Source organism: Anabrus simplex, chromosome 14 (assembly GCF_040414725.1).
Source record: "Anabrus simplex isolate iqAnaSimp1 chromosome 14, ASM4041472v1, whole genome shotgun sequence".
Taxonomy (NCBI): Eukaryota; Metazoa; Arthropoda; class Insecta; order Orthoptera; family Tettigoniidae; genus Anabrus; species Anabrus simplex.
This window is the reverse complement of record NC_090278.1, coordinates 22,207,397-22,279,485: the sequence shown is the minus strand read 5'-3', so window position 1 is coordinate 22,279,485 and position 72,089 is coordinate 22,207,397. Positions and strand designations below refer to the sequence as shown.

The 72,089-nt window shown below is 37.5% G+C and overlaps 1 protein-coding gene across 4 annotated transcripts; it reads left to right on the top strand.

Annotated features, from left to right (window-relative positions):
- The first annotated feature begins 44,578 nt into the window (after positions 1 to 44,578).
- On the top strand, positions 44,579 to 63,704 carry LOC136885724 (uncharacterized). Of its 4 annotated transcripts, none has more exons than XM_067158461.2 (4): positions 45,091 to 45,856; positions 50,940 to 51,021; positions 58,788 to 58,820; positions 60,707 to 63,704. In XM_067158461.2, exons 1-4 carry the CDS (start codon positions 45,444 to 45,446, stop codon positions 60,719 to 60,721), a joined length of 543 nt encoding a protein of 180 aa, XP_067014562.2. In that variant the 5' UTR covers positions 45,091 to 45,443; the 3' UTR covers positions 60,722 to 63,704. The 4 variants fall into 4 exon arrangements, 3 of the variants coding, with proteins under 3 accessions (XP_067014562.2, XP_067014561.2, XP_067014560.2); XM_067158460.2 differs by having other exon boundaries at positions 58,788 to 58,957; XR_011018965.1 differs by lacking the exons at positions 45,091 to 45,856; positions 60,707 to 63,704 and adding an exon at positions 44,579 to 44,853 and having other exon boundaries at positions 58,788 to 60,680.
- The last annotated feature ends 8,385 nt before the right edge of the window (positions 63,705 to 72,089 follow it).

The window sequence follows — 72,089 nt, the reverse complement described above, 5'->3', positions numbered from 1 at the left end:
TCAAGTAATAAAATAAAATTCGCCAGAAATGTCTCCAAATGGCTCCTAAAATCTCTAGAAAAGTCACTAGTCGCTATCTTTGACATTCTGTCACGAAATTACTAAAAAAGACTCCAAATCTGGCGACTAGTCTCTAGAATCGACTAGACTGATTTGAACGAACATATAGCACGCGAGAACGAGAGATTGACAATCGATATACGCGTCCCGATCAAGACCGATATACAGGTTTCAATAAACATCCCACATTCGCACATGTTTCTCGTTAATGAACGTCGATATTTCATTTGAAAGCGGCCAATCAGCGAAGGACTTCCGGCCACTTGCGTTCAAAGCTGAAATGGTGGGACTTGAAAACAAATTTTTGAAATTCACCAAACATGAGCTAAAATCGGGAGAAACAGTAGAATAATCGGGAGGCGGGAAACAATGTCGAAAATCGGGAGTCTCCCGCCTAAATCGGGAAAGTTGGCAGGTATGAAATTGTAATTTAGATAAACCAGCCAAGAGTCTACATGATACTTAAAGATATATAGAGAGACGACTAGCCTGCTCACATATAAACATGTGGAAGGAGGGAAGTGGAACACCTTGTATGTATTACAACTGCATGAAAAGGACATTCAGTCATGTAAGCAAGTGGAAGTAAAATCTGTACAATGTTGCAAAAAACATGGCAACCATATAATATAACATAGGAATTCCTTGTAAAAGCTTCTGGAAATGGAGCTCCATGTTTGATGTTCTGTTCTATTTTAAATAACCTTAACACCGTCAATGTAATGATTTGCACATGGCTAGATATGAAAAGATGCCTGATGAAACATGTGTAGCGATAACAACTCTCTCACATATGAAAGCACATATTAGAAGTGTGTTTATATCTTAGAGGTGTTTCGTATTGTTATGTTTACAGAAATGTTAATTACGATCCTGGCAATAAAACGTTTTTAAAAGTTTCTTTCTTGAATTTGATTGAATTAATTTGTAATGGTATATGAAAGTTTAATGACTTTTCCACTTTGTTAATAACAAAATCAGTGATGTGAGAGGGCGGCCTACTGCATGCTCCCTAAATCGTAGTCTCACATCTATGTGCCTCACTGGCACTCTGTCTCCAACTGCACTATGTCTAGTTGCTAGTTCTGCACTTTCCATTCTTCCCATCACTGCTCTAAATGATGTTGTGGGCTTCTTGAAAAACCAACATTATACCCAGAATGACTTAAGTGTATCCAAGCTGGACTGGTTAGCTCAGACGGTAGAGCAATGGCCTTCTACCCCATGTTAGAAGGTTCGAGCCTCACTCAGTCGGATGGTCATTGAAGGTGCTATAAAACACCAGCCTTGTATCAGCAGATTTACTGGTATGCAAGAAAACAAATGATACCAAATCATGGCAATTTGATGGCTGTAAAAACAGTAAAAGAGTTGGTGGGATGAAAAACCATTATAAAAATGAGTATGTCTAAACCTCATTCTGTTTCCCAATGGTATCAGGTAATAAAAATAATAGCCATTGCTGTGACACTGTTTCTCCTGAGCTCAGCTACATGCAGCGCACTCATTTGCCCACAGACTTCAGTGAAGCATTACTGTAACTGAGGTTACGTTTTCTGGGGCCCTCTCCATTAACATTTTTAAACGTGGCAAACATGCTGCGGAAATCTGTTACTGGGAATTTATTTCCAATTTGTTTTCTACTATTATTTCCTATGTGACTTGCTGTGACATTTTAAATTATAATATCCACTTCATCTTTGAGCACTAAGCTTCTATTCCTCAAGTACTTCATGGTGTATTTCTTCACATTGGCATGTGAAGCACTAATTTGTTCCTGCTTTATGCTGCTCTCTGCGGCAGCGGATCTAACCTCATTGGCGCTGTGCCTCACCAATGAGCACGCGGCTTCATGCCTTGGGCTGGCAATGACTGTTTGTAAGCTTGTGTCAGCCATCACTCCCTGTTATGGCGCGATGGGAGAAGATAGTGTACTTAGAAGGTGTTGCATCCTGACGTTGGCCTGGATCATGGATCCCGGATGAAAGCATTAATTTGAGGGTATTATCACCCTCAGAAGTTTTTTCTTTTCTTTGTCGTCCTGGAATTCTTTTGTAATTTGTTGTGAATAGTTTTGAGTATCTTCTAATAAGCCACACATATGGTGGGTATGTTGTAACACAAGTTAACATATTTCTACGAGCTTCAACAGAGCTGTAAGTCTACTTCATGCATTTTAATTTTGAATTTTTCTTCGTCGACAGTGAATAATGGTTTTAACAAAACATCTAATTCTTTCGGTCTTTCATTTGTTTAGTGTAACTTCTAGAAATTACGTCCATTTTCCGAAAATTTAAATCTTCTTCTTCTTCTCAGAGTTAAAATGTATAATCAGGTTTCTATTTGTACTTTCAATTTAAATCTCCAAAAAGGTCATGCGTTATATTTATTGTTACATTAAACCGTATTATGAATTACTTAAACAAAACATGTTAAAGGTTAAAATGTTAAAATGTATAATCAGGTTTCTATTTGTACTTTCAATTTAAATCTCCAAAAAGGTCATGCGTTATATTTATTGTTACATTAAACCGTATTATGAATTACTTAAACAAAACATGTTAAAGGTGGTTTAACAACCACGTGAGTTTCCGCAACTGTTTTAAAATTTTGGTTAGATCCCATTCATAATATCAACTTTCTGTTCCCCTAATAATTTTAATTTAACTTGTAATTCTTGAGTTATGGGATCTACTAGTTACTCTTTTGTTGTTTTCATGTAAGCTCTTATTGTTGTGTATTGTTTCGGGATTGGTCGTTACCTTTTACTTTTCGCGTGTGCACGTTAGCATGGTGATTGTTGTGTTGATTACTATTGTTGATTGACCTGGTTGGTGTAATTGATTTTCTTGCAAAAGATTTGGATCTTGGCAAAGTATTTTCACGTTAAATTCCCCCTTTAATTGATTTTGTGCATTTTCTTTCCTCATCCATGTTAATTTTCTCCTTTTGCGTGGTTTTTGTAACTGATAAAATTTCTGTCTTGTGGATGAGGATGATTTGCTTGCAGAAGCTCCATGGAAGGAACCCAATACTAATGAAGTGTAACAAAATTAAGAGAAGAAATGTTATCATTTAAATGGGTTATTCAAATTGAACACGGAAAAGCATGAAGTTGTTAAAGTTTTAAGGAAGTATTCCTAACTTTTTGTAGTTGTAAGGATTTTAGGTATTCTTTTCTTTTCTTTGGGTCAGCCAGCCGCGTTTAAAATTGATTTTATTTTCCTAACCTGTTAATTTAACTTTGACTTTAAAAGGCTTATTTATTACTTGTACGAGGATGACGTTTCTATTTTGTGATCTTAATCTTGTTTCAGAATTAAAATTATTTCCATTTCCTTAAAAGGATGTGTTTTATCTTTTGGTAACTCTTTTCAACAATCATACCGTACCAGGATATACGTAGATTCATGAGTAATTAGTGATAACCTGACCTGCCTAAGGTAAGTCTCATGTCTGTTTTCTTTTTAATGCTGTGTTTTTGGGGGTGTACATGGCTCCCTACGGTGTTTAACTTGTGCTGGCTCATTGACGGTACCTGGCAAATACAGTGAGTGGTATCAGAGCTGGTGGTTTTTCTTATGTTGGTACCATTTGCTCATAGATACCTGAAGGTTAGTTGCATTCCTCATTCTATCAATCTGTTCCCTGTACAGTATCAAATTGTTGAGGGGTTAAAAAGAAAAAAAAACGGGGTTAAGAATTGTTAAATATCTTGTGAAAAGAGGTGCATTGATCGTGTCTAAACATCTAATTATTTGTTTCATGTACTTTCATCATGGCATGAGCAGTCCTGTGCCCCCACATGTTGCAGAAGGCTGAATTAATCTATGAACTAGCTATCCGTGATACTGAACATGCTGGTACTGTTGCGGAGTGCGCACCGCTCCTGTCTTCCTGTGTTCAAGTGCCCATTAATCTCTCCTAGCTTGACAAAAACAAAATTGATGAGACCTTGCATGCCATTAATCATTGTCAGAAATTGAAATCACCGGGCGAGTTGGCCGTGCGCGTTGAGGCGCGCGGCTGTGAGCTTGCATCCGGGAGATAGTAGGTTCGAATCCCACTATCGGCAGCCCTGAAGATGGTTTTCCGTGGTTTCCCATTTTCACACCAGGCAAATGCTGGGGCTGTACCTTAATTAAGGCCACGGCCGCTTCCTTCCAACTCCTAGGCCTTTCCTATCCCATCGTCGCCATAAGACCTATCTGTGTCGGAGCGACGTAAAGCCCCTAGCAAAAAAAAAAAAAAAAAAAAAAAAAAAAAAAATTGAAATCAAGGGAAGGAGTTTATTGAACAAACTCCCACTAAAGCACAGATAAATAGACTGAAGGCTAGGGTATACCACTACTCAGGTCGTATTTAGAGTCTTCTGTCAATTAAAACTGGAGCTGAATTTATTAGCGTGTGTACCCAACTTTTGACTCTTTCCTTTACCATCTCTGCCAAAATGGAGAAATGGAGAACTTGTCTAGAGTTGAAAAGGCAAGCTAATCTAATCCTAGTTCTGACGATAACCCAAACCATGTTGTATCCACCACCAGTAATCAAAGCCAATGCTGTGTAGCTACGCCTGTCTTAGAAGATATTTTGTCTTGATTAAGTGCTACCCCTTCCCATAACTCCCTAAGAGAACTGCTGCATGGAGTCACGAATTTCTCTGTAAACTCAATAGAAGAACGTATTCGTTTTCTAAAATTTTTAGTAGAGATTACTGAATCATGAAGTGTATATTCTGTTGATGATCTAGGCATTTTCCAGGCACTGTTCCCACAATGCAAAAGGTATTCTAAAGACGGAAATTTCAGAAGCTATCTCGCGACACCTGAAGTTAAATGGATTCCATGAATTAGTCCTTTCTAAATTCATCCCTTCCCTAGCTCTCCAAGGCTCGATTCCCCAACATTGTTTCAGGACCCAATTTCTCCATGAAAACCTTCTTAGCTATATTCTTGATCTCAGGTTTTTCTGTGAGGTCCTTAGGATTTCTGTACCCGAGGAAGAGATAGTTGCTTGGATCGGATACTGAAAGGGATATCGATCATACCTTTCGTTAACTAAGTGCCCTACTAATTTTGTGGAGTTAAAAGTTGCTTGCTCCTTCGCTGATGATGTAAAATGTGGGGACAAGTCCAGACCCATCCGTCATCCTCCTCCTACTAATTCTATGTGTCCAGTTCCCTCTCAGTTATCCAAGAGTGTTAATATTAAGAAGTGCTTTAATTGTGGGTCCAGGGAACATCTTACGAATGCATGTACTTCGGTAATTTGAAATGCTAGTATTTGTTGCTATTTGTGTGTATAGGTATCACCTCAAAATGAACTGCCCAACTTCTTCTCAAAAATGTGCCCAATGACTGTTGAAAAAAGGTAATATGTGTGAACCTGTTGAAACTAACTCTTCTGATGAATTTAGACCAGTAATATGTTTGCAAAAGTGTAAAAGGATCTGCACATGTCATACCCCAGGGTACTTTTATGAACACTATAATATAATTTCGTGTGACTATTTCTAGCCGAGTGCAGCCCTTGTAATGCAGACCCTCCGATGAGGGTGGGCGGCATCTGCCATGTGTAGGTAACTGCGTGTTATTGTGGTGGAGGGTAGTGTTGTGTGTGGTGTGTGAGTTGCAGGGATGTTGGGGACAGCACAAACACCCAGCCCCCGGGCCACTGGAATTAACCAATGGAGTTTAAAATCCCCAACCCAGCCTGGAATAGAACCCGGGACCCTATGAACCGAAGGCCAGTACGCTGACCATTCAGCCAACAAGTTTATGAACACTGAGTTGCACACTGAACCATTAGTAACCTTGATTGATTCAGGGATTGTTGTAACCTTAATTAATTCAAAATGGTATAGTCTAATGAAGTGTGCTTATAAACTGCCTTCTTTACAACATGTCAAAATTAAATGTGTTACTGCTAATGGGAATAAGATGAAAATTCTGAAATCTGTAAGAGTAAAACATAGAATTGGTGATTTTACCTGGAAAATGCCCTGCTTAATGACTTCTAGCCTCTCTTGTGATACGATTCTGGGTACTAATTTCTTGTCTGGTGTTGGATTAGTCCTGGATCTTCAAAGTAGAAATTTTTTCTTTAAATTTTGCCCTAATCGTTAATTTAATTTGGCAAATGTTACCTTGCATGAATGTGATGTTACTTGTGTTGGTAACCTTACCCCGGAGGAAAGTAGTGACAATGATAATTTAGACCTTAATCATCTGTCTAAAGGCAAAGCTGAACATGTGCGTGTTCTGTGTAAACAATTTCATGAAGTGTTTACTAACAAACTGGGCTTAACTGATATTCTTGAATACCAGATTGAATTATCTGACCAACATCCTGTTAGATCTCCCCCTTACCGCCTTTCTCCTCCCTGCATGATTGAACTAAAGAAAACTAATGATCAAATGTTGAAAGATGGAGTTATTAGGCCTTCTACTTCCCAATATTCCTCACCAGTTGCAGTCGACTACAGTTCTCTCAACCATAGGATTATCCTCCAATCTATCCCGTTGCCTGATTTGCATACCTGTTTTGGGTGTTTTTCCGGTGCTAAGTTCTTTACTGTACTGCATCTCAATCAGGTGTATTATCAGATTCCTCTATCCAAGCAATCCATCCCTCTAACTGCATTCATCACTGATTGCAATTTGTATGAATTTTTGAGACTTCCCTTTGGCTATCACGTGGAGTGGCCATCCTTACCCGGTTACTCGATTCCATCTTTTCCGACATTAAGCTTAAATTTGTGTTCAATTATTTGGATGATCCGGTTAAATTCACTGCAACCTTTGAGGAGGATTTTGAACATGTTTGTGAAGTCCTTGAACATTTGAGGGGCGCTGGCCTCACAGTGAAGCTGTCTAAGATCACATTTGCAAAGCCTAGGATGTCTTTTTTAGGCCACATCATCCCTTCTGGAGGAGTGTCATTTGATCATAAAGCACCCAGTCCATCAGGGATTTTAATCCACCTAAAGATGTTAAGGGAATAGCCCTTTTTGTTGGAATGGTACATTCCTTTAGAAAATTTATACCCAGCTTTGCTAAGATCACTGCTTCTCTATATCATCTAAGGTGTAGGGATGTTAAATTCCCTTGGGATCCCTTTGAGGCATTAAAATTAGCCTTTATGAATGCCCCTGTCTTAGCTATTCCGGACTTCAATATGCACTTCATTGTTCAAACCGACACATCGTGTAAGGCAATCACTGGTGTATTACTGCAGGAGTATGTTAAAGGATGTAGACCTGTTGCTTATGTGTCCAGAATCTTGACTAGTTTAGAGAACAAATATTCTGTGTATGAATTGGAGTGTCTCGCTGTGCTGTTCACCTTAGAAAAATTCCATCCAAACATTGAACATGTAAATTTTGATCTTGAGACCAACAATCAGGCCCTATCATGGGTGTTGAATCATGCTAAAAGAACCGGAAGACTAACTAGATGGGCTCTCCGAATATCTTCATTTAGCTTTAATGTCAAGCACATTAGGGGATCAGAAAACGTTATTGCTGACAGTCTGTGTCGGATGTTTGATGGAGATAATAATGTTGAAAAGAAGTCTGATATAGAAAAACTTGAAGCGACTAGTACTGTTGGTGTTAGTGCCATTTTTTCTGATCTTCCCCATGTTGTACCATGAACTTAGTAATAATCAGAAACTAGATCCAGAGCTGATGGAAATCGTGGATAAAATTAATTCTGGAAATCTGGTCAACCTTACTCATTATCCAAAGCAGTCCTCTACTGTAAAGCCTGTAATCTCAAAATTGCTGCTCCAAAGATCCTTGTACTTATGAACATTAAATATTGTCACTGTTCTCCCCTCGGTGATCAATTGGGTGTCTTCAAAACCACTCAAAAGATTAGGCAATTCTTCATTGGGAAGCAAATGTATCAAGACATTAGAGACATGGTCAAATACTGTAATACCTGTGCTATTAGCAAACCTTGTGGAATTAGATGGTTAGTTTGCTGTCTTCTTCACAAGCATCTCATCCCACGGGGAGGTTATTTATCGACTATGTGGGTCCCCTCCCCCAGTCTTATCTGGGAAACACTCCTATTTTTGTATGTATTGATACATTCTCTCACCTCTGTTGGATTTTTCCTACAAGATCAACTAATTCTCGCACCACTATCAACGGCTTGAACTCTATTTTTGCATCTTTTGATTCCCTCCCCAAGTTCCTAGTCTTAGATAATGAGAGTGCCTTCAGTAGCCATTTATTTAAGAAGTACCTCTTTGGATTGTGCACTTTGCATGTTATCACTACTCCATATTACCCTAATCAATTTTTTGCTGAAAGGATGAACACGAATTTGAAGTCTGCTCATATTGCATATCATCATGACAAACAAAACCAAGAGGGATTCTTGTTTACACTGGTTATCTTATGCTTTTAATTCTGCTTCTCACGAATCGCATGGTAAACTCCTATATCACTCATGTTTTGTTATTATACCCCCTTTCCTTCGATGTCCAACAAGCTTCATATTAAAGATCTTCTACCTAATCTATCTCAACCTAATGATGTTTGAAAAAATTGGGATGCAGCTAGGAAAAATTTGGCTATATCATATGAGAAAGTTAGGAAAAAATACAATAAATATAGAAATCCTGCTAAGTTGAAAGTAGGTGACCAGGTCTTCATCAAATGCTACCCCATTAGTAAGGCTATCAACAAGTTTTAATCTAAGCTTGCCCCCAGATATCAATGGCCTTCTACTATTTTACAGTCCTTGTCTCCGGTATCTATGTTGGTGAGTGATCCCATCGCCAAGCAGATTAGATGGGTTCATCTGTCTCAGATTGAAAATGAAAACCTACAACCTGTTTTCTAGTCATTGACGGGGTCAGGGATGGAATGAATGAAGCAGATATAGGCTATTAGTATGATAGGGTCGCCACTCCCAAAGTGCTGTCTCAGATTAAACCTGGTTAATGAGTGGTTGCTTGTTATTTTCTAAATTTTTCGACTCTAACATTTGTTCCTTTGATTCTGCTATAGTGTGAAGAGTTTTTGTCTACAAACATGTTCTCACTTGGTCTATGTCAGGTTGAGTTGTGCTTATCATGTTGGTGGTCTGTATTGCATTAGTGTTTTGGATTCCAAGAGTTATTCTGCTTCAGTGAGCTGTGGATGTACATGAGCGGTAATGACTAGTCTACTTGTTTAAAGTGTTTCTTGTAGGGTTGTTAAGTTGATTATAATGTGGGGTTGGTGATGTGCATAGGAATCTGATCTGAGGAGTTGTCTCCTTTTGACTTTCGAGTTGATCGTTTTCCTAGTGTTGTGTTTGAAGTTGGTGATAATTTATAGTGGTATGTCTATTCACTGCCCTGGTAGTATCAGCTGTGAAGCATGTGTATTAGGATTCTGTCCATTTCTTTTACTTCTGAAGTTGTTCATGGGCTCCAGTGGTGTGGTGTGAAATGGTGTCGAGGTATTTTCAGTTTGTGATACATCATCTTTGGTTTCTCATTGCCCTGGTAGTCTAGATGTAACTAAAATTGTATCCCTGCAACTCTTGTGCATTTATTTTATCGAAAAGTGTCTTGAGTTGTCAATTCTTATGTACTACCTTATCTAACTTTCTGAAGTCTTGAATTATTATTGATTTGGTTATGGTAGTTTCATTTAATTTTACCTGTCGCTTTATGGCGTCACTCGGATGATACCCTATTACCCCCTATGGTAAATTTTAACTATCTTGCTGATCTGTGTTGCTAACACTAGTAAGTATGGAATTACTAGCTAGACTTAAGGTCAGTACTAAGGTTCGAGGCTGCTTGTAGAGTATGGGATCTTCAAGTTAGGTTGCTTCTTTCTTCCTCTTCACTGTCTTTGAGCTTTTCGATGTGACGAGACCCATCTTTTTAGTTTATGTACTTTGTCTTACCTTATTTTTCCTTTGGAAAAGGGCACCTATGTGGTTTGTTTTCATCCAATAGTGTGAGAGTCACTTCCTCACTTATTATTAGTCCGGTATTCCACCGAGGTCCCCTGGACAATTGAAATGGATTCGGTCCTCATCTCCTGCTCCTATTGATCTGGTTAGGTATCTTGATTTGAGGTATCTTGTGAATCTTTTCATTTGAAATTAGGTTACCTATCCTTGATACTAATATTATCACCTTTTTCAGAGAAGTGTTAAATTAGGTTTTGTAGCATTGTTGAGTTTTCCTTCCTTTCTTGTGATGTTACTCGCCTTTCCAATGTTATCCATGGTGATAGTGATCTTGTAAAAGGTGGATGACCTTATATTGAGGTCTTGTTCTTAGCATTATCATTAACTGAAGATCGTTATCGAGTAACTATTGCTAGCACCTACCGTCACTATTAATTACTGGATCTCTTTTGATTTTTTCCCTCATTGTTTTGCTTATATGAGTATATTTTCTTAAAGTCCCATGGATGTCTTATATCCTGAATTAAAATGTTCTGAGAATTTTCCTACCCTCTGGGTCTTATATTTCTTTTAATAATTTTCATCTTGTTCTTATTCAAATTGGTTGTGCTGCTGAGATGTTGATGGCTCTGTCCAAACTTGCTCACTTAAAAAAGTTATCGTTCTACGATTTAACTATCGTCGACCAATTAACCCGTGTTATTCAATGCATCGTAAATTGAACCTGTGTTTGTCTTGCACTTCATGCTTGCCCCCTTACTGTTGTGTTATACAGGAGGTGTTATGACAATTGATTGGTGGAGAATGTTTGATTTGTGCACCTTCATCATGTTTTCACTTTCTTCTGAACCTTTGGTGAGTTTGATGACTGTATTATATGCAAATACCTGTGTAGTTGCGAGTGAGTGATCAGTGGGGTCTTTGGTCTTGAGGCGTGTGTTGGGATTTCTGATATCTTTTAGCACCTTTGCACTCATCTTTGATGTCAACTCTAGTGTATTGTTTGTAAATCTTCTGATTACATGACTTCAGTGGTTACGTTCGCTTAATGGGAGTTTGAATGATTATTGTTTGTTTGTATTTTTAAATGGGTTAGTTAAAGGTATTTAGATTTCCCCTTCATCTATTTATTTAGGTAGGCTTATGCAGATATTTAAATACTGTAAAATATATTGTTAGAGGCCGTGCTCTGCTTTGCTCACTGTGGCATATACTGATTACCTGCTCGCTAAGGGCCAACGTCTATCATTACATGTCCAGTCTTGGTTTCCTTGTGTTTGGTTCTGGGAACACTTAAATGTTCTAATATTCTTTCTACATTGTGTTTAATACTTTTTCCTTTGTCTTATTATTATTATTATTATTATTATTATTATTATTATTATTATTATTATTAATTTACATTTCTCAGGTTATTTCTGGTTTTTAATTCCTTTTTCTGAATTATTTTACTTAACAACTTGACTAAGTTAAAGCACACCTTCATGGGAACGATCCAAGTATACTATTCTCTCAAATCATTAATTTACTAAATTTTATTTACCGTAATTACATTTTCTGTGGTGTGGGGGTAGCGTGCCTGCCTCTTACCCAGAGCCCCGGGTTCGGTTCCCGGCCAGGTCAGGGATTTTTACCTGGATCTGAGGGCTGGTTCGAGGTCCACTCAGCGTACGTGATTAAAATTGAGGAGCTATCTGACAGTGAGATAGCGGTCCCTGTATAAAAAGCCAAGAATGGCCAAGAGGATTCGTTGTGCTGACCACACTACACCTCGTAATCTGCAGGCTTTTGGGCTGAGCAGCGGTCGCTTGATAGGCCAAGGCCCTTCAAGGGCTGTTGTGCCATGGGGTTTGGTTTGGTTTGGTAATTACATTTTGCATCTTTCAGAGCTGCTGACAGTGGGGTTTGAACTAACCTTCTCCCAAATGAGAGCTTACAGCTATGTGACCCAAATGGTGAAGCCAATTCACTCAGTCAGGGCATAGTCATCATTAATTGACAAAGCCATATTTAAAAATTAGTGCTCATGATTCACAATACAATAGAAGATGTGAAACAGTATAGTGAGCTATGTCACACTTTACAACATCTTTACAGAGGAAACATCCTGTTCTCACTTACAATATTCAATAGTTGAGAAGGGCACTAAGTATTTACTTTAATTATAGTAATATTGCCAAAGCTTTCAATAGTATCAACAGGAAAATACTACCAAGTAATGATTTTTATCATGATCCATATTGACAAGCAATTACAATTCAAATTAAAAAGGGTCCATCTATTCAATATTCACTTATTAAATGATGTCAGTTATAAGAACATTAAAATATCAAATGCAACTAGTTTCAACCTGCCTAGAGGACATCCTCAGCCATAGTGAACAGAACTGACAAGACATTAACACAAAATTATGTTTCATGAAATTTGAAAGACAAAACAAAAGGCTACAGCACATATTTTTCAAAGCGGACTGAGTAAAACCCTACTTTTAAAAAACAAACTCTAAAGTTTAAACAACTGTGCCCATTGCATTTCTGTTATACCTTTCTTTGTCACAGATTCCACTGATATGTATTATTAAAATATTATACTATAAGCTATAACTTTTCTGGGAAGACCTAGTGTTTACACTGTACTATGCCTTTTGGTACGGGCTAGAACACATTTGTTACATTCATTCACCTGTCTCAGGCACATCCTAGGCTTTGACATCCTGAAAGTATTTTTTAAATACGTAGCACCGACATAGATAGGTCTTATGGCGACGGTGGAATAGGAAAGGCCTAAGTAAGCGGCCATGGCTTTAATTAAGGTACAGTTCCAGCATCTGCCTGGTGTGAAAATGGGAAACCATGGAAAAATTTTCAGGGCTGCCGGCAGTGGGGTTCGAACCCACTATCTCCAGGATGCAAGTACACAGCTGCCCGCCTCTAACCGCACGGCCAACTCGCCCATAACATGAAAGTGACCAAGGTATAGGTGAGGCTAGTAATTCCATTTCTTAAGCAGCCAGTCCCTGTCATGAATGGCATGAAAATATTACTCATGGGGTCAGTTGGTGTGGGCATTTCAGAGGTCTTTGGCAGACTGAGATGTAATAGCGACTTCTGGCTCAGTGAGGAAAGCAACGGAAAACTACCTCACTCCTCATTTTCCTAGCATGCCTCTTGAGTGATGCCTTTGACGGCTGATGGTGGAGCTGTTGAGGTCCAAACCAGACTCCGATCTGAGCAGTCAATGTGGGCACGTACATAATACAAGCATGTAAAGTCACCATCGTATGGCATTCAGTTAGCATCATTTGGAGTATACAAAAGAGTGATTCCTCAGCCTCTTGCAGTGTGAGATACTCAGTTAATAGTTCATCGAAAGCTACACAGAGCAAAATACAATAGCAAGGCTGTGGGAAACTCGAGCTGCAGGACTTCAGTCTTGTGAGTCACAAGGAAGACAATTTTCCATCCCTAGAGCGCATCTGTATGAAGATGGCAGCATAGGAAGATTGTCCCTTTTCTTATCCTGTTAAAACTACCTCTGTTGGCTTTGAACGAGCGATCTTGGAGTCTGTTACTGATTCATACAGGGAGGTAACATTAGTGAAATAACAATAAGATGTTCTCAAAGACCCATCCTACACTCCTGACATCTCAACTTGGGCCTCATACAACGTTTCTGAGAGATGCAACACTTCCACAAAGCTAGTCTAGTCAAGGCTACAGTGCCACAATAGTTCAAGCAGCAACCACAATCCTTGTTTTGAACAATACTGAAACCAGATTAAGCAGTGTGATGTATACCTCAATGCACAAGGTGATTTTTTTCCTCCTATGACAGAACTCTATGTTTAGTCATTTAGTCATTTCTTTCCTTTGTAATTTCTTTGTGAAAGTTGATATTAAGCGAAAACCACCTTAGATTCAGCCATAGTGTTTAAAATATCTTATGTATTCTGATATAAACTAAAATAAATTTGTCACTTTCACCGACTCTTTTTCTTATTGAAAGTAACTACGCACTATGATCCAGAAAACCAGGAAAGACAAGATTAGGAATGAGAAAATTAGAGAAGAAGTAGGAATAGATGATTCTCTCCTCAATAAGATTCAGATATCAAGACTGAAGTGGTTTGGTCACATGAAGAGGATGCCAGTAAACAGAACTGCAAGGAAGGAATTTGACAGAAAGGTAGAAGGAAGACGACCCGTGGGAAGGCCACGAAGGAAATGGATAGATTTAGTTAAGAGCGATGTACTGCTGAGAGGTCATGATTGGGACAAGTTGGTGGAGGAAGAATGGTACAAGGACAGGATGAGATGGAGGAGGCTCATATACCACACCCAGGAAACTGGAGATGGTTTAGGATGATGATGATGACTTTCACTGACCTGCTTCACTTTTACAAAATAGAAGAGACTGAGGTATGAGTGACGATAGTAAAATTATTCCTTATACAGCCAGTCCCTAACACAGTGAAAACAAGTTACTCATAGGGTTAGTGTACACATTTCAGTGAGCTTGACAGGCCAATATGTAACAGTACTTTCTGGCTATATGAGGAAAGCAACAGGGAACTGCCTCACATTGCACTTCCCTAGTACACCTCAATCATGATGCCTATGGTACCCAATGGTGGAGCATTTGAGATCTAACAAGTCTTTGGGATAAGGACTCAACTGGTTTCTGTTAACAAAGAGGTCCATGTGGATTTAGGTCGATCACGCTCCATTTCATGGCTCCAATATTATTGGTCCGTTATTGGAAATTATAAATTTTCCACTTAACTCATTCTTGGTTGCCAGTGTTTCGTCCCAGTGTGTCAGTGAGCACACCTACCAAGATGTATGGCTATTGCATGCATTGGCTACTTGGAGCCACAGACAGTGCCAATACAATATGAGAGTCACTAAATGATGAGCCCAAATTGGCACACTTGGGTGAAACGCTGGCAACCAAGAATGAATTCACTGGAAAATTCAATTATTTCCAATAACGGAAGAAATGTATTGGATTTACTCATTTTAAGCCAATCAAAATTTATATCATCATTTGATAGCAACAAGGTTTTTATAACAATTATGACTGCATTTTTAGATGATTACTTACTCATTACCCACAGTTTCACTGATGTCACATTCTTCTTCTGAAATTTCATCTTTAACTTCCTGTGGGGAAAGAAGAAAACAATTTATATTGGATGATCATGCACTGATCCCATGAAAAAAACTCATATATAAGTGAAAATGCTTTGGGATTCCAAACTATGATAACATGCTTTATGAAGTAAAATACCAATTCAAAGTGACATAATACACAGGGTGATTCAGAACAGAGACAATGCTCTGCATGCTGTGTGAGATGACAAACTGAAGGAGCCCATGTCTGGAAATGTATGACATCAAAATCTCTGTGAGTTCCATATTTGACCAGCGAAACTTCCATCAAAGCACTAACAGAATCACATCATCCATTAGACCCCAAAAGGGGTTCAAAGTGTTAGCCTCCCACTTGATTATAGAGCATACATTAGTGATGTTGAGATTAGTACATATGGTCAAGGGCATCTCTGTTGGTAGTACTATAATGTATGAGACTGCTGTTTCATCGAAGGAGGATTTCATCATCACAAGAATTCACAGAGTGACTGTAGCACAGAGCACACAAACATATGTCTTGTAACCTTGTGTGCCAATCTCAGCACCACCAAAAATAATCCATAAATTAGCAGTACGTTTTGAGCTGTCAGTGGAGAGATGGTGTGGAATTATATTTATAGACAAATAACCTTGAGTGGATTTATTAAATGTAAGAAGATTGTATTATGAGGATAAATCAGGAATTTGGCAGGACAAATTGGGGCAGTAGGAGATTCCCTGCTACTGAGCATCAAGAAAGCAAGACTGAAGTGGTTTGGCTATGTAAGAAGGATGAGTACAAGAAGTGTTGCTAAAAGAGAACATGAAAGAGAAGTAAAAGGAAAAAGACCATTGGGCAGACCCAGAGGAAAATAAACAGATCTGGTGAAGAAAGATGTTGAGGAAAGAGAACAAGATTGGGAGAAGATTATGAGAGAAGAGTGTTCATGGACAGACAAAGATGGAGGGGGCTCGTACACCACACCCAGGCAACTAGAGATGGTCAACAATGATGATGATGATGAAACTGAAGCAAAAAATTCATTAATAGGAAATCATTGAAATCATTGAAATCATTGAAAAAAAGATTAGGTAAACAACTGATTGCAAATATGCCACCTGCGCGACAGCCCTGACTGTATATCAGTGGTGATAGACTATTAAAAATAAGTTTTTCAATGATTTTATGCCGTTTATTGTTAAAAAAATGCATGACTCCTGCGTCGTATTCTTTTATTCACATAGCACTGGAAATATGGGCACTGCAATTTCAAGGGTGTGATTAATCTGATAGGAACTTCTCAAGAAAATTAAATGCCCTTAAAGGTACGTCATTCAGTAACTATGGGAAAGAAGCTAACCAGATGAACAAGACGCACACACCTACAGAGTTCCTTCACCTTCTTCCACTTTCTCCTCTTATTCTTTAATGTTGTTGTTGACAAAACATGAAGGAACAATGAATAGACATTGACTCTTAAGAGACAACAACATTCATTTAAATAGGGCAGCCCTTGGTTGGAAAAAAGCACACCTGCAGACATTTTCAAACATCACTGCAAACTGGCTGAATTTCATCTTCATAAGCCTGTCAAAAAATTTGAATTTCAAAATGATGCAGTGATTACAGGGTGATCAGTCATATAAACATGCTCAGAAGACATCTTCAGGAATTCCACATTCACGAATATTAAAAAAAAAAAAAAAAATACACAGATGTCAATGAAACCCAGTTTAAATATGGAAGCAGTCTTGATATTGGTTGCCTAGTATCTATCCTATATTTTTTCAAAAATATCTGGACAATCAACAAACTGTCTTTACTTGCTTCATTCATTGCAAAAAAAACCCCAACATTTGACAATGTTAAACCTGACATCCTTACGAATCAACTGAAACATATTGGACTTGACAGTAAAGATGTGAAAATCATCAAAATGTATTGGAACCAGATAGCTCACATGAAAACTGGAGACCACACTACTAAGGAGGTGTGAGACAAGGTTGTATCTATTCTTTTCAACCAATATTCTGCAGCAGATTTTTGAATTTCTGTTGATGAATTTCATAAACTCCATCTGTTTTGCAGATGACACTGTGATACTTGTAAACAATTTAGAAGACTTTCAATTCCTTTTGAGCATTATCAATCATGTCAACATGGGGTATGGCCTTAGTCCCCTCCCTAATATATCGTATTAAGTCATAGCGAAAGAATTTGCATTCCGTCATATATCATACTAGGTTGTACCTGTGTTTCCGGAGCATATACCTCTGCCATCTCTTGGTGAATTTTAGAGTTAACTATTGGCACAATTAGCATGGGGTATTTAGAAAAGATTGCTATGTAACTTATATTAAAGTTTAGCGATCTTTAGATAGTAGTTTAAATGTCTTTGGAAATATGTGACGCACATATCACGACAAGTTCGCACTTGACGCAAACAGAAATGGTTAGTTGTGCTATGGACAAGGAAATACAATATTGCAGGTCAAATGCGCTGATTCAGGAGGTTATAAGGATGAAAGTGATAGGTACAATGGTGGTGGTAATGATTTTGAATTTGAACTGAAAGGATTTGAAGATGAGTGTGAAATGCGGGATGATGATAGAACTTAGCCGGTGAAGATATCTCAACAACTTGGGTCTTCACCTGTACGATGGTCTAATAATTTGTATTATATCACACCCGATCCCTTCACTGAAGATCAATGTATTTCGCAAAACTTACTGGTAGGATCAGGTGAGACACACTAGTTCTCATTGTCTTTTGGAGAGCACTTCTTTCAACTTCTGGCAAACAATACAAACCGGTTCGTGAAAATGAAGCAACAAAATAAAGAGGATCAAAAGTGAGAACTTACATATATATAATGTATTATAGTGAAAATAGGGGGGAAAAAATCCACATGGGTCGATGCCACAAAGAAATAGCATTGAAAAAAAGTGAAAATAAAACTTTCCAAACTAAAAATGCCCGTAGAAATAAAATAATTGTTATATTAAAATGATCCTTGCTTTCAACTTGCTTTCAACTATAATACAAGCCTCGGATGGAAGTTTAAAAATTGGAAATTGAACTGACAAGTCTCTGACTACAGTTCCAGAGTATGATGGTAATGCTGATATTCGTGCAAGTGTTAGATCAGAGAACAAAACCCGATTTGGAACAATAAATAATCTAACAATGAATAGGAAGGAAAATTAATTGACTGCCTAATGGAGAGACAAATACATGACATCCTGGGATTAAGTGAAGTAAAATGGAAAGGGAAAGGAGTGAAGAAACCTTGTACTGGATGGGTAACAGTAAAGAAAACAAAAATGGAGTGGGATTTGTAGTGAATCAAAATGTCGAACCAATAGCTGAAGTTGAGTATGTAAATGAAAGAATGAGAATGCACATACATCTAAACAAGGAACTACTGAATATGGTACAGGTGTATGCTCCACAGACAGGATGTAGTGAGGAAGAAAAAGAAGAGTTCCTCAATGAACTGGAAATGCATATTATTGGAGTTGGGATCATGATAATGGGAGATCTGAATGCCCATGTGGGAACTGATAGAATAGGATATGAGAATGAGCCTGGGCCCACATGGGTATGGTGATAGAAATGAAGATATAGAGAAAGTGTTAGACTTTTGTTTCAGAAATAACCTGATAACAAAGAACACGTGGTTTATGAAGAGCAATAGCCAGAAGATCAGCCGATATAGTTGCGATGGACAGTATGGAATAATCATCGATTTTTTAACAACAGACAGAGAATGGGGAAGATACACCAAGAATACAAAGATCATCCCCAGTGAATGTATGGAAGGTGATCATAGATTAATAATCATGGAATTAAAACAAGTAAAAATCCCTAAAGTTGTACTGAAGAAGAAACCAAAGATCAGGATTTGGGAATTGGAGGAGGATAAAAGAATGGCAGTCAAGGTCGTATAAATAGAAATACACAGAAATACGAAGTGGAAATGAAAAGTGGGACAATTTAAGACAGATATTTGTGGAAGCAGCAATTGAGGTAAACAAAAGCAAAGGTTAAGGGAAAGTAGACATGGTGGTGGACAGGCAAAATAAAAAAAAAAGAAATAAAAGAAAGGAACAAGATGAAGAAAGAAATGGATAAGGAAAAGCAAAAAAACATATCAGAAGGATGAGAAAAAGATAGAAAGTTTACACGTGGAATACAAAAGACTGACACTACAAGTAAACAGGATTATCAAAGAAGAAATATTTGGGAGAGTTTACCAACAAAATTGAATAAGATAGTCAAGGAAATCAGAAACTATTATACAGTGTAATAAAATTGAAAATAATAAATTGAGAAAAAGTCAAGGCATTAGAGAGAGAAGATTGGTCCATAGTACATGGCAAAAAGGGTCTTCAGAAGGTAATGGCAAAATATTTCGAAAAATTTTATAATGAGGATGACTGCTCAGAGGAAGAGGGAGATAACAAAATGGAAATAATAGATGGATAAAAAGAAGAGAACCCGATAACATGGTGAAAAGAATGACCAAAGGTAAAGCAAGTGGAAAAGACGAATTCAATGCTGATATGATTAACGCAGGAGGAAGCATTGGACTACAGTGGCTATACAGAGACGTCAATGCCATATGGAAGGATGAAAGGATACCTGAACACTGGCAATAAGGAAGCATTGTACCACTGTTCAAAAAAGGAAATAGGAAGAAATGTGCAAATTATAGAGGTATAATCCTATTATCACATGGGCTAAAAAATATGGGGAAAGTCATAGACTAAAGACTGAGGGATATAATAGAAACACAGAGGAAGAACAATATGGCTTTAGACCAAATAGATCAACAACAGACGTGATATTTACAGTGCAAACAATAATGGAAAAACATCTGTAAAGGAACAAGGAAATCATATTTGTATTTTTGGATCTGGAAAAAGCTTATGTTACAGTTAAGAGAAAACATGTATGGGAATGCCTACTGAAAACAAATGTACCAAAATCATTAATTAACAAGATATGTTATATCATGAGAGTAAAAGCAGTGCATAAGTGGGGAACTCTGAAACATTTTATACAAAAAAAGGTCTCAAGCAAGGAAGTGCACTGCCACCATTATTGTTTATTATATTGATGGATGAAATCATAAAACATGTAAAAGAGAGTATCAGTAGTGATGAAGTGGACGCTTTGGTATTTGCTGATAATGTAGTGATTTGGGGAAAGGAAGAAAAGGAAATACAAAGGAGACTGGACATTTGGAATGAAAATCTGAAGGAGTTTGGAATGATAATTAGTAAAAAGAAAACTGTAGTCATGCACTGTGGAAAAGAGAAAAAGAGAAGCCAAGTGAACATAGATGGAGAATGATTAGAGAATGTAGAACTGTTTATATATCTGGGTAGCATTATTAATGGAAGTAATGAAATCAATACTGAAATTAATAACAGACTAAGTAAAGGTACAACATTTTATCATCAAGTCAGAGACCTTTTATGGGATGAACAAGTACCCAAGAGATTGAAATTAACATTTTATAAACAGGATTTCACACCAATTGTAACATACAGACAAAAACACTTGCAACTAATAAGAGACAAGGTAGAAATGAGTTTTATAAGAACATCCGTTAAAAAGACAAGAAGAGATAGAATTCAAAATATTAAAATCAGAGAAGAGCTAAATATAGAACCATTAGTACAGAAGATACAGAAAGCAAGACTGAGATGGTTCGGACATGTAAAAAGAATGGGAAAGGAACGGGTAGCAAGAAGGGAATTGTAAGGAGAAGTTAAGGGAAAGAGACTAGTTGAAAGACCGAGAAGAAGGTGGATGGATCAGATTTGGAAGAACATTAGAGAAGCTGGCTTGGATGTGGAGGAAGTAATGGAGCAGGAGAAGTGGAAGGATAGAAAGGAGTGGAGGAGGCTTGTAAACCACACCCGGGTGACAGGAGTGGGACACTGATGATGATGATGATGATTCAAATGATCATGAATTCTCCAAATTATTTTAATTGGTCAGAATAAATCTGTCCAATTTTAGTAAGTGAAATTTTAATTTTCCTTTCCCAGAGTGTTACACACAACCCTGATAAAAATTACAAGTATACAGGAGTAGCAGTTTTATATTCACTATTGTTCAAAATTGGCTCTACAGATCTGGAGTTGTAAAGAGAAAGAAAGATGTCTGGAAAGTTACGATTGAGTACCCTCAAAGATCCACGGGAGAGAAAACATTCAGAAAAGTAAATTCATTGTAATCAGCAAGTACCAAAAAAAAGCGACGTTAGCATCCTGGATGAGGACAGCACTGAAAGGGTGTCGCATTTCAAACATGAGGGTTTGGACTTAAATCATCGCAACGACTAATTTCATCACATTTGCATGGCACTACCATGAAAGCATAACACTCATACTACATAGACACAGCACCAGATGGTAGTGCATTGGACAATTTCCATGCACAGGGTGATGGGATGGCAATAATGAGTCAGGCTCTGTGCAGAACGGATGTGACAACAAGGCAAGAACAGCATGCATACATCGAACTGTCATCCACAGTGCCAAAGAATGTCATCAAGAGCTTGTGAATGCTGTGGGGAATACCGAACTGTTGCACAATAAACAGCAGCATTTCAGCACGGACGTGATATAAGCAGTGACATGCAACCATCTAATAAACAGGGGAACGACTTGTTAGTGTCCAGACTGATGAGTTGCATCACGTAATTACCTAGTGCATGGACATTGACACTGTTTGAATTACAAATCATCCTTCATGTGTAGGAAGCTGGTTGGGATCTGGATGTAGGAAAAAAAATTCCACAGTTTAGCCCATCAGGCAAGCAACTCAATGTTGAAAATATTGTAGCGATATGAGCTACGAAATTTAGGTAAATAAAATATAATAAAGTACGAGAATAAATTCTTTGTTTTATCATAAACAATACAATCCTTTTCTTAATCATTGTTTTCCGATCGATTAGATTAGCAGTTTGCCTTTTTCTATCACTACAAGCGCTAATGTGAGTCAATGCAGAGTTTCACTTAAACCCTTATAACTACATTCGGTGTGGATATTAAAAAAAAAAAAAATGCCCGAGAGTATTGAATCAAGGAACACATTATAGAAAGAATTATGTAAATAATTTGGCAAGGATTTGAATCAAAATAGAAATGCATAAGGAAACAATAGATTACAGGCGGTTTTTCTGGAACTGCACTTAGGCCAGAAGTGATTTTCGAAATTTGTCCTTTTCTTTTGTTTAATAGAGCTTATCCATGACTCACAATCTGAAACCTTTCCAGACCCTTTAACCCTTTAACTTTCAGCACAATTGGGAAAATTGCTTAATTTTTCATTTTTTTCGTAGTATGGGGACCTCTACCTTGCTAAGAAATGTTTTCGTGCGTGTAGAGGCGTGCGGCTGTGAGCTTGCATCCGGGAGATAGTAGGTTCCAATGCCACTATCGGCAGCCCTGAAAATGGTTTTCCGTGGTTTCCCATTTTCACACCAGGCAAATGCTGGGGCTGTACCTTAATTAAGGCCACGGCCGCTTCCTTCCAACTCCTAGGCCTTTCCTCTCCCATCGTCGCCATAAGACCTATCTGTGTCGGTGCGACGTAAAGCCCCTAGCAAAAAAAAAAAAAAAAAAAAAAAAAAAAAGAAATGTTTTCAACATAATAAAGAACAAGAGAATATTGCCAATGCTGTGAAACATGAGATAGCAAAATTCATACAGCGTGAGGTGACTGGTATCTGTTAACTTCTGCATCATTGGCAATGTGTTTTGGAGAATCTACGGGACTATTTAAAGGTTTTACCGAAAAGGTCACTGTACTTTCTGAGAATAAATATTATGTAGCACAAGGCTGACAAATTCCTCACTTTATATCCTATACCAGGTAAATTTACTCATGAGCTCACCAGAAAAAAGTGAGCCACCCCAGGAGAAATCATTACAAACATCATTTAATTGAAATAATAACAATAAGTTAATTTATTAATTTATCCACCTATTGTTATTATTTCAATCAAATATCATCAGTACGGATCAAGAATTATATTTATCACTTGTAACATCATTTAATACCGTGGAACTCCACCTTTAGTCTTTATAACTGCCTGGATTCTTTTAGGAAGTGAGTTGACAGGGTTGTGTAGGTACATCACATCCCGGTTAAGCAAATTGCTGAGGATTTGATCATGTAATTCCACCAAATTGCCAGGATGCTGTTGTCAGCATTATACCCACTGTTGCAATATGTCCCACAGATTTCCAATGGGGTTCAAGTCAGGTGATTTTGTAGGCCAATCGAGATGTAATAGGATGGTGGAATGTTCATACAACCAATCAGATATGCATCCAACCCAATGAATGAATTTTGATATTGTCATCTTGAAAATTTAGGTTAGCAATAGTATACTCATGCAGATGTTAACTGAAGGGCAACACCTGATCATCGAGAATGTTTAAATAAACGTTCGTGTTAGTGGTCACCTCAGTGAGCGGGCCCAATCCATGATATGATAAACACAAACACCCCCAAAACATTAGACCCACCTCTGGCTTCAGCCTGACCTTCCACATATCCAGGACGAAATGCATTATTTGGCCTTTGGTGCACTCAATGACATCCGCCATTGGAATACAGGCAGAAACGTGATCCATCAGACCGCATTACATTCCACCAGTCAGCTACTGTCCAGATTCACTGAAGATACGCAGCTTTATGTGCTCATATGAGCAATGACCTCTTGTGAGGTGACAGACTGCAAAAGTTCATTGCATGCAGTTTCTGTTGCAATGTTCTCATGCTAACAGGTTGGGATGGACCTTCATTCACTGACTGCAGCAATTCCTGTTGGGTTTGGAAGCGATTTTGATTCACAAGCCGTGAAATCCATCACCGGTCCGTCTCAGTCAGGATCTTTTTCTGACCACAATTCTGACATTGTGTTTTGTGGCCACGTGTAGTACAGCACTGCTTGGAGACACGTTGAACAGTCCGCTGTGAAACACCAACCAATCCCGCAACTTCTCGCAACGCAGGGCCATGGGTACGGCAAACCATGATTGCCCCCTTTTTGAGATTCTATCACATCCTTACATGTTGAAGTACACTGTCCGCTTGAAACATCAATGTTAAAAATTAAATAACTGGAAAGGAGGTTCAACCTATTCAATACTCAAAAGAAAGAACGACCTTAGTCTAGGTCATCATCAGCCATAAAAAACATGTAAAATGTTTATGAATGTTGGAGGTCAGTTTCACTCTCTGTTAGGCACAAAGACATGACACCACATTCTGTCCTGCACAAAGTCACAACACTACCAATCAACATGCGAAGATCAAAAAGGCTTGAATTTGCAGACGAACAGATCTGTAGTAGAAAGCCGCCAGCTCCCGGTGACCAGCGCGGCACACTCAAGGTCACGCGCTGCGGCCAAACACCAAAGTAGAGTGGAGAACGTTTCGAAGGTCCAGAACCTGTCACGGCTGCGGGAAGCCAAGTACGTATATAAAAATATACGACGCCGTGACAGGTTCTGGACCTTCGAAACGTTCTCCACTCTACTTTGGTGTTTGGCCGCAGCGCGTGACCTTGAGTGTGCCGCGCTGGTCACCGGGAGCTGGCGGCTTTCTACTACAGATCTGTTCGTCTGCAAATTCAAGCCTTTTTGATCTTCGCATGTTGATTGGTAGTGTTGTGACTTTGTGCAGGACAGAATGTGGTGTCATGTCTTTGTGCCTAACAGAGAGTGAAACTGACCTCCAACATTCATAAACATTTTACATGTTTTTTATGGCTGATGATGACCTAGACTAAGGTCGAACCCGGTCCCATTTAAATAGAAATGTGATTGCTACGTTTCTTTCTTTTGAGTATTGAATAGGTTGAACCTCCTTTCCAGTTATTTAATTTTTAACATCAATAATTTCAATACGGAACAATGAAATTTTTATCTTTAAATGAAACATCAATGTCTTACTGATTGCTAGTGCCTTATGCTCACACAGAGGTAGTGCACGTGCGGTTGTGCATGGGACTCCTTTGCCGCACCATTTGTACAGTCTTAAAGATCCATCTGTGCGAGCACACTACGGTGATTAATTTTTTGTCCAGTGAGCTTAAATTCCACAGAACATTATGTCTCCATTCCCATCTGTATATTTCCATTTGTCTAGTAGATCCTGCATTCATGCAAAAAGAATAGTTGCCATGCCCTATGCCCCAACCCTTATATGCTGGAAGCTGACTAACACTAGAACCGGACCATGTCCATATTGAGTGCTTCTTCAATGTGTTTCAATTTATTAATTTCAAAATCATTGCATTTGTTTCACATATACCTATGAAACCAAACATTTGACTAATTAATGTACATAGTAATGTTGGTTTGGGAATTTTTAGAAACAACTGCTGGATGAGACCATTTGACAATACTTTGAATGTTCTATGTTGACCAATATATATATATCATACCAGGAACTCTAGTCTGGCGTTGCAGTATAAAACATTTCAAGTTTTGAAATACGTGTTGTGCACGAGTGAGCCGGCTGGTGATGATGAGCTTCGAGCGAGGAGGCTTGCAGCCGCTCAGTTTAAACTATGTCATGTAGTGAACATTTGATTCTTTCTATCAATTCCTAGCATAATAATAATAATAATAATAATAATAATAATAATAATAATAATAATAATACAAATACGAGAGTAATACCACCATGTGCCCTAGTGTATAGCCTACAAGACTACCACATATCGTAAAAATCCACTGAGGATTAAAAAAGTTATTGCAGATAGGAGAAATGACTGAAAACTATGACGCGTCCAGCGAAATGAGTATAAATAAAGGCCCGGATACTGGCACAGACACAGTCTCATCCCACAGCCTGACCAGGACACTTGGCTGGTGGAAGTTGATGCGACGATGGAATACTGCAGAGTCAACGCTACTAATTAAAGTGAGAATAATTTTGAAACCTTTCGACAGTCACTATGAACACAGTCGTAGAATCGAGAAATGCTATACTTTAAATACCTTAAGGAGATTGAAATATTTCTGCTGATACCAAATTTAGAATCTTAAACAGTGTACCAGGACATGTATTTTCTCGAGTGGAATTTGAATGTTAGGAAACATTAAAACTTCACGCGTGAATAAATTTGTGATTTCATGTTACCTTTAAATGAACCTAGAACTATCACTGAACGGAACGAATTTTCACGATAAAGTTATTATAAAGCCTTCCCAGTATTATTATTCATGTTTGAACATAAACACGATAGTGTGAGTGAACAGAAAAAAATTCACATGTGAAGCATTTAACTTCTACCAAAGTGAAGTAATTGACATTTATAGTGTCATAGCAGTGCCTGAATAAATTTCTAAATACATTTAAAGCATTGTAGAAGTTAGTAGGACTCTCCAAATAGTTGTGCTCCCTTCTTCAAACGTTAAAAAGCACAAGTGAACTATTAGTTTCGTTTCAACAATCTTATAATCTGGGCCAAGTGTAATGTATATTAGGAAGAATGCGGGTTCGATTCTATTGACATTTGGCCGCATGAAAGTCAATTTCTTTATTTTATTCAAGTCGGTGACCAGTTTATTTATCTTAAAGAAGTGTCCGTGTTCTCGATTCCATGGACATTTGGCATGGTATCTTTGTATTTCTTTAATCCCTCATAGGAACGGTAAAAGTCAGTTAAAAAATTACACCTCAGACTAATCCGTCCAATATATCTAGGAGGCTTATATGTGTGTGTTCACACTATCCAAGTGAGTGAGCTTGCGATCAAAACTCCAAGACCTTCAAGATCTTCAAGAATTTCTAGAACTTCCAGAAAATCTCGAGCTGCCCTCATTGGAGTGGTGCGTGCTCCCCTGGTGCCGAGAGCTGTTCCACGGTGAGGTTAGGAGGAGTAGCAGGGCAACATGGGACATCAGCACCCACAGGACCAAGAAATGTCAGGCCCAATCCATCTCCTACTGTATTGAAGTGATATGAACTTTACTTCAATACAGTCAACAAACAGTTTCAAAATTCAGAAATTTATTGAAAGATAATCCTCTCACCCTCTGTACCCACTCCATTTCAATGTGCCATACATGTCCTGTGTACCATCTCAGGCTCACCAAGCTAACAAGTTCGGACATTTTCTGGAACAATATATATTTTAAATATCAGGATTGGTTTTAGAGGATGTCTTTCAAAGAACCCGGTATGATTCTCGTACATTGAGGCCAAACCAAAGAAAACTTCACCAAAATTTCGAACATACAAAGCTAGGTAACCAAGACTACTCACCGGTATATAACTCTCTTCTTTAACTATTTCATCAGTTTCCTTACATGGGCTTGGATCATCAATAAGGTCACCTGGCTCAACCTTAATTACCATCTGGTCTTCAGGGGCTGGCTGTTCACTTGGCTCCTGAGAAATGGCAGACAATAAATTAATGCTGTAGTATTTGTGGCTGCTTCCTGGCTTGGAATGATATTTACTCACAGTGATATATTCTCAAAATGTGAGGAGAGGACTACCACACTTAGGATGGAACACTACTGATACTTTGTATTAAAGTTGCCAAAAAACTAAAAATGAGATTTTGGTACGATTAGAAATTCAAAATTTCACTGCATGTGATATTTACTCTTTTCTGCATGTGTAGCTATTTCTAAAGGCCCTGCAGAGACATTAAATTCACAGGTGTGTCCCTTTAACTGGCTATGCTCAAACAAACTTTACTTTTATTAGAATCCAAAATTCTCCAGACAAACCAATTTTAACCTGTTGACAAGTGCACCAATGGCAGTGAATAGAGTGAATAGTGTAAGCACAACATCTGCCCTTTGATCCCACATGAGGGAGCACGGCATTTGTCGTTTTAGGCTAGTATTGAGAACTTAAGTGCTTACTAATGTACTAAGACATCTGGTGGCATATTTTTGTAACCTTTTCAGTTATTCAAATAGTGTTCCTGTACAAATCATAGTTCTGTATGCTGGTGGTCACTGACGGGAATGTGTAAATCACTACAGTGTAAAAGTTTGGTGCGCTGTTAGCCTACAGGTTACAGCCTAGTGTTACGAAGGTAAGCGATGTGGATAGTTGTTTGAGCTCTTCATAACTGTAAATATTTTTGGTTTTTTAAATATAACTCTAAATATATTTTCTACAACTGCTTGAGAAACACTTTAAAGCTAAACACAATGGAAGGAATGTTGCACGCCTGACTTGAGGTGGGACACAAGATCTGTTACGACTTGAAGGTCTCCATTTTACGAGCTCACTCCCACAAAGTGAATCAAAGAAGTGCAAACTTCTCAGGTAATGCTACGTGTGCAAATATACTACCTGATCAGGACAGAAGAGGAGAGAAATGAGCTACGAGTGTTCTACTAGTAAGGTCGTGCTCTCTGCATACATTCTCTCTTTGAATAGTATCATACATTACAAAAGTTTTGAAATGACAGTGTTTTCTCTATCTAAAATGTGTTTTCATATATCTCGAAGTCTCTCAAAATTGTAATAGATAAGTTTATTGTAATTAAAAGAAAATCTTACTCCCCAGAGGTTGTCTACTGGTCAAATACGTACTCAGAAGTGTCTGTCATTATTGCACGGCATATGCCATGTGCACTCGTCAAAATGTTAATCTGATTAGCTTCAAACTTTGCAAAAGCATATATCTATATATTGTTCATAATCTGTAGTATTCATTTTGAGAACTTACAGAAATATTTGAAATCAATGCACAGAAAATCAATCTTTTAAAGATGTGATGTTTGTGAAACAAAAATTTTGCTAAAAGATATATTCTGTTAATCACTATCAAACAAAATACAACAAATGATTCCATGGACCTACCTAAGCCTAACAACCAAGTTTAAGAAGGTAAAATAAAATGTAAAAAAATGGTGCAACTGGAACACTTTAAAAACATCTTTAAAGAAAGAAGAGGCATAATTCTGAAATTAATGCCCAAATTTACATCACATTTTGAATTATTCTTAATTTACAATATATTAATGGCCTAACCAAGTTTGGTGCAAATAAGCTAAAATTCAGTAGTGTCTCCTCATGAAACAAGATAAAAGTTCACTTACTGGAGACAAAGATTCTTCTGGATCTGACGGCCATTCTGGCTCACACTTGATAAAAGTTGATTGCTCCATTATTCTCCACTATCTGGAAGTAAATAGCAATTTGAAAATAAGAATGATGCATAATTTTCAAGGAAATACTGCACAGGTTATGTACAGGCCAATTCAACTCTCTGCTGGTAAAGGAGCACGTAGGTACATTATTTGCTGTGTAAATTGTTAACTCCATTCAAAAATTTGTGAGAAATGCTACAGCAGCATAAATCACAATTACCCTGATGAGTAAAATATTGGGCAATTCAAGCATCAGATAAAATTCTACTTGCCAGGCATTCACTGTATATTATGGAGCACATAAACCAGGTCATCTCACTATTCAGATAAAAACGAAGGCACAATAATACTGATCATATGGCATGGATCAAATTAGAGGGTGTAATCTTGATACCATCCTTTCAGTGACAATCATGGAATTGCACAAATAGCAATTTGGGACTGCGTATGACTTGTGATAGATTTTAAAAGTTATGTGATTCCTGGATGAATCATCATTTTCATCATCATCATATTATTATTATTATCAAATCTGAGCAAACTTTTTCATTACCTTGTGCCTAGATGTATCAAATTAATATAATGTTTTTAGACTTTGCAAGCTGCCTGTGGTATTGAGAAAGGCTATTAAATCAGCAACATAAACTATTTCAGGTTTGGATTCTAAATCAATTTTCTCTGTCACTACATTATACAATCCACCTATGATCATGTGTTTGTACTTAACATAAGATCTACCAACAAACTTGCTTCCCCAGTTGCTAAATTTACACCACACCTACTTAGTCATGTTGGTGATTATGCAACTAATGGAAAAGAGATGTTTAAAATAAGCTGCATACTTCTTAAGACAGACAACACCTCAATCAAAAGTAAGATCAGTTGAAAGCTGTCAACCCAACCTCTGAAATATCAGTGTAGCTACCTAATGTTTACACGCAACTGGTAGAATGCAACACATATTAACGAGGATTTCTTAAAATCTCTGAGTGTGTAGTTACCATCAGTAGATGGTAGAACCAGCTCTATATCAACTAAATCTCAATTTATTATCAAAGTAATAATTGATGCCAATAATAATGATCACATTTTCATCAGAGGTTCATGTGATTCAAACTGCTGAATTAAGTGTTCAATAGCTTCAAACGATCATTAATTTTTATCCAACGAGCATTTAGATATTAAGCGCAATTTAGCTCCTGATTTTATGACTACTATTTTTTTCAGAGAGCTGGAATGTACTGACGTGGAGATACTGCTACTGACTATTGCAAAATTAATTCACTGAGTATCAATAATAAATTAAAATGAAGGTCTACCTATTCAATACCATTTAAAATGATGTCAAATGACTTATACTATGGGACCATTATGGTTCATCTTCAGCCATGGACTAAAACTGACAATATATAGTGCAAGTAAGATGAAATTAACATATCACAAATTATTTGACCAAAGGGGCAAAGAGTCGCTCAGTCTATAATACTATAATTAGTGAATTTGAAGTCCACTAGTGAAATTTTGTCATGTGTGATGCTGCGATTGGTATTAATCTAAAATGAATAGTCCTAATAACTAACCTTTGTACATATACAAATAAAATATTAAACTCAGACCTGAGCTGTCATACATAAATAATAAAATTGGTGCTGAGCTGTTACACTGGTGTTGAAAATTAAAATAAACATCTTGTGTGCTTAGTTGATAAAAGTCTCTCTTGCTCAGTAACATGTATCAGTGACAGTTGTGTCTAATGCAAAATAGCTGTGTTTAAACACCTACAATGAGTAGACTTCAGATGGTACAACTGAATTATTTGATAAAAGTGACCTTGGAAAACCAAAAGGACTGAGTCAAAATCATGACTGATGAGCTCTCTGTCAATAAGGTTTGTGCTGAGCAAATAGATCCCTTCATAATATAGACTGAGGGATTTTTGTCTCCTTTGGAAAATAATTTGTAATATGTACATAATATTTTTAGTGTTAATTTCGTTGTATTTGCACTATATTTTGTCAATTTTAGTCCATGGATGAAGATGACCCATAATGGGATCAAAACCAGTCCCAGTGTATAAGTGACTTGACATCATATTAAATGGTATAGAATAGGTGGACCTTCATTTTTTTTCGTTTTCAGTAATGTGAATATTGTCAATATGGATTATGATGAAGTTTGTATCATACAATCACTCAGCATTGCATTACACAAGACTGTGATGTAAATATCAATATGATATGATTTATTTTGATGCTAATCTGTGTGCTCTGGAAATTTCTCGTATTCCTTTCTTATTTAAAGGTATTAACTATCATTTATGGCTATTGTCATTATGCCATTCCTTCATTCTATAATACAATATTCAGTTATTGTTCATAATTTTGCACCATGCACACCAACTGCTGTGCATGTGTCTCAACACATGCCTGATATTTTGGTTGGGAGATAATAGCCAAGATGGTTCATGTTAATCTCAATAACTTCATTATGATTTTCTATCAATGCTTGTTACCGGTTAACAGTTACATAACGACTATTATTATTACTTAAGATAAAGGTGACTGTGGAAATGATATGTTCACCGTGTGCTGGGCAACGAGAGGTAAACCATGGATGATGTGGGAGAGATGTGTAGTAAGACATAAATAGCAATAAGTATGAGTAATTAGGAAAATACAAGGCCACTACTGTATAAACAAGAATTGCCAACTTTAGATGAACAAAACTGGTACATTCAAACAAGCCACATGTTAAAAACAGCACAGAACGAATATATGGAACAAGCAGAACACATTTCACAATAGAATTTACAGATATCAGTTAGATAAATATGATTCGGACTTTATCTGAATAAAATAAACAAACAGTTACATGAAACAACACCGATGTTTCCCAACCAACTGCACAACGAATAATAAGAAACATTACAGGAATAGGAGAACACCTGAATAGGAGGTTGAACCAAAGAACAACATCTTAAATTACTAAAGTCCAGGCACAGGATAAGACTTAACCTGAATAGAGAAGAGTAAGTGAAGGCAAATGACAAGTTCTAGAAAACACTTGATACAGCAGAGATGCATTTAAGCCCCATAAGATGAAGTTACTAGTTGAGAGGTTGAGTATAAGAGATCTTCAAAGTAGAAAAATATTTGAAGCACAGAAGTATGAAAGGTTTTCAAGCACACTGAGAGAATAATTTCATTTGCAGTGAAAGTTCAACAAAGTATATGTTAATAGGAATTAGAGAGCCACTTCTCTCTTATCGATTATGATCGAGTGCAACTATTCACAAACAATGGTCATGGGCTGTTTAAAAATGAGAACTTTACAATACCTCATGGTCGAATTATAATCCTATATTGACGTGAAAACTTTTACAGCAGCATAGCACAAAGATGTTCCTCCTTCTCTCCAACAGCCGATGAATGACTCAAAGTAGTATTTTTTTACGGGGGGGCCCCCGTAGCCCGCTCCCCCACCGTGACCATCGACTCAATCTACATGGCCTCCGACATGCTATTAATTTCTAAGAAGAAAGAGATAGCTGGGTAGAGTGGGAAGTGATACAAGGAGTATCTGCCTGTTTCCATGTCGGACACGTTACCAGGCGAGATTGTGTTGGTTGGATAGTATTAAGGTATGGTATTGAAGGGTCAGTGAAAAACCACATAGGCAGAAAGAAGAAAGAGCCTACATGTAAAACCTGACTTCTTTTGTAGTAAGCAAAGAGTGCTGCTTATATAGGACCAGGTGGAGAGGGGAGGTACAGAAAAGATCATGACACACGGCACAAGAAACACCCAGAAATTCCATGAGGAATGTAGAGTCGACGAGTCGATTACGTCATCCGGTTTTGACGCAGGTAATCGGCTGACAGTATTCCTGTAGCTGTGGCAGCGTGCGGATGTCAACATCAGGAAGAAAGCTGTGGAGGTGAGTTGTGTCCTAAATCTGGAAGCACCTTCTTATTTTTTGAAATAAGCATCAGAAACACTGATCTTGAGAAATAAAACCTCGAAACGAGAACTGGAGAAACTAGAACGAAGGACAGGCAGAAAGACGTTAGGACCCATTAAAAGTAAGGAACACGGAAGCTCAGAAAATTATTTATTTACACGTGGTAGGTACGTGGTTCATCGTTCTTTCTATTTTTGTGTCTCTGTTAGTGGCTGCAGTAACCTGGTTGTATGATGCTTCTCACCACGTTGCTACTGTTGTTGTGTGGCTCAAGATTCAACAACATTTACAAGATTAGTTCGAAAATATAAACCCAACTAAAATATACTATTAAACACTAAATTTTACAAGTCACACATAATAATGCACATAACTGAGCCTTTCACAAGGAAACTTACGCTGCTAGGACAGTACATTGGCAGGGGTGTTGTAGCTCGTTAACTGTGCCCCATATTCTCCAGTTCTATAGTTACTGCAATGAATCACTTCACAAGCACAAATTTGTTTATAAATATAAGAATAAATATAATTTCATCCACACAATTCAAATTTTTGTCCCATATTTCATTTTTATCTTCTATTAGCTCTACTAAAGTTGAAAGTGGGTTGTGTTCAATTTTTGTCTGTTTGGTTGTTTGTGTAAATATGAGGGAAAACATCTTGACAGGATTCTTGAAGCTCTGTATTAAGCTTAGGAATTATTAGTAACGATATTAAGGGGACCAAACTAGAAAATATCAAATTTCTCTGTTAATGTTACTGTAATTGTATTAAAAAATCATACATGATAAAAATAGTACAAAATACTACTTCAGATATTTTATGTTTTAACCCTAGAACTGTGGAATGTACTTTTGGAAGACAGTGCACTGTTTCGTCAAATGCGATCGTCTTTCTGTTGTTCTTCGTCCGTAGGTTTACTACTACACACCAGATGACAATAATATAGATACCAGCTGACTACTTATACTTTCATCTTCACATTTTACAGTCTTTGAAAGACAAGAAACGGTCTGGAGAAGTTTATTTAGCTGCAGAAGTGAAAGCACTTTCATATCTCTTAGACTAAAGACGGCAGCCCACTTTGTTGACCATTCTGATATCAAGCACTTGATTTTTTAAGATCTTAATGACAGTACTGATGGCGACAGTGGTTACTGTGTTAATTCCAATGAGGAAATTATTCCTTAGAGTTACGAAAATGACAGAAAACTGCAAGGTACCTTGGAAGTAATGGGGAATTTCAATAACTGGAATGATGTTGGTGTAGGTTATGTTATAATTGGCAATATCCCAATATTTGAGGAAACCAGCAAAGGAATAAGTGTGAAATGTTGATATTTATGTAGACTGTTACAAGGACTTTGATCACAACACAAGAAAGAAGAAACTGATCTAAGAAAACTGAGATGTGCTGTAGGTTCAAAATTCGTGAAAACAACTCAAAACCCATTCTGATGAAAAACTTCATTTTACTTAGCATTCAAAATAAAAAGTGGAGAACTGTGGGGGGGGGGGGTTATATGCAATAATATACTAGTGCATTTCAGAATCTCATATACTGGGCGAGTTGTTCGTGCGGTTAGGAGCTCGCATCCGGGAGGTAGTGAGTTCGAACCCCACTGCGGCTGCCCTAAATATCGTTTTCCATGGTTTCCCATTTTCACACCAGGCAAATGCTGGGGCTGTAACTTAATCAAGGCCATGGCCGCTTCCTTTCCATTCCTAGGTCTTCCCTCTCCCATCGTCGCCATAAGACCTATCTGTGTCGGAGAGACGTAAAGCAAAGAATGAAGAACTAAAATCAAAACAGCAGCTTTAGATTGCACTCAACTGGTTAGGTAGTGGTACACAGTATAATTGTGTTTCTGGTAGGCCTATACCATATATGGTATTTCAAAAGTGACAGTTTGCTGAGTTATGTCAATGCTAGATGACACCCTTCCTCATGATGTTGCTTGTTGCTTGGCTGAGTATGGCATTTGTCATATTTACTGAACTTGGCGGTATTTCTTTAGTTTGAGGAGTACTTGGTGTAACGCTAAAAATTGATGCACCAAGTGCATATGAACCAGCTTTTGCTGATCGATATGGAAAACATTCTCACTTAATTCACAAAAGGTATACATTTATTATTCAAACTATTCAATACATACAGTACCACGTTATGTGGTTAATTAGACATAAAAGATGTGAATATTATGGACATGTTTCGCCCTTCTTATTGGGCATCATCAGCATATTAACTAATCCTAAAACAAACATTTTTAAAAACACAATAACATTTATGGCTTATAAGAACTGAGCTAAGATTTGTTGTGATATTAAAATTTATAGAACAGTGGTTAAAAATATGATATTGGGAAGTACAAGCACATGTTAAAATTATTGTAGACTAATTTAAAATCTTGTCTAAAAAGTATTTGTATCGATATAAAGTTCTAAAAACGGCATGTGTCTGGAACTGAAATGGATCCTCTTCGTTGTGAAAGTCAGCATATATTTGCTGCGGTAGCTGCTAACGTAGCTCAGAGGGTGAATTTTGTTTATATTATACGTTCCAACATTAAAAGATAGGTTAAGAAAAGGCGAATGTTATGATGTATCTTCAGTAAGTTGGTTGGTTTAAGATACTCTCTGATATAACCGTTGCGAAAGTGTACTGGTTGGAGCTGTTATGAGGAGAGATTATATCAGTATTTGAAGGTTATACTTGATTTTCACATAAAAGTGTAGTCTTCTAGAAGATGTAGGAACCTCGATGAACAGAGTGTCATTAAACTGCAAAAGAACAAAAAGGCGTATTTGACGTGTGTGTTTAAAACGTACGTAAAGGTCCAATATTGTGTGTTATGTAAAGTGGGTACTTACTCAAACGCCGCAAGTATATCTATCTTGTTGTGTTAGCAGCGTTGGTCTGTCTGGAGTTCCTACTTCGCGTGTTGTAAGGATGTGACGGAGGGAGGGGGGCATGCTGAGGAGGAGAGGAATTGGGCAGAGCATTACATGTCGGTGTCAATGTGGGAGGGGGACTGTTTGGAGGGGCAAGTGCAGGCTTAGTATTCGGGGGGATAAGTGGAGTTGTTGATATGACGAATTTAAATGTTCGTGGGATCTTGTTTTGCTTTGGATTGACTTTTTCTAATAACTTAGGCGTTAACATATATAAGGGACTCTTAACTTCCGTATCGTCGTTAAGGTTGCAATCTTTATTAAATGTTTTGTCCAGAAAAATATATATTCTCTAATTCATTTAGAAGTTTACCCTTATTAGTATTCCTGATTATTGAGAGATCCTTTTCTATTGAAGTAAAATTGTGACCTGTTTCCTTCATGTGCCTGCTCATTGCCGAATATTTATTGTGCTTATCTGCATTGAAGTGTTCCATGTATCTTATAAGGAAGCTTCGTCCAGTCTGTCCAACGTATGAAAATCCACACTGGGAACAGGTTAACCTGTACACTCCTGAGCCTGAATATTTACTGTTATTATTATTATTATTATTATTATTATTATTATTATTATTGATTTTTTATAGTTGAAAAATATATTTTGTGTTGTGTTGGTTGTTCTGAAGTCTATGTTCATGTTATATTTGTTGAAAGTGTTAGCAATTTGGTGGATAGCTGGGTTACTACATGTAAAAGTGGCGTATTTAGTTCTTTTAGGTTTGTCTGGTATAAGGTTTGTGGATAACTTGTTTTTAATCTTATGAAGTAGGCGGTTTACCATTTCGATCCTATAACCATAAATTTTGGCAAGATTCCTTATGTAATTTAATTCTGTTTTTAAGTTTGAAGGGGATAATGGGCTTCTTAAAGTTCTATATATCAGACTATAAAAAGATGCCTGTTTTTGAGAACCGGGGTGTAGTGAGGAATTATTTTAGATCACGGACGAGTGTGTAGGCTTTCTATGAATCTGAAATTCAAAGGAGTTATTAGTTCCGGTGACTTTTATGTCTAGAAAGTTTAAGGAACCTTTGTCTTCGTCTTCCTTAGTGAAATTTACGTTAGGGTTGATGTTGATTAAGCTTTCTAATACTTCGTTGCTATTGGTGACATTCTTATCAATTATTACAAACGTGTCATCCACATACCTCAACCGTAAACAAATCCCTTTAATATTGGTTTTGATTCTTGTGTGCTCAATCTTGACCATATAAATATCAGCTAGGATGCCCGAAATTGGGTCTGCCATCGCTAGGCTGTTCTGTTTATAGATTTTCTTATTGAAAGTGAAGTAGTTGTTGTCTAAAATAAAATTTAATAGTGTTATGAATTCGTCGATCTCCATTTTACTGAGGCCACTATGCTTACAGATGTTATTATAGATAATGTTGGTAGTGTCTCTAGTCGGGATGTATGACTACATGTTAACCACGTCAAAGGAGCATTTTGTGTGATAAGGATGTAGGTTGAACTTATTTAGGGGCTCTCAAAAATCAACGGAATTCTTTAAAGTTTGCTTGTTATTAAATGTGTAATGTCTCTTAGGGAAGCCATGAATATATTTCGAAACTTTATAGGTTGGACTGTTACGGCAGTTGATGATGAGACGTACTGGGATGTCATTCTTGTGTATTTTAGGAAGGGCTCTTGCTACAGGGATGCTGGGATTCATGTTTGTGTCTTTGCTGTTCTTGTTTGTTAAAAAGAAATGTAGATTTCTTTACTAATGTCTTTAAATTATGTTGTATTTTTGCTATCGGGTCCTTATTAACCAACGTGTAACTATTACTATTAACAAGTCTTCTGTTTTTTGAATATATGTTTCTTTAACTAGTAGAACTATTGAGCCTCCTTTGTCGGCTTTAGTTACAATTATCTTGTTATTATCTATCTTGGTTTTCATGTTTTGTATTAATGTGTGCTGTTCAGGATCAGATTTAGTGTTCAGGTCTTCTGCTAATCTTAGAAGTTTTTTCTTTAAATCTCTTCTTATGTCGTTTCGTATTTCATAAGGTAGTTTGGAAATGTTGGTTTCTATTTCGGCTACTGTATTTATGATGTCTAACTCTTTATTCTTGTTAGGCAAATTATATTTGGGGCCCTTGTTCAAAAGCTCTATCTCTTTATCTGAAAATCTTGTGTCCGTCAAATTGACTACTGTAGGAGTGTTGGTATGTGATGGATTTATCTTCTGTTTGTCTGTATTTTGCTTAGAATGTTGTGTTGGGATATTCTTAACTGCACTAGTTTTTTGTCTAGTGTTGCCTGTTTCTTATCCATCAAATGCGTCAGTTTGTTGTCTACGTGTTGTTGGAACGATTTCCATTCTAATAGGACTAATTCTTGGGCTACTATTAAAAGTGTTCTATATAACTGTAGGTTCTACTGAGCTTTCTTTTGGTACTTTATTTTGATTTCATTCCTTAACCAGATGTCGTTTACACTATTTTGAACTCTGTGTGCATTTGTATTATTAAAATTCTTTCTTTGTGTTGATTTCAAGAAATTCGGGATCAATTTCAGACAGTTTCTTAGGATATGTCTTTTTGTTCTTTTGCAGTTTAATAACACTCTATTCATCGAGGTTCCCAAATCTTCTAGAAGACTAAACTTTTATGTGAAAATCATGTATAACCTTCAAATACTGATATAATCTCTCCTCATAGCAGCTCCAACCAGTACACTTTCACAACGGTTATATCAGAGAGTATCTTAACTAACCAACTTACTGAAGATACATCATAACATTCGCCTTTTCTTAACCTATCTTTTAATGTTGGAACGTATAATATAAACAAAGTTCACCCTCTGATCTACGTTAGCATCTACCGCAGCAAATATATGCTTACTTTCACAACGAAGAGGATCCATTTCAGTTCCAGACACACGCCGTTTTTAGAACTTTATATCGATACAAATACTTTTTAGACAAGATTTTAAATTAGTCTACAATAATTTTAACATGTGCTTGTACTTTCCAATATCATATTTTTTAACGACTGTTCCATAAATTTTAATATCACAACAAATCTTAGCTCAATTCTTATAAACCATAAATGTTATTGTCTTTTTAAAAATGTTTGTTTTAAGATTAGTTAATATGCAGATGATGCCCAATAAGAAGGGCGAAACATGTCCATAATATTCACATCTTTTATGTCTAATTATCCACATAACGTGGTACTGTATGCATTGAATAGGTTGAATAATAAATGTATACCTTTTGTAAATTAAGTGAGATCGCTGTCTTCAATACGGATCAAAAATGAAAGTAATGACTTGTAATGGAAAACATTCATGGAATGTAACACTTATATATGGACCAAATTAAGAATTCTACATTTGAGAGAGTGGTTTGGGGACCATGGAGCTTTTAGCTGAGTCCTGGCATTGCTTCCACTTAATTGTGCCAGGCTCAACACTTTCGACTATCTTATTTGACCTCCCTTGGTCAACTCTTGTTTTTTCCGACCCTGATGGTATTAGGTTGCGAGGCCTAGGGAGTCCTTCATTTTCATGCCCGTCGTGGCCCTTGTCTTGCTTTGGCTGATATCTTCATTTTTGAAGTGGCAGACCCCTTCCATTTTTTCTCTCTGATTAGTATTATATAGAGGTTTGTTGCCTAGTTATACTTCCTCTTGAAACAATAAACACCACCACCACCACTTATAATTCTATTATGTTAGTGGGGATTGACCTTTTAATATCAACGACGCTAGGCTAAGTGACTTGAACAATCAGATGACTAATGGTTAGAGACCTTTCCCTTCTGCAGTTCTGCTCGGAGACTCAATGTATCCTTTTATGCTTGGCTTATACCACGAGGAAACCAAGATTTTGCTAGTCCATCTCAACAGAGATTTTAAGAGCACATAAAAAAGAAAAACAAGGAGGTTTATAGAGTGTGCAATAGGCTGCAACTCAAAAACTTTCTGCAAAGAACATTTCTTCTCTCATATTAGTAGTAGCAGCAGTAGTGGATTTATTGAACCTTAAAGGCCTTTGCCCAATACAGTGCTGGCACATTCCATCTCCTGACCTAGTCAATTAGCTGAGCCAATATCGATGCTATCTGGAACTATCTTTGTCAAAAAGTGTCCTAAATAGACAGGATGTGGTAGTCATCACATGTGTATTCCTCAACATGCAATAACCCCCAGGAAAAGAATAGTTACAATTTGCTGCCCATATTAGCAACTCAGAAGCATATCTCACTTGTTAAACTAAGTTCCAACTGTTCTACTGCAAACTTAATTTTATTGTGTTTCAGTTTTCCTTTTTCACAATCTAAAACAAGGGGTGTTGTCAGAAAGTTCATTGGTCTTGAAGTTTTAAGAATAGAGCACAATCATCTTTTAGAATCACATTGAATGGGCTCATATTTCTCTTCTTCACTTCTGTGGTGAAAAACTGAATATTATCTATGTTGTCCTCTTCACGCCAACATTTAAATGCTTCTTCATCTCTGTAGCAATTGCTGTTTATGCTCTTCAGGGCCCTTTCTTTCTCGAGACAAACTTATGGTATTATACAAAGGCTCATTCACGGTGTGAAGGAAGAGAAGTCAGAAGCAAAGGTGGATATCATTATTAAAGTGGTAGACATCGTTCAATAGAAAATGAAAATAAACTTCAGCGAGGTTGACATAGACGATGTTGTGAGAGTAGGCGGAATAAGGGGGAGTAGAACATTAAAGGTGACGTTGATATCAACAGTGATGGCGGACATAGTGGTGAAGAATTCCGGAAATCTTGGGCCTTTTCAAAAAGCACTTTTGAGAGAGAAGCCTAAATTTCTCCAACACAATGATAAAGTTGTGACACTGATGTTGGATGAAGTCTTTGTCAGTTCTAAACTGACATATAAAGCTGGAAAGATTTTAAAATTGGCAGAAAATAGTTCTGAGCTGGATCCAGCTATTACCATTAAGGTTTTTATGTCCTCTTCAACTCCCAGTAACAAAACTAAATGCAGAAACACTCTGAAACTCACAATGGAGGTTCTAAAACTTATGAATGAAATAGGGTTTTGAAGTTGTGTACATGATTTCTGACAATCGTAGTACAAAGAGAAGAGTGCTTGAGCTGTTGTGTGGTGGTTCTCTAAAACCTTGTATAACAAACCCATGTAATTCACTGTGTGTCATTTATCTTCTTTTTGATAGTGTTCACATACTCAAGTATATCAGAAATAACTGGCTTAGTAGGTTTAATCAAACATTCACTATTCCAAATGTTGAAGAGATTTTTCCAGTAATTAGTAACATGCTCAGTATCTCTGATGGTACTGCTTCATGTCAGTATTCTACAGCTCAAGCTAGGTTTTCAGACTTGAAAGATGTATTCCACTCAGAAAAAAATATGCTTTTGAAACAGGCACCGAATTTATCAAGAAAAGCACTTTTTCCTATATTACAGTATATTACAGCTCTAGAAGTGTTGAAGAGTAAAGGTGTTGATGTTTCTATTGGCACAATTTAGTTCTTGAAGCGGATTGGTAAGTTGAGGGCAATATCCAAACTTCCAACATCCAATGAAGGGAAAATATACCAAAAATGATTACTCCAGTCCCATTACTGGTCCTAATGATCCTAAACTTACTTTCATAGAAAGTTTGAAAGTATACACTGACATTTGGCCCATGTTGCATGCTGCAGGGAAAATGAGTAATGAAACTCACCTTGTTTTAACCCATACTTTGACAGCATTAGTTCAGTTGTGTAGGTACATTTTTAGTAATTTTAACTGGTCATACATACTTACAACAAAGTTACAGACTGATAGTTTGGAAGGAAGGTTTGGTGCCTGTAGAAGGTTAAGTGAGTGTGCTTATAATGTTTCAGTTGAACATATTCTTGAGTCGTGGAGAAAAATGAAAGTGCTGAGTGTACTAAAAATGCAATTGGTAAATTCACACTCAATAATTTTTCAACTGAAATACACAATGTCCAGAAGAAACAAGTTCAGAATTTAGACAAGGTAGAGCTAGCATTAGGTAACATATAGTGTGTAACAATCCCACCCCACTCACAGAGGATTCTCATTTGTATTGCCAGCTATACTAGTATGAAGCTATACTACTAAGAAGCTTAAAAAGTATAACAAGTGTGCTGATTATTTTCAGATGTTACAGTCCAAAGAAGAAATGGTGATACACTGTGATGTTGAATAATTGCTCTCATATTTTAGGCAGTAGAACAGAGGTGGCTTAAAGTGCCCTTCACCGATCATGGTTTCTCTGTGTTGTAAAATATTAATTCTTTTTCAGGTCCTCAAAAGTAGTGCTTATGAAGCAGAATTTTCAAAATTAGAAAACCAAAGGGATGTAATAGTTGCTTTAGGAATTGAAGCCTTTGAAAGTAGTGTTGATAATGCAAGTGATGTATGCAAGTGGAGTGTTCCTTTGACCAGAATTATGAAGAAGTGTGTGAAAATTCTGACCTATATTTTTAATAACAATTACACAAAGTTCTTAAATGAAAATAAAATTTCCAATGAAATTGCCAAGAAACTTGAAAAGCAGGGTGCCAAGGAAAAAAAACTGATGAAACAACTCTCGGGCAGAAACAGTTCATTAGGAAAGAGTTGAGTCATTAGTTAATGTTTATTTTCTGGAGTAGAAACTTTTTTAAAATTGTTTGTTGGATATTTACAGTGCTAGTTTTGTTCGACTGCAATATTTTTGTGAAGGGTGAATAATGGGTATGTTGTGTTGGTGTTAATAAGTTAGGAAGAAAACTGATTTTTTTTTCTTTGTTTGGTGTTATGTTGCTTAGTCTGTAATTTGTTTGTTGGATGTGTGCACTACTAGTTTTGTTTGACTGCAATATTTTGTTGAAGGCTGAATAATGAGTTAATAGGTAGGTCTATGTTGTGCTAGTGTTAAGAGAAGGAAAACGGATATTTTTTTTTGTATGTGTTATGTTATTTAGTCAGTAATTTTCTTGAATATGTATTTACATGTAAAAGAAGTCATACTTATAACATGCTGTTTGTTGTAAAGCTTTCAATGTCTGCTCTATGTGACATACTCTCCTAGATAAGGCACAATTAAAAAATTACCACTGTTATTTTATGTCTCAAATCTTGCGTGTTTGATAACCATGGATAAACATTTTCGTACTACAAATGTCTTACGACTATCATTAAGTTATTCGTCGCCATGTCAGCTTTGGCCCGGTACGGCAGCCATGTTTTTTTTCTGCACTGTGGTCTGATTATTGGAGTAAATAGCAATTGAGGCTTTCACAGTCAGCGTTACAAAACATGTCAGCGTTTTTCGGGCTTGTAGGCCGTGGTCCAGGAGCAAGTGAATGTCCCGACGTTTCACCGAAGACTGCGTTCGCTGCCGAAGTCAGTCGGAACCCTTGACAATGCCGAACGCAGTCTAAGATGAAACGTCGGGACATTCACTCGCTCCTGGATCGAGGCCTACAAGCCCGGAAAACGTTGACATGATTTATTGGAGTAAGTCTTGGCTAGACGATTCTAGCTGGCGTACTGTTCATTTAAAGTTCAGTTCTGAGTCCGCAAGAGTTCCAAAATAACTGTTGTGTCATTTTTTGCCTATCTGTATTGTGTAGTGCAGTAAGACATGTATCAACGAAACGAGTTGATTGAAACTACCTATACGATTATTCTAGGGATCTCGTATCGGCGATAGGTAACTTAAAACATTTCACTTCGAACCTCAGTCAATACGCATTAACGTTCCCTGATCTAAAGGCATATATTATGAAACCATTTTTTACGCACCGAATTAGGTTATATTAACTTGCACAATGGCCACAGACAAATCACCACAAATAGTGCAGATAGTAAAATATCCTACTACATCAACTTCGAATCAAAAATATAATACAACTAAGACAAATTTAAGATGATCGAAACACTATTTCTCATATTATCTGCAATTATCAAGAATGAATTTCATAAAACAAGACTTACCCTCAGTACTCCAGGGCGAAGACACAGATGAATATAGAAAATCAACTTCTGCTTTGCTATAACTATACTTATCTCAGGCTCATACACTACCGTAATATATCAAAAAGACCTTTTTAATTGTCTTTGAAGGAGCTAAATCTAGGGGATTGACATTTCTTTCATTTCACAGCAGTTATGGCGTCAGTTTAAGGTTGGATGCCATCTTGTCGAGTCGTGGCATAAACACAAAGTGAAACACAACAGTACTTTTTGGTTCATTCTCCTGCTTTAATATCTCTTTATATCGCTGAGAACTTGGTAAGACCAAACGACGAAACAATACTCAGAATTTCGCGGATACCCGTAAGAAAATATCTCTTTTAATTGTGTATTCGTTTCGAAGTGGACGCTATGGAAATACACTGAGAGTTCTTTTTTTTTTGTTTTGGGGAGATATTTTGTGGCTGGTTTCGTGGTAATCCTATTAACCAAACAAAAATATATTGTTCTAATTAGCCATGTTAAGGATATTGAGATCAAAATCAGTGGTTTGTAGAGCGATGACTCCATACGTTTTTTATTTCAAATTTCAGAGAATCTCTGCTGTTTGAAATATTTCAAGCGGGTGTAAATCTCTGTTTATAAATGCTCAGATAATACTTTTTTATTACTACAACTGATCAGTCCTGTCCTGCCGTATGAAATATTATCATCATGTAGAAATTCACACAATGTGCGTAAGTTGTTTATAATAATTTTACCCTAGTGTCTGGTACAGAACTCGAGGATAGTTGCTTAGCTTTTCTCGCACATCATGATGTGTGATAACGATCACAATGTTTGTGGGACTTTTTGCACATAAATAGGCGCCACGTCGTTTATCGTCCAAATATTACCTGTTTTTCTTAATTTTTATATTGTATAAATAATAAATAAATAATTAGATATCAATTTTCAGTTATGTAGTACCGGTACTTAAGATTCGTCAGAATCCCACCATAAGTTATTGTGTGGCCAAAATGACAGCATACCAAACAAATTAATGTAATAGCATTCTTTTTAATTTAAATTTAATCATCCTGGTCACACATGAATTCTAAGGGAGATAAAATTCTGAGGCCGACTTCGCATTTGGAGTCAAGTAAGGTTGATTATTTTATACATCCTTATTGAATTAGTTGCTCCTATCTCCATTAAGGAGAACAGTTGTAATGGGGGTAATAATGATCTCTACTATGACAATTTACGTAAGTTACTGAATTGTAAGTAGTTCATATACGACAACTCCCTCCTTTTGTTGAAAATTTATGGGATTACAATTAGTAAAATGCCATCCTGCTTTGTATCGGGATGTCGATCTGGGTATACATCAGTCGACAGAGGTAAACATTTCTTTAGAGTGCCTAGAGAAGAAGGTGATTTCTCTAAATGGGAAAAGGCAATTCCTAAAAGGAACATCCCTTTTTCACACACATCTGCTATTTGCGAGAATCATTTCTCAGAAGAAAATTTTATAAAAGTGGACTCATTTGTAATTGATGGGAAAGATGTTCATATTCCGAGGATAAGATGGAGTTTAAAACCTGGAGCTGTGCCACATATTTTTGAAAACTTATTCTCTACTATCCGTAAGCCTTTACACATCCATTCAAAGGAGATTAGGAAGCAGCTAGTGTCATCAGAAGCAGTTAAATCATTACAGAAGCTGCCCCGAGTTTCACATCATAAACGTCGTCGTAGGTGAGTTCAAGAAGCTTATTCTTTGATACACTTATGTAAATATGAAGAGCATAATACTTTTGGGTAGGCCTACATGTTATTTGTTCCCTAGAGTTTTCTTCTGGTTCTACTTTCCAGTAGGATCTGTGTCATTAAAAACCAAGTCAAGCCGTCATTGCATTTGTCCTCCACATCTCTTACTCTGCGTAGCTGAATCCATTATTTTCCTTGGAAATCTCCTCCATTCATGGTTACACTTTACTGGGTAGTTTGCATTTTTAGAAAGGTGGAAATCTTGCAGAAATTATGTGAATCGATACTTAAAAGACAAGAGAGGAGAGATCCTTTCTTTATGCTTGCCAAGGAACCACCAACTATCCCTAGAAGTATTCTTACTTATATATAGAAAAGTTACAACCGACACTATGCTGAGCTCTAGGATGCAGCCGTTTTCTGTATTCCTAGTGCCTACAGGCCATTTCTGTTATCTCCAGTAGAGCTCGCATTCCACAAAAATAATGAAACTATGGAGGTTGAAAGTGGTGTCATATTCCCTCACGCCCCGAGGTTAGAGCTGCAGAGGGGTCCACAGGCCTATATTTATGATCTTCTGCGACAGTATTGCCTAGCGACAAGATCATCATACTGTTACATAGATAGCGCAACTACATCTGGCACATGCCATGAAATGTCACTCTCAGACTCCACGGTTTCATTATTTTTACAAAATGTGGTAGCAATAGACCACATGTGATGTGAACTCTATTGCATATAGCAAGAACTGCCGGTAGGAGCAGAGGAAATGGATGCTTTTCAGAGATTGACATAGTGTCAGTTTTAAGTTATCCCTGACAGGCATAAAGGTAGGATCTCTCATCTCAACACCAGATACTGTTTCACATAATTACTGCATGATTTTCAATGCAAACAAGCTAGTAAAGTGTAACACTAGTGTCACTTCAATCCGAGGAGTGCTCATTTTGATCACAATGTCTGGCTCTGTGGCTAAATGGTTTGTGTGCTGGCCTTTGGTCACAGGGTTCCCAGCAGGGTCGGGAATTTTAACCATACCGTAATTGGTTAATTTCGCTGGCAGGGGGCTGGGTGTATGTGTTGTCTTCATCATCATTTCATTCTCATCACGATGCACAGGTCGCCTACGGGTGTCAAATCAAAAGACCTGCACCAAGCGAGCCGAACATGTCCTCGGACATTCCCTGCACTTGAAGCCATACACCATTTCATTTCATTTCATTTTTATCACAATAAATACTTTGCTATTTATAAGCTGCGTGCATTAATGGGAGAAATGCACCAACGGGCTGTGGCTGGTGAACATTGAGAGTTCATGTGTGCCACTGCGCAAATATCCTCAGTAGCCTCATCATGTGTAGCAATAGGTGACTAAATAATAACAATGGAATTTCAAAGTGTTTTATGTGATAGCAATTGGCTAATCTCTTTGAAATTTCTAAAATAAGTGGTAATTTATTAAATTTACAAAAAACAGTTCCCAGGATACAGCAACAGTATAGTAACTACTAATCGGTTCTTTAGATAAAAATGTGGTCATATATTAAATTTACAAGATAAACAGTTCCCAGTATATAGCAACTGGTAATCAGTTCATTACATACCCTAGCATTTCACGATAGATGCAACATTATGATTTATGTATTAGTAGGTTTGATAGTGTGATTAATGTTCATGTACTCATTCAACAATGCTGTCTTCAGGAAAATATTTTGGGCCTGTTTATGATACAGTATCGTGTTAACAGGAAATACGTTCTACTAGAATGTAAGGAACCTGGTGTGGAACAGAGAAGTTCCTATTAAATGTAAAGAGAGAATATACAAGTTGTTCTATACCCTTATATAAACGTATGCGTCAGAGACTTGGATTTTGACAGCAAAACATGAGAGTAAAAATCAGAATAGTGAGATGAAGTTCCTGGGGAGTATGGTAGGAAAGACAAGAAGAGACAGAGTAAGAAATGTTGAGGTTAGGAAAGATATAGGTGTAGAAAAATTGAGTGATAGGATGGAGAAGAATAAATTGAGATGGTTTGGACATGTTATGAGGATGTACGAGGGAAGAACAGCAAAACTAGTGTTTGAGGCTAAGATAGAAGGAAGAGGACAAGAATGTGACCCAGAGCAAGATGGATGGATTCTGTCAAGAACAGTATAAGGAAAAGAAGAATAGGCTGGAATACAAGTACTGAAGAGGAGTGGTGGAAGGAGAGGTAACGGTGGGGAAGTGCCATCAACACCCCGACCTGGCAGGAGCTGGACAAGGGGAAATGAAAATGATGATGTTCATGTTAGCATAAACTCTTTCCATCTAGAGAATAAAGCATAAACAAAATCACATGACTTTGACTGCTTCACACTTCTTTTCTTCTTTGTCCGCCCAGAAAACAGTCCTTTTCTAAATTTAAAAATACGAGTTGTTTCTGAAAATTTGATGTTTAAAGTATGAAGTACGTGGAACAATAATATTATTTTCAATCGCATTCAATATTAGTAGAATCTGGTCAATAATTTTAATATTCGATATCTGCTCGTGGAAGTCCCTATTTACCTCTTATTGGTAGCTGTCGGCCGCAAGCAAAACCACACGCGATTGCAGGACCTTGAGTCAATTCATTTCAGTTGGGGGTCAATGGCTGGTGTTGTAAAGCATAAATGAAGGAAACCTCTGAACAGTAGAGAGAAAACTTTAATAATTTTAAGGGAACACGTTCTGACATTTCAGTTGACGATATCGTGAAGTTGAAATCCAAGTTCACCGGAGAGTCTGTTTCGAATTTGTACAGTGCGCGGAAAGAATTTTCTACTATTGGCAGTGTTACTACACCGGGTAAAAACAGGCATGTTAGAAGTGTTTTGGATGTGGAGTGCAATGAATTTGTTCGTTCTGCTGTCCAGAGGAAAGTGCACATGTTTTTAGAAAAAACAATGACCACCTATCATTAATAAAGTGTTATCGGTTGTAAATTCTGATTCTGAACTCCCAGATTTAAAAAAATACTCCCATCAAGCACTACTGAAATAAATAGGTTTCATGTTCAACAGTAGAAATTGAAAAAGCCTCGTAGTTGGTTGGAGGTGATATTATATTGTGGCATAGGCGTTATCTACAGGAGATAAGAGAATTTAGACAACATGGGCAGAAATTATACTATTTCAATGAGATGCGGATTAATGAAGGGCATACAACATCAAAGGCATGGTGAGACACTGCCGTAAAGTCAAAGAAACGGGCATTTCTTTCGGGTTTAGGTACAGGGCTAAAAATCCAACAGGGAGGCGTAAGTGACTGATAGTGTTACACATTGGAAGTGATGACGGTTTTATGAAGGGTGGTGATCTTGCGTTCCGGTCTAAAAAACTGAGACTATCACGATAAAAATGATTGGTGATGAATTTAAATCGTGGGTTGAAAGAATATTACCAAAGCTGATGCCTGGTAGTGTTATGGTGGTAGACAACGCTCCTTATAACAGTGTGAAGTTAGAATGTATCCCATACAAATCCTGGAACAAAGCTGAAGTAATTTCATGGCTGAGAAGTAAAAATGTAACAAGCGTTCCATCTCTCTAATTTATTTATCAGATCTCACTCAAACTGCCTGCATCTTTCTACATTTCAACTGCTAACATTTTCAATATTAAACTGATTATTAAGCTTGTGTATTATCACTAAAAAGCCAGCCTTGCAGTCTCGGGTTAGCGAGTCTACCTCTCACCAGGGTGCCCTGGGTTTGATTCTCAGCCATGTCAGGAATTTTAATATAGATTTGAGGGCTAGTTCGATGCAGTGTTCTCAGAAATTTTTGTCACCTGGTTTGCAGGAATGAGTAGCCTGGAGGGGAATACTATGTAAATAGTATGCTAAAATTTCAATTAATTCCCCTCAGGGCCTTAAAACTAATATCAAACAAGTAAACATTAACTGAAAAATTGAACTATTTTGGTATTATTATCACGAGCAGTACATAACAGAGTATTTTGGACTTCTTGTGTTCTACTGCTCATTCACAATCGTGTAGCACTGGGCTTACCATGCAGTTGCTGTGGAGTGCGAGATAGGTTTATGAATGTGCGGAATTGAGTGCTCGCATGTGATTCCACATTATTCCAAACAATACTTGGACACCACACTACATGATAGTCAAGTTAAATATTTAAACTCCAATGTAATTGAGACAATTTTGCTGATGATCGTCTTTTTCTACTAATTTTCGCACATATGTGGATTTGTTTACGGCTGTATGCCCTTCCTGACACCAACCCTCTGTGTAGGGATGTAATCACTGCTGCGTGTTTCTGTGGTGGTTGATAATGTGATGTGTTGTCTGAATATGAAAAAAAGAGTTTTGGGACATACACAAACACCCAGCCCCCAAGCCAGAAGAATTATTCAAAAGCGATTAAAATCCCTGACCTGGCTGGGAATTGTACCCAGAACCCTTTAACCAAAGGCCTCAATGCTGACCATTCAGCCAATGAGTTGGACAGGCCATTTTACTGATAATAATGAAGATTTATCATTTAAATAAACAGTTTTACAGTGTGTACATTTTGATTTGGAGCATCAAGTGATTCAGGTATGTATGAATACTATGTAACTAGCATTTATCTAGGTTATTTTAGCCAGGAAGCTGAAAAAATGGCAGGTCTTAGGGAGAACACTGTGATGTCCACTGAGGCTGCATGAGATTATGGGGCACTATCTAATGCAGTGATAGTGGCCCTGGTTTGCACAAAGCCATGAATAACAGGTGAAAGGAACATGCATCACCTCAGTATCTTCAGGCTTAGCAGTGGTCACCTGATAGACCACAGAGTTTATTTCTTTTATTCTAGTTAGTGACTGGTATTTAAAAAATAAAATGGCAGTTTATTTAAATAATACAACAGTTTGATTAAAGTCAGTATTGAACCTTTCCCTCTTCCTGCCTTGAATAAGGATATGACTCCATATTTTCCCCTCATAAAATGATACGTTGCCATCCCCAGCTGCTATCAGAGTGGGCTATTTAATTGCATACAAAAGATGTATTTTTCTCCCCTCATCATTGCTCTTTATTTTTGCAGGTCTTCAAGAAAGATGGAGGATCCTCACTTCATCAAGTGTGATCCTGGATGGTTACCAGATACTGACAGTTCCTGCGATTATGTGAGTCATCGTTCTTCATACAGCCATCAGTAAACTTCATAAAGCTAAGTTTGTAACTTTTTTTTTTAATTTGGCGGATTTTAGTGCAAGAAATATTACTTCTTCAGATCCCCAATTTATTTTATATTGCTAATTATCCTGATACTTTTCTTTTTGTCTGGCTCCTTCGATGGATGGTCAGTGTACGTGACCTTAGGATCAGAGAGCTGTGGGTTTGATGCTAGGATGGACAATTTAACTGCATACTGTTAATTGCTCTGGCATGGGAACTTGGAGTTTGTATTAGTCTTAACCCATCCAAGTCACAGTAAATGGCCAAATTGTTTACTATAGAATCTGATTTAATTCCCCCGCCCATAGTTTGAGAGTACCTGTCACACAGAAACATGCATAAAATAAAAACTAATGCAGATAATTCACTAAAATTTCACATTCATGCCATTGAAGGTGATGGACGATACCCATTCCTTGTGATTGTGAATACCAAGTTTCAATACGGACATGAAACTGATAGATTACAACATTGAAGGTTATGACATACATTCTTCATTCTGTAATCGATTGCTGACTGTGGTACAAACGTTCCATTTGAAATAATTTCAAAAAGAGCAGAGCAGCTGTATACTCCAAAAACATAGCAATTTCAGATGGTGGGAAGACTATACATTTTTGTAAGTATTGTAGGTAATTAAAAGAAATAAGTTTCATAATGATAGATCCATATTGAACTGTGATTACAATAGAGTAAATTAATATATTAATTTACTCTATTGTATTGTAGGTAATTCTGAAACACCACTGTGTTTCTCCAATCACAATGTTTCTTTTTTTTTCATCGGCCGTCCACGTTTGGAAGAACCCAGCGCGCACTTCACTGTCACTTTCTTCAATGTTCTGCTCACTCCAATACCTTTCACTGTTGCTAACACTATCCTGAAACCTTGGTTCATTTTCCAAAACCACATTATTACCATAAATGCAGTCTAAAACAATGTCTACAAGCGTTTTCATTCTCTCGTAGTCATTGACTCAGGTCCGGTTCTACTGCACAATGAACACTGAATACCGATAAAAATAAACGGTTGATAAATAGTCCCAGTGTCACACAGAAATACAGACAGCATTGTTTACCAACAGTACATGCCTCTAGTTCCTTACAGCATGTACTGTTCGAAATCTAATATACTAAGGTAAGCGAGGCAGTGCATCATTGCGAGGTGAGCTTGTCGTTTGATTCATATGCCAAAACACCACACACAACTACCGTTCATCACGTGACACGAATGGGTTAATACAGGGATGGCGAACCTATGCCATGCGTGTTACTAGGTGACACGCGAACACAATTTTCGTGGCATGCCACATGAAGTTTTTATATACATCTTTTACTAGAGACTATACATATTTCGTGCATTGACCGAGCTCGATAGCTGCAGTCGGTTAAGTGCGGCCAGTGTCCAGTAATCGGGAGATAGTGGGTTTGAACCCCACTGTCGGCAGCCCTGAAGATGGTTTTCCATGGTTTCCCATTTTCACACCAGGCAAATGCCGGGGCTGTACCTTAATTAAGGCCATGGCCGCTTCCTTCCAATTCCTAGGCCTGTCCTATCCCATCGTCGCCATAAGACATATCTGTGTCGGTGCGACGTAAAGCAAAAAAAAATATTGTGCATCGTATAGTCATAGTGTTTTACGCATAACAATTAAATATAGAGAATCTGGCCGTCAGTCAGTGAGTGAATGAAGTTTGACTTGCGTGAAGTAGCCAGTAGCGGGTAATTATTCTTTGTGTATAAATGTTTATTGAATGTTGTTTTTATATGGACCTCACAAACGTGTATTCGGTGCCAAAAAAAAAAAAACATCAACAGAAACTTAACAATGGTAGTGACCAGATTTTTCAAGAATAGTGGACAACGAAATTCGGAGTGATAGAAAGAAGCAATAAAGTTTTGTCTTCCCTGTGTTCGAAAACACTTGTATCCCATACATTTAATGTTAAGCGCCATTTTGAAACGAATCATTCAAATGTTTGTTATGTGCCATATGAAGAAAGAAGAGAGCTCATTTCACAAAAAATCGAACAATACACAAAACAAACTACTTGTTTTTTATCATCTTTCAAGCCAAGGAATAATATAAAGAGACTTTCTTATTGACGTCCGACATATTATTTGAAGACTTTTCTAGCAAACAACAAATAATTAACAGAATGAAATAAATGCCAGCCAGCAGAAATACTGTCAAGCGTAGAATAATAAGGATAAGTGAAGATGTTTCGGAGCAATTGGAAGCTGATTCAGATGTCTCTTAGATGTATTCAGTATTGCTTGATGAAAGCACGTATGTGACGTATGTGACTTAGCGAGCAAGGATAGCTGTTTTTGTCCGATTCTCTTGTTGAAATGTGGTGAGGAAGGAATTACTTACAGGGAAAGATATAATGAACAAAGTAAAGCAAGAACTTGTATAAAAAACAGAGTTTGACTTAAAGAATATTGTATCTGGGATAACTGATGGTGGGTATTCAAAATGGGTTTGTGAAATTTCTTAAAGAAAAATTTAAAACACCCTATTTTAAAGTTTCATGGTATGTTACACCAGGAAGCCGTATGTGCGAAAGAGGTATGCAGTCATGTGAAAGTGTGCTCTCGGGGTAACCAAAATTGTGAACTTCATATGTGCACATGCTCTAAATAATCGCTAGTTCTCGAAAATGTACACGAAGTGGAATCTCACTATGGTGTACTTGTAATGTACAATAATGTTCGCTTGCTGAGTCGTACTTCAGAGGATTGTCAAGCTTTTGGATGAAATTAATTTCTTCATGATAGAAAAACAGGAAGAACTCCCAGAACACACGGGCCCTATTTGGCTGTGTGTTTGAATGTTTCTCCGTAATTTTACAGTATTATACAATGATATAAATAAGGAACTGCAAGGAAAGGGGTGTGCTGCAGATAGATTGTTTGAGATCATAAAATCTTTCCGGAGAGGGATTTTGAAACAAAGACATTTAAGTACTTTCCTATACTTAAGGTAAAAGTTTAATTGATGTCAAATTTTTCAGGTCAATTAACTTTTGAAGATACAAAAAATATTAGTAAGAAGTATGTGGACATCTCAAAAAATTCAAAACAAATAATTTCCAAGAGATTTTTCCAATTTTGACATTTGGAGAAAACATACGTATTTTGGTGGTTTCTCTTCCGATATCCTGATGTCAGTTCAGCTACTGAACTCCTTTCTATTGTTGATCACATTTGCCGTATGTCTCATTTCGTCTGCATCCCTCTTGACCTGTTCATGAATGACATTAATGTAAATTTTTTATTGATCATTTAGAAATACTGTAAAGTTCATTGAATTTCAATAAAGCAGTACATCGGTGAACAAATTCGTACAACTTGGTGAAGCATTGGTGAAAATCGAGTGTGTTGTTGATGGTGAATACTCTCTCGAGAAGCAAGAGAACTTAATACTTGAACATTGGAACAGCCTCCCATAAACGTTTTCGGCCATGAAAAAACATGTTACAGCGCTACTTACTTTGTTTGATTCCCGTACGCCTGTGAGCAGCTACTTTCTACAATGAACTTTGTGAAGTCGTGCTTCTTGTGTGATGGTGAACCTAATATAAATGACATGGCTATTAAGATTCGGAGAAAAGTTTCACGCTAAATCTGAGAACAATATTTCACTTAAATTCCATTGGCAATGTTAGTATTTTTATTGTTATATCTAATAATATGTAATGACGAAGTGTGTTACAATGGAAGCTTATTATTCTCAAAACTTACGTACATTGATACATTGATACGTACTTGATACATTTGCAAAATACGACCATGGAACATGCAATCAAATCTATTTACAAGATATAGTAAATAAATAAATAAATAAATGAATACATTAATAACATATTATGGAGCATAATTGGGAATTAGGAAAGGAAGTTGGGGAGGTGGGGTATCCAGTCCGTCAAGGAAAATAACATGTGGCATGGTAAACAGTTGAGAATAATAAACCAAGCTTAAAATGGCACACTAGCAGGAAAAGGTTCGCCATCCCTGGGTTAATACATACCTCTTCATCTACAGTTCATACAACTCACCACTCCACCACCACCACCACCACAAAAATCACAATAGGGTATAGATCCCTCTGCATATGATATGCCTCAGGAAGTGCATCCAGCTGTAAAACTGAGACAAATGCACATTGAGTGCCATCGGTAATAAATTATGTAAAATGCCAGGAAGAAGAAGAAGAATGATCTTACCTTTTTTTCGTGTTAAACAAAACAGAAACGAAACACATCATATTCATGAAGAAAGTCATTTTAAAAATCAAATCATGTAAGTCTTTAAGAGTTGCAGATGGTAGCCCACTTATTGAAGGCAGTACAGGGCAGCATAGTCCAGAAATTGGTGAGGTGTGGGAAAGAATGGTGCAAAGTATGTTGGACGCAGTGCAGGCACAGCAGAGGAGAGGGCAGGCAGGGGCTCTGCTCCCTTTGTGCTAGACACAGCCGATGTACAAACAAGGAATTATGAGAAAGGAAAGAATAAAAAATTAGGACATCATGAAGGAGACCAGATTGGAAAAGTTTTATGATAGAATGGAGAGGGTTAAACTATTGTGATTTTGACATGTTAGGAGGATGAAGGCCCAGAAGCAGAGAGAACAAGAGGGAGACTCAGACTAAGGTGGTTGAAAATGATTCGGGAATATATAAACTTACATGCTTTGAGTGCAAGAATACATACATAGGACAATCTGACTGCAATTTTTAAGTAAGATATTTAGAACATGTGAATGCTGAAAAATATAGAAGATTGTCAGCTATGGGAACACACATGACCACCACAGGTCATAAATTTACCAACATAGAACAAGACCTCACCATCATAAAATAAAAGGGCAACTTAATGAACACACATGAAGATCTATACATTCATCTAGACCAACTTGTGAAGAAAAATGATAACCTTAATGAGGCTATAGAATATAAAAACCCTTTATATGATCAAATTCTGGTATATTTGAAAATGCTCGAAAAAGATCATGAAAAAAGAATTGGAATCTCTCCACCTCCAGATAGCCCTACGACGTGTTCCTCCTCCTTGGAAGCAAAAGGTAACAACAAGGAAGTTAATGGCACAACAATATCCCCCGCTCCTCCACCTCCTCAAATATGTGAACAAAAAAGAATGCATCACTACTACACCAGACACAATACCGTAAAAAAGACAGGAGATACTGTTCCAGAGGATAGCAGGTTTAAAAAGAATTGACAACTAGGAATTAGTGATATTTTCCTCTACAGTAGTGATAGGAGCCACATTATGAAACCTAGATTTGTTCATTTCGACAATTACTAAAAAATGTATAATTTTTAAGTTATAAATTGGCTGGGTTTTTTTTTTACACAAACTTTTTAAGAAAAGAATATTCATCAGAACATATTCTCTATGGACTATTGTAGAAGTGTTTCCTTGACAACTGCTTTCAATTGTAGAAGGAATTTATATAATTTCTCTTGAGTATTTTTTTAATGTTCTCATTTAATCTTCTTATGCTAATTTTAAGGACACTTTCTCTCACAGCATCAATACTTTGTCAATATATATGAATTTTTCACCTTAACAGAGTTATGTGGCTGAAGATGTTAATAATATATGAAACATGTACCACTTTTAACCAATAAGTTGCCTCAAGGAACTGATGTATCAACAAGGTGGAAATAAAAAATAGTTGTGAAAGAATAGCAGTGGCATGCAGTGAAAATGTTCATTATCCCAGCTGAAGAAAAAAAGAAAAGCAAGCAATCAGGGCCTCACCACATTACAATTTCAAAATTGGTATTCACAGCAGCACCATAACGTAAGCTACAACAGATTTTAAGCCATGTACTTACAGTTTCACCCAATGATGCATTGTAGTCGTAAAGTCACGGTTTTCACAGAAATGTACTGCGACTTAGATTTTAAACTTAAAATCCTAACCTAACCAGTGAGCATAACTTAGACAATATTTACAGTTTTACTCTTGTTTTAGTTTGTGTTGCATATTTTAATGTGTTGTTTTAACGTCTAATGTAAATTATGTATATATATCTGTACTACCAGGCAATGCCTTATTCCTTTTTCGCCTGTATTTTCTTTTATTTGATTAGAAAATAAGGCATTGCGAATTAGATCCACTGATTGTTTTGATCTTGTACTCATTTTTTTCATTACCATTTTTTAGCTCTAATCAGTGGATACATTTTAAAATTTTAACTATCATAGATCATGTCGTCCATCTCATTCCATTAAGGGCCGATGACCTTCGATGTTAGGCCCCTTAAAACAACAAGCACCATTATCATCATCAACAGTTTTACTCGCTTACTGAGTGCAGGTACAGTAAAAGTATTCCTTACAACGTATAACACTGTTATATTCTTGAAGAGTGCCCTAGAACAGGCAGAAACTTCACCCATAACACAACAACAAAATACAGAATTCTTGTACTTTGTGTTCGATCTGTGTTCATGCTCGGCAATCTGAATATTTTCCTGAGGGTATTGAAAAATATTCTCCACATGTGTCGTCAATGAATAATCCCAAAAATTTTATTATACATGCTGAAATTTAAAAATAAGATATATACTTTAATTACAATTGATTTCATAAAATAGCTCTATTTTTATTAGCAAGACAGTGTGCAATTGGCTATACAGTTAACATATCAATATTTTTCTTGTAGGCTCTGATGCATGGCACTGAGCATTTCGAGTATTAACTACTACAACTCACATACGTTACCCAAGCTAGCTGGCCTGTTTCCGTAAGACACTGTGAATCTCAAGAGTAGTCCATACTCGCCCTCAGGACAAGGAGGCTTAAAGTGCATGCGTCAACATGACGACTTAAATTTCGCTGGGGTAGCTCTCTTTTGCGCCAGCAAAGAAATCCAGCTTGCTGGAGAGACGTGGACTACTGTAGAGCGAGCAGATTGTCGAAACAGCTATACTTGGCTTGACTGCTTGCAGATTTTTAGACTTGACAAGAAGCGTTTTAAAGAAACATAAGACGATGTGCAAGTGGCTACTGCTATCATATTGTCCCAGCTGCACTGCGTTAGATGGGGTTCAGTGTATGCCACAAAAGAATAGTACAATTAAAAATGGCCTGGATTGGAACAAGTAATAGAGGAACAATCGTGGTCTGATAGAGGAAGATGGAAAGGTGTCATGGAGCTAGATATGGGAAATGATGATGACGATGATGATGATTATGATATGTTTTTGATCGGTAATATCACCTGAGGAATTGTTTAGGAAATCACATCTGCTTTCTCCGTACAATATTCATTTTGTAAGAGAATGAGGTGAGATGATCATTCCTCCTACTTGCACTGTGATGGCAGCAAATTGTGAGGAAATGTAATTCTCTACTCCCATCTACCCAAAGGTCCTGACTTCAGTTTCTTTGAGTCTGGCCGAAAGACTGTCATACGTGTCGCTTTTGCCAGCAATGCTTTTAATGACAAGCATTGTATACTGTTTGCATGGAATGCTAAAGCACCCAGTTGTCTCGGGTAAACAGACGTTAGCTAATATTTGTTGAAATTCATATCGAATCAAATTGGATGGAATTCTGTGCATACAGAGGTGTAGGTGAACAATACTTGCACAATAAAGAATAAATAATAGTTAATGACTGTGTTGTTTATTTAAATTGAAGCCTTAATAACATAAAAATTCTGTGTATTTTCAGATATCAAATCTGATGTTTTCCAGTGGTGACCAGGTAGGCATTAAGTTTGAACTTGGTGATGTGAAGGTAGAAGAAGAAGAATATGCTGAACCAAGTCATGTACCATTTAGTGTGAAGGTGAAAGAAGAATGTGTAGAAATGGTCAAAGAGGAATTTGAAATTATTTGAAAGTAAATAAGAACTGATTTATTATGGTTCTTCGTGATAGCTCAATTGCTTTAATTTTATATCATATTTGATTGGTATAATCATACTCCCTCCCTCCAGTCGAAAGATATGGTGGCAAATGATTTCTGGTTGCATAGCTTTTACCATACTTTCCATTGCTTCATCAGAAACTTTGTAATCACCTCCTTCAGCTGGCCGATCCACCTTGTTGGAGCTCTTCCTTGCAGCCTGCCCACCGGGCGAGTTGGCCGTGCGCGTAGAGACGCGCGGCTGTGAGCTTGCATCAGGGAGATAGTAGGTTCGAATCCCACTATCGGCAGCCCTGAAAATTGTTTTCTGTGGTTTCCCAATTTCACACCAGGCAAATGCTGGGGCTGTACCTTAATTAAGGCCACGGCCGCTTCCTTCCAACTCCTAAGCCTTTCCTATCCCATCGTCGCCATAAGACCTATCTGTGTCGGTGCGACGTAAAGCCCCTAGCAAAAAAAAAAAAAGCAACCTGCTCTCCATTATCGGCTTCTCCTAGTTGAAATGTGATCTACGTATCTGAATTAGTCCTCACTGATCTTATACTTGAGCATGTCCTTGATCTTGAGCTCTGGTGCTCGCTCCTGGATACTCGTAGAACTTGATGGAACACCCATTTTTCCATCACTTTATCCATGTTTCAGCTGCATATGTAGCGATTGAGACTGGGCACTAACAAGGAGAGGCCAGGCCCTGCAGCCAACCGATTTCAATGAGCTTCAGTATACCTGCAGGGGGACATTCAACAGTAACTTGTGTATAAGGGTTTAGGTCAGTATGCTTTCGGTTTTGAAAAAAGAAAAGATGTCATATGTCATGATGCAGGATCCACTTTGGACCAACTGGAAGTTTTAGAACACTAAAAGGTGAACAACTTTTAATTAAACATGTCAAGTCTGTAACGTAATAATTACCGAATAACTTATGAATCCCTGATTCATGACATTTGTCCTCAATATTTTTTTAAAACAAAAACAAACAAAAACATGAGTTAATGTTGAGTGTCCCCCAACAGGTACAATGAAGCTTATTGAAATCTGTTGGCCTTTCCTTGTAAGATCAACAAATCTGTCTAGCACCTTGAAGTTGCTAGTTGTCTCAGGTATGGCAAGTTGTTAGTTGCCCTGTCCATGTTCATGACCTTTGCCTTTCCAATGTCAGCCAGTCCGTGATGACCTCCATCTCCCTGGTTGGTGATGATATCATGAGGGTATGGTTTTCCATACTTCAGGTTGCTGATAATCTTTCCCCCCAAATTGACAGCATCTTTCCTAGTATTTTGCATCTTCCCCATAAAGTGTTCTGAGTAGATGTTATAGAGCAGAGGCAGTAGGATGCACCTCTGATGCCAGCCCCAGTCTTGAATGGTCCTAAGAGAGCATCCTTGACATGAACATAGAAAGTGTTGTTGCCAAAAAGTGCCTTGAGTAGATTTATGAGGTGATTTGGAGTTCCTATAATGCTGCAATATATCCCAGATTGGATTCCATCTCACTGTTTGTAAGCAAATCCAAAATCCTGTCTATAAACCATATAATCTTCACAGTTTTGAGGAATGCAGGAGAGTCCTGACCTTGAGACAGTGCATGTTGTTTACGGGGCAGAGAAGAAGAGGTACACTAAAATAAAAAATAACAATAAATTCGCCTCAAGCCTTGTTATTTTTTAGGAAATAGGAAACTGATAAGTTACATTTCAAATGGCATATATATTCTGTGTTGCAGTACAGACTGTATTGACATTGAACCTCTGTGTGTACCATGGAAATTAGCATCATTTAAACCCACTCTTCTGAACTGGTACTGCCTGTGCTAATATATTCTAAACCTGGTATGAATTAACTTAAAAAATATTACCTGGAAAGTGCGTGTTTTACATGTGCCGCTGGATAATAATTCTGGACTGCTGTTATGTAATTTTAGCATGCGCAGTTGGTACTTCATCTCATGTCCCAATTACGCTCACTCGCCCTGCACAGCAAGAGGAATGTAGGTCATTAGTAAGATTTCTGTGAAGAATGGAAGTGGACGTGAAGTAACCGTTCGTAGTATCCAAAAATTGCGGCCACAATGAAGAAAACACAGCAGTGGTGGATATTTCATCTGCCTTAATCAAGTGTTAATGTATTCAAGGAGTGGTGTGTGTAAACTTGGTGGGAAATGTTTTAGAAGCTGCTATTTGGTAGTGGATATATGGGTATACTTCCTCACAATTTCAGCTTAAGTGAGTTGCTATTCAAAGACTATTGTGAACTATTGATAATATGCCTTGGTGTTTAGAACTTGTCTCTTATCATTATTGATATTACTCTCTAATTTTTAGGAATGTTTCCCTAAGCTATGACTGGTTTTATACATATTTTAAGTTCACTTGCTGTTGTCACGACCTGACACCAATGAACTTTGCATTACTGTTCTTAAAATTTCTAGTGATAATTATTTGAAAATCTTCTCTTGTCAAAGTTAATTATCATTATCTGTTTAATTTCTACATTTTATGTGATTGTACTACCTTTTCACTTAAATTTACTCTATAATGTAATGCATTTAGTGATTACCTCATAATTTCTTCTAATTACAAGAGCTCTGATTTTTGTTGATTGTCGGTTTTTTCCTAAGAAATCCTATTTCAGTCTAGTATTTAGAAGGATGAGAGTTCACCAGTTCAGTCCTTTTCTTGGTACTATTAAATGTCCCAATTTATATAAACTTTCCTGAGCGAACACGGATATACCTGGTGTTGATCTTACATCCACGAGTGCAGAATATATATATCCAGATATAGCTCTTATTCAAAACTGGTGCTGATTTTCGCTGTAATAGTTAATGTTAGGCTCAGGAGACGTCAGTGCCATGCAGACACAGGTTTGGTAGTTAACATATAACCACTAGAGACCTCTGTGACTTCACAAATATCAGAATTGATTCAGATGCACACACATGATATTGTGTAGGTGTTAGTGTGTGTTCGTATTTCTGGTGTTTATTTAATGATTTTTGTATAATGTCCAGGGCTACAGACTGATGAGGAAATAGTATTGGCTTTGGATGTGAGTGACAGTTATATTTTTTATATCAGTTTTTGCGGCATCTGATGGCATCAGTGACTCAAGAGTGGAGAGATATGTCCAATATGGACCCAGGGCCTAGTTATAGAGTATAAATCATGGTTCAGTTCTTCTGTATAGTTTTGATCGAGTATTCTGAGCTATTTTTCAGTGATTAATTGATAAATAACATTTGAGAAGAAAACTGTCTCCAAGGTGACATAAAAAAAAAAAAGAATACTCCCCTCACACAGTCACACAGAAGACAAGGTTAAACTAAGGGAAACATTCTCTAAGTCAGCCATAAAAACTCTGTTAGGAGTTGTGATGAACACCCCTCAAGGATATTGCTGAATGTTTCTTTAAGACATCGTTTAGTAAAGTGCCATTCTTAATGGACGTATTTCCCCGTGATTAATTGTTACTCCTATTTTGGAATCTACATTTCTCACACTCTCCTCAAAATCAAGATCATCCCAGAAAAATTTAATAAGTAGAGCAGGTCATCAATAAAATCAAGGAAAAAATATATGCTTCATTATACCCCCAGTGAAAAGATTTCTGTTGCCGAGAGTACAATATCCTTCAAGGGGAGAGTTTCATTGAAGATTTACAACCCGAGGCAGCCCACAGAAATTTGACTTAAAATGTCTGTTCTGCCTGACAGTAGTAATGGGTATGCATGCTATTTCAGACCATACGCTGGTAAACAGGAAACAAGTTCAGACCTTCTAAAAACTACTCAAATTGTTACTGCTCTACCGCTCTTGCTTCTTCTCTCACCAAAGATCCCCAGAATCTTCCTTCTGGCTGTCAAGTATATATTGACAGGTAATATATGTCACCAGAGTTTGCCGACCAACTTCTTCCATATAGTAACGGCAGATACAGTCAAATCAGCCTGTAACGACATGCCAAATTAGCTGCAAAAGAAAAATCTAAGCAAAATGAAACAAGAGGACATAATTTCTGTTTGGAAAGATTCTAAACTTGCTCTGGCATGGAAAGATAAAAGGATGGTTTTCTTGTTGAGCACTAGCCACAAATCAAAGACAGATGTTACATCAGTTCCCTCCAAATACCCAAACAAGTCACCAATAGACAACAACACTCTCTCAAACACTTGTTTGTAATTACAGAGCTCAATAGCTGCAGTCACGTAAGTGCGGCCAGTATCCAATAATCGGGAGATAGTGGGTTCGAGCCCCACTGTTGGCAGCCCTGAAGATGTTTTTCAGTGGTTTCCCATTTTCACACCAGGCAAATGCCGGGGCTGTACCTTAAGTAAGGCTACGGCTGCTTCCTTCCAATTGCTAGGCTTTTCCTATCCCATAAGACCTATCTGTGTCGGTGCGACGTAAAGCAAAATAGCCAAAAAATAAAATGTTTTTAATTACAAGTAATGAATTTCTTGAACTTGTTTGTAAACAGAAGTAACAATCTAGCATGGTAAATCTGTAGTCATCACAAATGTCACAGAAAGTTCAGGCAACAACTTGTTTAGTCACTGTTGCTTGAACAGGTGACCTCCATGCAAAAAAGAAGGCTATTCTCTAAGGGGAAGGCCCTCTCTTCATCCCCCAGAAGAATGGACTGAATGGACTATCTCACCTTATGGCTAGAAGATAGAAAGGTTCCATAGCTTGTATCATGTGTGTGTGTATCTTATAAATAAAGTTGTTCGTGTCTGTTTGTCTGTTTGTTTGTTCCACCATCATGTCGAAACGGCTGGATAGATCTCAACTAAACTTCATATTTAGAGTATACTTACCCCAGGGAAGGTTTCGATATGCATATCATTTTAAAATCTTTGAAAAATTGCGAGTTTTATAGGAAAACCACAATGGTTTTCCTCCATTTTCTCTTATACTATTATAGGCAAAATATCGAATTTGTCGTATAAGGACGAGACAAAGCTCAATTTAATCATCTTGACGCAAAGAACAAAACTCGGTAAGCCCTATGGGCCCGAAAACCATGTTTTAAGGCCCTAAAACCAACCGTTACGGAGATATTGGCACCACACTACCCCTGCTCCTTTGGGCGGGGATGGAAAGGGGGTGAAGTACGAGTATAAAAATCTTATTATATATAGAAATGGAAGTGTGTGTGTAAATGACACCTCTCCTCCTAAACCACTGGAGCAATTTCAACCAAACTTGGTACACGTATTACTTACTATTGGGAGACAATCACTGTGGGGGTTAAGCCATCCATAGCGCCCTTAAGAGAGAGGGTCAGGGGGGGGGATAGTTACAATAATAATTGAGAATAGTGTTGAATTCATAGTTTTCAGGGCCGCTGAGTTGAAAAGTAATACTCTAGAATTTTTTAAAGTCCAGTCCCCTTTTAGGTGGGGAGCAAAGGGGGGCTGAGATATAGAAATAATTAAAACAGTATCGAATCCATAGATTTCAGGGTCTCTGAGATGAATAGTATTACTCCAGATTTTTTGCAAGTCCAAGTGGAGAGCGAAGGGGGTGAGATATAAAATTAATCGAAAAACTACATATAAAAATATTATCTTCTTCTTACTATATATAAAAACTGATGTGTGTGGGTGTGTAAATGACACATCTCCTCCTAAACCACTGGAGCAATTTCACCAAACTTGGTACACTTATCAATTAGTATCAGGAGACAAACCGCGTGAGGGTAAGACACCCCTAGCACCCTTATGGGCAGGGGGCGAGGGGGGTGGTATAAAAATAATCTAGAATATTATCAAATCCATAGTTTTCGTGGTAACTGAAATAATTAGTGACACTCCGAATTTTTTAAAATTCATGTTCAGCCCCCTTTGGGGTGTGGGTGAGGGGGGGGGGGGTGAGATATAAAAATAATCGAAAACAGCGTTGAATCTACAGTTTTCTGGGTCACTGAGATGAATGGTGACAATCCAGATTTTATATCTCTTAGTGGTGGAGAGCGGGAGGGTGACAGTCTCACTGACAGTTGAAATCCTGTACATCGTATCTATAGTGCGACGGCTAAATACATATAGTTATCACTTATTAATTTTTGACAGGATCAAATACTTCCCATTCGATTCGAGCTTCCATAAGGACGTTTTACTTGAAAATTAAATAATCTAAAACTTGAAATCAAACACATCTAAATAATTTTAAAACTACATAATAGATCATAACATATGAATATGCAAGTCAAAAAGGAATTCTCTAAAAATTCACGTCACACATAACTAACTGGTAATGCAAATCTTAAAGGTAAATATTCAGAAACTATCTGGGCAACGCCGGGTACTACAGCTAGTATATATATAAAAAGGGCTATGCATGGAAATTATTTATTACTGCAAAACCTGCAGCCAGAAGTCTTTTTTGTGCCCTGACACATGCTTTGACAACATTTGTAAGAAGACATGAGTGGGTACATTTCATAGGAAAAAAAAAAGTTGTTTGTTGTTGTTTGAATCATCAGTCCATAGACTGGTTTGATGCAGGTGTCCATGTCACCCTATCCTGTGCTAACCTTTTCATTTCTGTGTAACTACTGCATCCTACATCTGCTCTTAAAAATGATGGTACATGGAAAATTGAACTGCTAATTGATCTGCAATGGTCAGGGATATAGTAACGTGTCAAAATTGAAAAGTCAATATATTCAATAAAATGTGCCTAAAACTCAGTCCCAGTGATCCTCAAATGTATTTTAATGTTTAATAGATCAGATTGGACAAATACCTGCAGTAGGCAATCAATAAGTTTTTTAAGTGTCCAATAGATGTCAAATTTCACCTTCCAGAAGGGACTAGAGATTAATTTCACTGAATATTTTATAAACACTCAAGTTCTTCAAGCTTTTTCATTAATGAAAATATCAGCATTTTTGGCCAGTGAGGTACCAGGTAGGCATTCATAATTATGACAGTACCTATCTCCCCAGTACTTGGTGTTACAAATGAGGCTTGCAGTGATGTCTCAATGGGACACTTGCCACTGGTATGTTGGAGAGCTGTGGCAGCCTAGTTGATGAGCAAGATGCCTCACTGTGGTGTAACACTGGTGATTTCACAACTGAAAAAGACTAAATGATATTATCCAATAGTTCAAGCATACAATGAATAAATGACTTTGTAACATTTCATGTGTAGTTAGAAAACCGATAATTAAAAAAGTTAATAATCATTGACCGGCAGACAGTCAGCCCAATTTGAGGGAGGTAGCAGACTTTGAAGTAGTCCATAAATTTGTCTGCATAATCTCCTTAATCTGCAACTAAGGAGGAAGGTCATGCTCATTATGCCACCACAAAGTTCAGCCACATTTGGAAGGACTTCTGATATAAAGGACACCAAGTTCCACCTAACCAATGACCTTGTCTTCTCCAATGCACATTACACTGCCAAAACATGGACTGTGAAACAGGCAGAAGGTATGAAGATGGAGAGCTTCAAACGATGGGTATATCGGCAAATCCTCAGGATCTCCTGGACTGAACACTGCACCAACATGTCTATGCTGGAGAAACATGGTATGATTTGATGTTAAAATAATGCCCTACATCAAATATAAGGGAGCCTCCATGGCTCTGGCGGCAGCATGCCGGTCTCTCACCATGGTTCAAATATCGGTCACTCCATGCAACATTTGTGCTGGACAAAGCAGAGAGGGGACAGGTTATTACCTGGATACTCCGGTTTTCCCTGTCTTTCATTCCAACTACACTCTCCAATATAATTTCATCTGTCAGTCATAAATTATTGCCGTAGAGGAGTGCGACAGGCTTCAGCAGCTACCACAATTCCTATCCTTGCCACTAGGCGGGGGCTTCAGTCAATTCATCCCTGACTGAGTCGAATGACTGGAAATAGAGTGTGGATTTTTCATTTGCATCCAAAATAAAGAAATGAAGTTCACACTTTGATGTTTGTAGCTCAGGTATTTCATTATACATGACTATGGGTTTTGCTGATATACATTACAATATGTCTGTTGTTCATCATTAAATGCTCCCTGAGGTACATACATAAAATTTTCAAAGTCATATTTTAATTTCAGGACATTATTTTGACACCATATAATATGTATTCAGGGCACTACAAATAACGAGCAGAACAGTATTTGTACTTTCTTCTGAAACACCCTGGATATACTGTACTTCACCCCAGCTCCTCTCCATTTACCTGAACCACCCACAGTTGCAAGTTAACTTGTAGAATCAGAAAATCAAATATTTTCTAAGGAAGGTAAGTTTACAAATAGAAAAGTCCTTACGTTATCCTCCGTTTCAATACAAAAGTGTCCACCTGTGTTAGATGATACAATGTCTAGACATGTTTCAGCTTATCTAAAAGTCATCTTAAGTAGAAAGTTTAATATTACACTAACCAATAAAACACTGAGCCAATTGTGAAAAAATTTTATTGGTTAGCGTATGGGAGGTATTCAGATGTCTTTAAATCAAATATGCCTGCTGACCTGAAGAGAAGCATTTTTAATAAATTATGGTTGTGAGAACTGGACAATAAATGAATTTGTCAAACAAAAACAGATCAATCCTGGATTTCTCAAGGCGGTACATAAAGAGAATGGATGGCATACAATCAGTTGCTAAGGTTACTAATAGTATTCAAATGGTGGCAACACTGAAGTGGCAGTGTGTTGCACATATAGCTCATAGAAAATACAGTTGCTGGACAAAACTTGTTTTAGAGAGGAGCCCTAGAGAATATCTCAGGTCAAGAGGAAGACTACCAGATGGGAAGGAGAAGGACTTATGGAACTACTGGACTTTAGTGCCAGAGAGTTGCTGGAGGATGTTCTGCCTGGAAAGAACTATTATAAAATTATCTTGCTCACAGACTTTAAGAGGCTGCTGCTCCTAATGATGATAGTTAAAAGTCAAGAGGATATGTTGGGGCAAATATTCCTTTATCGGAAGAAAAACAAAGAACTGGAATAATTTACCAAAGGAGAAGATCAGTAAATTTCTATCTTCTTTGAATGGTTTAAGAAAGGACTAAGTAAGGAATTGAAAGGGAAGCAGCTACTTTGGCAACAGACTTGTGCAGATCAGTTGCGATTGATTAAGAAAACCAAGAATAACGACCGAGAGGATCTGTCACATTGACCATGCATCACCTCATAACCTGAAGGCGTTTGGGCTGAGCAGGCCAAGGCACATCAGGTCTGTGGCACCATGAGGTTTGCAGTTTGGTTTGGTTTTGCTTCAATAAGAACGGATCTTATCAAATAACATATGATGCATCTAATCTCGTCTGACCTTGCTTCGTCAACTCTGGTCCTCTTCCAGCCAGATGGCCGTAGGTTTGTGAAGTCTTGGAGGTCTTTCTATTTCATGGCCTTCCCTTTATTCTGTGAAGAATCAGACCTCTTCCAATTCTCTCCTGAATAGCGAAAGGTGGAGGAGACCTAAATGTATCTTCTTACTTCCCTCTAAAACAATCACCACGAGCCTGAATCTCAATTTCATGAAGTTTCATTTCTAAAATCCTGCATGCATTGACTGGTATTCGATCTCATAGCCACGTCTGAAGTTGTAATGAATAAATATCAGAGCAGTGAACTCTTTTTTCAGTGCATGTTAAATGCTTCCAGAGGCTATGTGACTGCAATGCTCGAAGATTGTGGAACCAAGGTTATTTTCTCCCATCTTACAGAACGTTATTAATAATCAAGTAGAAAATAATTTCAATCGAAACATCAGCAATGAGCTACATCAAGATTAAGATGCTCTGTTTGTGAAAGAAAAGGACTGAAATACAGTAGTTAAAGAAGAAATCAGCTTGATTTGTTCAAGAGTCATTTGCTTCAAACTTGTGTACATATAGGTGAGAATGAGAAATATTTCCTATTAATACATCAGATTCTTTCCCTTGTACTGTAACTACCCTGTCAACTTCTCAACTTATGCCCAGTATTGCCATTTAATGTATAGTACATGATTATTTCAACTAATGAATTCTAACTGAGAACATGATGACAGTGATGATGATAATACTACTCATTCTTCAAAGGGGCCTAACATCTAGGTCATCAGCCCCTAATGGTACAAAATGAGATGAAATATAATGACAATTTAAAATTCTAAAATTCATCCACTGACCAGAATTTGAATTTGATGATGAAGAATGGATGTAAAATAATCACAATATTAAAACTTAAAAATAATTTCAAAATGAATCCACTGACTATAATTCAAAAATATGATGATGGATAATGATTATGAACTTAAAAACAATCAGTGGATCTGACCCGCAATGCCCCACCTTTCCAGAAACAAACTTAGAACAATGGCACTGCCATATACTGACCAATGGGCTGCTCGCAAGGCACAATCCTGAATCAACGATCCTTGTTATCTAAAGGGGTCCAAAATCCATGTCAACGGCTCCTCATAATGGTATTTATCGCTCGTAAAGTAGAAGCATGGTATTTCTCATACTGTGGTACTAATCAAAAGTAACGTAGATTTACAGTCTTTCTCACATTGTGGTCCTACTCGCAGGTAATGTACTGCACACAAGTAATGTAGGCCTATAGTGTTTTTCACACAATGTCGCTACTCACAGGCAACAAACTGATGGTGTTCCTCACATAGTGGTATTAATCACAGGGACTCATACTATCCTGTGGTGTTCCTCACGTAGTGGGTACTAATCACTGGCAACGCAGACCTGTGGCGTCACTTATATAGCAGTACTTATCACAGGGAACACCCAGACCTGTGGTGCACCTTGACATACAGTCGTATGATGTCTGCAAGTAGATGCTGAAATACCTCAGTGAGGGTAGTCGCTCTTTTCTTTCTTTTCTTTTTTTTTCTCCTTGGAGTGTTCCAACCAACCATAGACAGAGGGGAGCCTCTGTCAAAGTGGTGGATACTAGAGTTGGGTACTGTAAACCCATAGACATCCACCTGCATATCCATACAATTGCCCACATAGTGGTACTAATCGCAAGAAAAGTCGACTCATGGTTTTCCTCACGTGATGGTACTAATCACAGGTAATCTCATAGTTTTAATGACATTGTGTCTGTCTCCATAGCGTAATGGTTAGTGTTATTAGCTGCCATCCTTGGGGGCCTGGGTTTGATTCCTGGTACTGTCAGAAATTTAAAAATGGCAGGATGGCTGGTATGTGGTTGAAATGGTACCTGCAGCTCAGCTCCATTGGGGGTATGCCTGAAAATAGCTGTACCATCTCAGGATGAGGTCAAGAGTTTACTTTAATGACATCATGCCTTTGGTGCCCCATTTAGTTGCCTCTTATGACAGGTAGGTTATACCATGGGTGGATTCTTCGTATGCATCTGCCACCCACAAGAGGTAACTGAGAACAGATTAAGAAATTTTTATAATCCTGAATATGTATACTGGTACTAGCTTTTATAGTCAAGATGTTTATGACATCCTTACACCAGCAATGCAACTAAATTATTATCAAATGTACGAGTAGCATCAGCTGTTTTCGGCAAGAAGAAAGGAGGGATAATATGGCTCCTACTGCCTTCAGGCGCAGCATGTTGTGAGAAAATTCATGCATTTTTCAGTTAATAAACAGATGAGTATTGTAGCAAGACTGGTTGTAGTCATGGTAAGAGGAAAGTCTGCCTCTTAACAGCTTAGCAATATGTATGTATATCCAATCCTTCTCCTATTTTTCTATGGGGTCGGATATGAAGTGAGATGAATCGTGATATCAGGTTACTACAGCCGGATGCCTTCCTGACAATAACTGTTTGAGAGGAGTTGATGAGATGATGATGACATGATGTATGATTGTAGAAAGGGAGAGGGTGAAACCAAGTACAGACACACAACAAACTGCTGGCTTATCATCCCCATCCAACATACAAACCAACTCCAACTGCTTCATATGTCCTCACTCCATATGAACACTGCAGAGAGGTTTTGGCATGCAATCTAGTGGTCAGAAATGGTATACCACCACTGCTCTTAGCCTGTCGACCAACATTTAACTGTTAAATAAAGAACACAGGCCAAGTGTTAGGATTCTCGGGCCCCTGGGAAACTGAGGGGTCTAGCCCCTTAATCTCGATTTCCCCCCTCCCCCACATAATTTGATCAGAACTGCAAACTTGCAGGTTATATTATAGCCAATACTTGCCTAACGGCGGAGTTTGCAACAAAAAATGGTGTAAAATTTTTATCGGTGCAAACATGGTATATTTGTGGTGCTAATTTGGTGCAAAAGCGACAATGGATGCACCGATTTAACACCAATGAAAAATGCACCAATTCCCTATAATTACACCACATATATTTTCACAATAATTTACACCATTTTTACACCAACAAAGTTCGTGCAGGAGAAGTGACATTTTACACAACAGTTAGGTACACCAAAAATGAAGTATACTAATCAAACAATTTCTGTCCGAAGTTTGTGCCAAAATACACCAAAGATTTTCTTTCAACCTTCTTTATTGTCAGCACCACTGTTGAGTCCGGCTCCATGGCTAAATGGTTAGCGTGCTGGCTTTTGGTCACAGGGGTCCCGGGTTCGATTCCCGACAGGGTCGGGAACTTTATCTATACCGTAATTGGTTAATTTCGCTGGCATGGGGGCTGGGTATATGTGTCATCTTCATCATTTCAACCTCATCACGACACGCAGGTTGCCTACGGGAATCAATTCAAAAGTCCTGCAACTGGCAAGCTGAACTTGTCCTCGGACACTTCCGGCACTAAAAGTCGTAGGCTACGCCATTTTTACCACTGTTGAGCCGAATTTGCTTCAACAATGCTCCAGTGTTACACCAAGGATTTAGGTGCAATTGTGGAATCAAACTGGTGTAATTTTAGAGCACAATTTATGCATATTTCTTCGTATTTACCCGATAAATATAATGGTCCAAAACTGGTGGAATCTTCATGTTACGTTGGCGTATCTTTCGAAGCAAGCGTTGTGGTACTTTTGTGGAGTAACCTTTGTGCCACTTTGCTGCAAAGTTAGTGCACATTCTTTCGCATCCCCCCGCACCAAAAAAGTACAAAATTGTTATGGTAACAAACAACAAGAACGTCATACTTCTCTGCTGCACACTGACGCA

What these genes read in the sequence shown, in the direction of transcription:
- LOC136885724 (XM_067158460.2), top strand. Translation starts at nt 45,444, where the DNA reads ATGCCATCCTGCTTTGTATCGGGATGTCGATCTGGGTATACATCAGTC. An exon ending in CATCATAAACGTCGTCGTAG is followed by an intron (nt 45,857 to 50,939) that starts GTGAGTTCAAGA and finishes TTATTTTTGCAG; the next exon opens with GTCTTCAAGAAAGATGGAGG. An exon ending in CTGACAGTTCCTGCGATTAT is followed by an intron (nt 51,022 to 58,787) that starts GTGAGTCATCGT and finishes GTGTATTTTCAG; the next exon opens with ATATCAAATCTGATGTTTTC.